The 70,234-nt window shown below is 40.8% G+C and overlaps 9 protein-coding genes across 9 annotated transcripts; 7 read left to right on the forward strand and 2 right to left on the reverse strand.

Moving 5' to 3' along the window:
- Nucleotides 1-1,278: 1,278 nt before the first annotated feature.
- Nucleotides 1,279-2,112, forward strand: LOC105196572. Its single transcript, XM_011162585.1, has one exon. It carries the CDS (start codon nucleotides 1,279-1,281, stop codon nucleotides 2,110-2,112), a length of 834 nt encoding a protein of 277 aa, XP_011160887.1.
- An 11-nt stretch (nucleotides 2,113-2,123) lies between these two features.
- On the forward strand, nucleotides 2,124-3,057 carry LOC105196573. The gene is made up of 3 exons (XM_011162586.1): nucleotides 2,124-2,364; nucleotides 2,432-2,793; nucleotides 2,899-3,057. The coding sequence occupies exons 1-3, from the start codon at nucleotides 2,124-2,126 to the stop codon at nucleotides 3,055-3,057; spliced, it is 762 nt and encodes a 253-aa protein (XP_011160888.1).
- A 17,508-nt stretch (nucleotides 3,058-20,565) lies between these two features.
- On the forward strand, nucleotides 20,566-21,552 carry LOC105196574 (protein ANTAGONIST OF LIKE HETEROCHROMATIN PROTEIN 1-like). The gene has a single exon (XM_011162587.2). The coding sequence runs from the start codon at nucleotides 20,566-20,568 to the stop codon at nucleotides 21,550-21,552; it is 987 nt and encodes a 328-aa protein (XP_011160889.2).
- A 19,759-nt stretch (nucleotides 21,553-41,311) lies between these two features.
- Nucleotides 41,312-41,979, forward strand: LOC120359329 (RWD domain-containing protein 1-like). The gene is made up of 2 exons (XM_039456463.1): nucleotides 41,312-41,557; nucleotides 41,801-41,979. The coding sequence occupies exons 1-2, from the start codon at nucleotides 41,312-41,314 to the stop codon at nucleotides 41,819-41,821; spliced, it is 267 nt and encodes an 88-aa protein (XP_039312397.1). The 3' UTR covers nucleotides 41,822-41,979.
- A 1,048-nt stretch (nucleotides 41,980-43,027) lies between these two features.
- Nucleotides 43,028-43,616, reverse strand: LOC120359330 (transcriptional regulatory protein AlgP-like). The gene is made up of 2 exons (XM_039456464.1): nucleotides 43,572-43,616; nucleotides 43,028-43,501 (listed from the first exon to the last, which is right to left on the reverse strand). Exons 1-2 carry the CDS (start codon nucleotides 43,614-43,616, stop codon nucleotides 43,028-43,030), a joined length of 519 nt encoding a protein of 172 aa, XP_039312398.1.
- A 123-nt stretch (nucleotides 43,617-43,739) lies between these two features.
- On the forward strand, nucleotides 43,740-45,122 carry LOC113006090 (atherin-like). Its single transcript, XM_039456466.1, has 2 exons — nucleotides 43,740-43,784; nucleotides 44,787-45,122. Exons 1-2 carry the CDS (start codon nucleotides 43,740-43,742, stop codon nucleotides 45,120-45,122), a joined length of 381 nt encoding a protein of 126 aa, XP_039312400.1.
- Nucleotides 45,123-46,436: 1,314 nt separating this feature from the next.
- LOC120359331 (RWD domain-containing protein 1-like) lies at nucleotides 46,437-47,014 on the reverse strand. Its single transcript, XM_039456467.1, has 2 exons — nucleotides 47,008-47,014; nucleotides 46,437-46,856 (listed from the first exon to the last, which is right to left on the reverse strand). Exons 1-2 carry the CDS (start codon nucleotides 47,012-47,014, stop codon nucleotides 46,546-46,548), a joined length of 318 nt encoding a protein of 105 aa, XP_039312401.1. The 3' UTR covers nucleotides 46,437-46,545.
- A 7,778-nt stretch (nucleotides 47,015-54,792) lies between these two features.
- Nucleotides 54,793-56,876, forward strand: LOC120359332. Its single transcript, XM_039456468.1, has 3 exons — nucleotides 54,793-55,154; nucleotides 55,208-55,718; nucleotides 55,929-56,876. Exons 1-3 carry the CDS (start codon nucleotides 54,793-54,795, stop codon nucleotides 56,874-56,876), a joined length of 1,821 nt encoding a protein of 606 aa, XP_039312402.1.
- A 5,947-nt stretch (nucleotides 56,877-62,823) lies between these two features.
- Nucleotides 62,824-64,240, forward strand: LOC120359333 (ATP-dependent DNA helicase pif1-like). The gene is made up of 2 exons (XM_039456469.1): nucleotides 62,824-64,173; nucleotides 64,226-64,240. Exons 1-2 carry the CDS (start codon nucleotides 62,824-62,826, stop codon nucleotides 64,238-64,240), a joined length of 1,365 nt encoding a protein of 454 aa, XP_039312403.1.
- Nucleotides 64,241-70,234: the final 5,994 nt, after the last annotated feature.

The raw sequence follows: 70,234 nt of genomic DNA on the forward strand, positions 1-70,234 counted from the left end.
GCAACAATTTTCACTTTCAGATTTGATAACACACTCATATGACAATTTTGTGTAAAATGGATTATACAATGTCACACCACAGAGAGTGTATGCACGCTTGTCAACATTAAGTTGTCAACATTAAGTGATTGGGAGCGCTTCTGTCTAGAACATAAGGCCATTTTGATATCTATTCAAGAGTTAAGTAACGAAGACAAGCTTTCTATTAGAACTCATTTATATTTTTCAATCGATCTTTACACTTCAACACATGAACGCTATGTGAGCGTGGTTGAACGTTTGAATTCATTAATTCAAAGTGATCAGGGAAACGCTTCAAGTACGTCATCTTCACAGGTTGCATCATTCTCCACTTCCAGCTTGGGAATCATTAAACGAATTTTATGAGAATAAACGCTTATTGGTTTACGCAGCATTACAATCGTTGTTGTCTCTTAAACGTATGACAAGGGAATCATCCGTTGAGCTGGAAAAATTGTATATAAGTTTCATGCAAATTTATAGAACTTTAGAAAATTTAAATCGCCCAGTAGCCTTTTGGGATGATTTTTTGATTTTCATCATATTGCAACGCATTGATTCGAAGTCCGTGAAAACGTGGGAACAACATTTGGGCTCGTCAAAGGAGATTCCCACTTGGGCTCAGTTTAATGAATTGTTAGTCTCTCGTTTGCTATCTTTGAAAGCCTTCGAGAAATCTCGCACGTACGCAAGTAGTGCATTCTTCTGTTGATAAAACTAACAAGTCAAATGTTTTACTAGCAACAGCTTTTGTTAACGTCTCTGGCTTAAGTGCAAGGAACGCTAAAGTACGGGCACTCATAGATCCAGGATCCGAAGTCTCCCTGATTACAGAACGTTTGGCTCAACGACTACATTTAACACGTTTATCATCCAAAGTCTCTCTTATAGGATTTGGTGCTCAAAAATCAACAAGTACTAAAGGTCTCACATTTACATTGTCACCGCACTTTGAATCTGCTTTCAGTCGAGTAGTGTACGCTCATATCCTATCAAAGCTTACGACATGTATTCCGTCCGAGGACGTGGACCCAAGCTCTTGGACCCACTTGCACAAGCTCAAGATGGCTGATCCTGAATACTATTGCCAAGGACCCATTGACATAATACTTGGAGCTAATGTTTATGGGCGCATCCTTTTAAATGGCGTTGTCAAAGGTTCCGAGGATTCTCCTATTGCACAACAAACTCACTTGGGCTGAATTGTTTCTGGACCAACAGAAGTAATGAACATTCCATCTATTGTACATGGATATCATGTCTCACGATATAGATCTCTATGATCTTCTACGCAAATTCTGGACATTGAAGGAAATTCCGTTAAATACAAAACCGCATCTTTCGTCAGAGGAACAAAAATGTGAGGATTATTTTATTACTACACACTTGAGAGATGAACAAGGCCGTTACATAGTTAAACTTCCCTTCAAAAAGTCCGTGGATCTTCTTGGAGATTCTCATCCAAAAGCTTCAAAACTACTCGCAAAGATGATATATCGATTAAATCAAAACAAGGAGTATTCTCAAGCTTACTCTGCCTTTATCTCTGAATATGAGAAACTTCAACACATGCAACTCGTGGATGAGGATCTAGCATTATCTCTATATACCTACTATCTTCCACATCATGGAGTCTGGAAAGAACAAAGTCTCACGACAAAATTACGAGTCGTGTTTAATGAATCCAGTCCCACAACAACAGGATATTCATTAAATGACATACTTCACACGGGTTTAAAATTACAAAACGACTTGTTTGACGTCTTGATTTGGTTTCGATTATTTCATTACGTCTTTTCTACTGACGTTGAGAAAATGTTCCGGCAAATAAAAGTTCACTCCGAACATTGGCCATTCCAGCGAATACTGTGGAAGGATGATAAGATGCGCACATATGAATTAACCACGGTGACCTACGGGCTCGCTTGTGCACCTTACCTCTCGTTACGAGTCTTCCTTCAACTGATACGAGACGAAGGAAAAAAATATCCTCTAGCGGTTCCAGTCTTGGAAAAAGGAAGATATGTGGACGATATATTTGGTGGAGCAGATACAATCGAACAAGAGCAAGAGAAATTACTAAGCAATTAATAGGGCTGTGCATGGCGGGCGGCTTTAAGCTACAAAAATGGATAAGCAACCACTCATCCGTGATTGATTGTATTCCTGAGGATAATCGAATTAAAGCCACAACGATTAACATTAACAGTGACTTTACTGTTTACACTCTCGGGTTGTGCTGGCAACCAGCTATGGACTCTTTTCAATTCTCTGTAAATATACCTAAACCTGCATCCATCACTAAAAGAACAATACTGTCTAATATTGCCAAGTTGTTTGAAAGTTATTAAAGTTGACCCACTAGGTTTCCTATCTCCCATCATTATTACCGCAAAAATTCTTATCCAAGAGTTGCGGACATTAAAATTGGGATGGGATGATCCGTTACCTGATCCCGTAAGAAGACGATGGTTGAATTTTACAGAAAGTCTAGATGACTTACATCATCTTTCGTTCCTTCGTTGGGTGCATTATCACTCGAGTTACTCGACTGAAGTTCACGGCTTCTGTGATGCATCTCATCAGGCAATTGCTGCCGTTGTGTATATTAGAACTGTTAATACACAAAGAGATGTTCAAACCGCACTCTTAGCTTCAAAAACAAAGATAGCTCCATTGAAGAAACTCACCATTCCTCGATTGGAATTGTCAGGAGCTTGCCTCTTAACTAAACTTGTATCACATTTCCTCAATGTTTTCGCATTCAATAATGTACCTATTTATCTGTGGACTGATTCATCCATTACTTATACCTGGATATCTAACCATCCTTCTCGTTAGAAAGACTTTGTCTAGAACCGCGTTTATTTTATTCAGGATATTCTTCCTCAAGCAAGTTGGAGATTTGTGCCGGGTACGGAAAATCCTGCTGATTTGGCGATCAGGGGACTAACTCCTACTCAACTCTCAGAGCTGCCCATATGGTGGACGGGTCGCATTGGTTATTACAAGAACCGACAGAATGGCCAGTTATGACATCTTCAACGAAACATAGAGAGATTCTTGAAGAAAGGCCCGTCAAATCAAACACAGTCAGAAGACGTTTAGAATTGTGGGATCTATTATTTAGATTTTCTAATCTGACAAAACTTTTACGCATCACTGCACTATGTCAACGAGCTGTCTCTCACTTCAAGAAAATTTTGAGTGTAAGTGATTCACCCACTATTACTACGAAAGAGTTAGAAGAGTCCAAACTCTTTTGGATCCAGATCATTCAGCGTTTTTACTTTCAATCAGAAATCAAAAGTTTTGCTAATGACAAATTGTTATCAAAAGATAGTGTTTTCTTACAACTTAACCCATTCCTTGACAGTCGTGGTCTTCTACGAGTAGGAGGGCGTTTACAAAATTCTCTCCTTCCTTTCTCAGAACAATATTCGTTGATTCTTCCAAAAGAGTCGCCATTGACTAATTTAATAATAGCAGATGCCCACGAAAAAACGCTACACGGCGGCACACAACTCACATTGTCTTACATAAGAAACCATTATTGAATAATTGGAGGCAGAGTCCCAGTGAAGTCGTTTATCTTGAAGTGTATCAGATGCTCACGGTATCGACAGAAAAGAGCTCAACAGCTAATGGGACAGCTTCCAACAGAAAGAGTGACTCCTTCTCGACCCTTCACGCATACAGGGATTGATTACGCTGGCCCTTTTACGATAAAGACTTGGAAAGGAAAAAACGCAAGGACTTATAAAGCTTACATTGCTCTTTTTGTCTGTTACTCTTCGTCAGCGGTTCACTTGGAACTCGTGACAGATTATACAGCAGATACATTTATTGCAGCCTATAAAAAGTTTACAGCACGGCGAGGGATTTGTGCGACGCTATCAAGCGATTGTGGTACCACTCTCAAAGATGCCGATTCCGAATTGCAACGCTTATTCACGTACTCGACCCAAGAATCAGAAAAATTAGCCATATTGTTGGCTAACGACGGAACTGAGTGGAAGTTTAACCCTCCGGCCGCTCCGCATTTTGGTGGTAAATGGGAGGCGTCAAATCCGTAAAATACCATCTAATGAGAGTAGTGGGAAGCGTACTACTTACCTATGAAGAGTTTACTACCTTCTTGACCCAGATAGAAGCAGCACTCAATTCAAGGCCGTTGTCAACTCTAAATGATGATCCTGAAGATCTTAGTTCACTCACACCTGGACACCTGTTAATGGGTTGTGCCCCCACTGTGATTCCAGAACACTCTGTTGAGACTATCAAGATCTCTCACCTATCAAGATGGCAGTTAATTCGTCAAATGTTGGAGAGCTTTTGGACAAGATGGTCCAAAGAGTGTCTGCAAAAGTATTATGCAAGATACAAATGGAATAAACCCACTCCATCTCTGAAAGAAGGTACTCAGGTCTTAGTGGTTGACGAAAGATACCCCCCCTCAAAATGGCCTTTCGGGCGTATCACTCAGGTTCATCCTGGTAAAGATGGTCTAATTCGAGTCGTAACAGTGCGTACTCAATTGCCAGTACTGAAACGTCCTATTACTAAGATTTACCCACTCCCTGTTATTCATGAAACTCTCTAATCTGTTCGTTAACGAAGGCGGGCGGTATGTTTAAACTTCCCGCGTGGCATGTTTCGTGCGTGCGGTTGATCGAGTAATAGACCTGCATGACGATGTCGCTACCAGAAGAGATAAAGTTGGCAAGCGCGAGTTTTTTGGTTGCCGGGCGACGAGCGGACGTTGTTGTTTTGGTTTCGTTTCCCTCCTTCTCGAGTAATACGGTTCAGTTGTATTTATGAATTAAGCCATTTTGGACATAGTAAGAGAAACCGTGAGCTTTCAGTATACCTTTTAAACTTACATTGCCATTCGGGCGGAATGAATGAGAGAAAACACATTGCCGTTCGGGTGGAGTGAGTGAGAGATAGTAAAGGCTTTCGTTAGAGTTGCACGTGCAAACGCATGCAGCCATTCGGGCATGAATTGCTGTCTTTCGGACAAAAAAAAAGAGAGAGAGTGACCAAGAGCACAGGCTCTGGTTTTTTACTTATCCTACGTTCAACGATATAGTGCCACTCGGGCGATGAGAGAAGGAGAGAAGAAAGATACGGCTTTTCTTCTTATTCGTTCGTTTCATCGATTCACACAGACTTCTCGCGCAAGTTGCCGATCAAAGAGAGAGAAAGAAGACGAGATAGATAGAGATAGAGAATGTCGAAATTTCCCATCGAATTATGAGACTACGCCATTTTTCTTCTACAAACGACGCTCATATTATCGGCTTACCAACGATACATATTTTTTAATTTATATTTATCTTCTGTTTCCCGAATAGATTGAGACTCATCCGACGGCCTAATAATGCATCAGTTTCGTGAAGATAATCAATTATAATAATTAAATGTATGAACTTCTCCTTGGATATAATGTTCCTTTTTCTCTTTGTTTTGACTCTATTGACATAAGATAATTATAATTAGTGTATATCCGTGGACTGCTATATTGTATCTCTATTCGATAAATTCTAAACTTCATATAAATATTTTTATATTAATGTTGTTAAACTTCTTCACCCTATAACATTCATGTTTTAACAAATTATAACATTAATATTTTCTCAATTCAAATTTTTGATATACAGAACATTTTTGAAGTAACCACAATTTTAAATATTCTAACTTATTATAATACATGCACGTATACTATATAACATCCAAATACACTCTAGATACTAAATAAAACATCAAATCCTTCAAGTATTAGTCGCGCAATTATAGCGTGAACTGCATTATTGTATATGTAATATTGTACTAGAACGTAACATAAAGGACTAGAAAGAAAGGCGCTCGCGAGCATGTAAACACACACACACACACACACACACACGCGCGCGTATTCAATTGTTTAATCTTTCACTCAATCATTCACTTACGTACTCTTCACTCACACCCACCACCCACCCACACACACACACACACACACACACACACACACACATGCACGCACGCACGCACGCACGCACGTTAAGCTGACACCCCCACCTTCAATCTCATTGTCCTGCTAAACCGCACGAGCACAAAAATTTCAAATAGGATACATAATTAACACATAAAAAGCACTTAATTTTGGCATAGGTGGCGTTTCGACTTTTTGTGGTAGGGGTGCTAACTTAACAGACAGCATCAAATCTATTTATTTGGAAATGTTAAAAGACCACGCACAATCCTTATGGAAAATGGCCCTCTGTTAAATTGACTGCAATTGAAATATGTTGTTGTTCTTGTCGTCCCGAACAAAAGTCCCAATGGACACAACTTTATAAGTCCAGTATTTTTCAGTCCAGAGACGTTTGAAATGATTGTACCATGCTTCTTCAAAACCAAATATACATGAATATATTCACACAATTATATGCGCGCGTGCATGTGTGTGTAAGGTGTACATATATGTACATATATATATACTACTGTGTCCAAAAAGTAAGGTGACATTGCATTTATTTCGAAAATTCTTTATTTATTCTTGCAAATCAATTTCGTCCCCTTCAAAGTAATCCCCCCCCTCTGATATAATACACTTATTCCAACGGATTTTCCAATCTTCGAAACAGTTGTAATAATCGATTTTAGGAATGGCCTTTAGCTCCTTCTTCGCAGCGGCTTGAATCTCTTCTATCGATTCGAAACGGTGATTTTTTAACCAAAAACTCGACTAATATCGTTCCACAACCACCGTATTCACCTGATTTGGCTCCATGCGACTTCTGGCTATTCAGCAAACTCAAGCAAGTCGATAGAAAAGATTCAAGCCGCTGCGAAGAAGGAGCTAAAGGCCATTCCTGAAATCGATTATTACAACTGTTTCGAAGATTGGAAAATCCGTTGGAATAAGTGTATTATATCAGGGGGGGATTACTTTGAAGGAGACGAAATTGATTTGCAAGAATAAATAAAAAATTTTCGAAATAAATGCAATGTCACCTTACTTTTTGGACACAGTAGTATATATATAATACATGTACGCACGCACGCACGCACGCACGCACGCACATATACATATATATATTGTCACGTACTTTTCCTGACGACGGAGAGCAACGGCGAAATACGCGATCAAACAATGGAATGACTCGCGAAACACGCGCGGGAGCGACAAACTAACTGAGAAACACCAAATGCTCGCACCAAATCACGAGATTGGGCGCCAGACGCGATAATACCGGTCGCGTCTCCGGGTTCACTTTTCAACTCTAAACACGGATTCATAACACGCGAGAATGCGTCATACCGAAACGCGAAATCGTCGCTCGCACGCGGCCAGCCAGCTCCTCTAACCGGTAGAGTGGCGGGGTAGCGGAGACAGGGACGAAGCGGCTCTCTTACGGGAGACGACGGGTAGGCGAGAAATTAAGTAAAGTCAGGCCGATATAACAGATAGAGAACACATGTATTGCAGTGCATAATAGAGACGGCTTGCAATAAAATAAGAACAAAAAAGAATAGCGGTTAGCGTAAGAAAGAAAGACAAAGAGATATAAGGCATTGACAAAAAGAAATTAATAAGTCGGACGCGGGAATTATTTCAACTCAGACCATAATTACGCTACACGCGCCGATCACGACGACTGGTCCCGCGCGAAGCGCGGCAGCCAATCACGCGCGCTCTGACGGCGCGGCAAGAACGCGAACGTAGAGCCTCCGCTAAGGCGAGCCACGTAATTCTGAGACACAAGTGCGTACAGTAAAAGATTCGCGTCGACGACAACGCAGTCGCTGGAACCGCACTACAAAATTAATAGAACACGCGCGATACCTAACCAAGTCACCGATATCTCGGGCGGCCGTGTGATCACGGCCGTAACACGACTCACGCACGTGCGAGAGGGCTTTGCTGCTTCCCGGGAAGCCGGTCGTCCGCGAGCTTCTACGGCGGGACGGCTCAAGCACACGCGGCAGCCGACAGCTGGGTGCCTCGACGAGGTCTCGGGCTTGAGGTGGAGAGCCAGCCAAACCCTAAGAAACAAGGTGCGTTCAATCGCCACGCGGCGGACGCACTCGCACACGAACCTAATGGCTCCACCTCAGAGCGCGAGTCGGTCGACACCGACAGCCCGTGGCTTTACACGATTGTTAGAGGGTCACTTCGACGCCGACTCCGGTCCTCCTCCTGGTCCCTCAGGTCCTTTGGGATCCTCTAGTGGACGCGCTTGCCAGGCCGGACACTCGCCGATATCGGTTCTTCCGATAGCCACCGACGATAACACAGACCGATAGCTCGCACTCGCTCGCTCTTTAACGTGACTTGTACGCCGAACGCCGGGTCGCACGCAAAAGCCGAGAGGATCGCGTTCGATGCGCGATCGATGAGCGCTACCCCTCCCACAGGGTGCGCGATATCCTTGCGCCTAGCGGCGCGGCCTATCAGCGGCCGCCCTTATCTAGCCGTGACGTCACGGCAGCGTAGTGTCGGGTCTCCGCAGGTGTCGTGCGGTCCCCGTCGGCATCCGACATCCTCGTCGTTCTTGCCATCCTCGCGGACGACAGCAGCAGAATTTCTCCAGCGGCGACTCTTCGCCGCTACCCTCCTCGATGGACAGCCGGCATTCGACGGCCCTGGTCCTGGCCGTTCGTCCGCCCCAGCCTGTCCATCAGCTGTGCCACTCGCGAGCCTCCTTTGCGTGGTGCTTATCTGTCGCCACGTCTGGTCTCATCCTCCTCTCCGTCGGCGTTTTCCTGTGCGCCGGCCCTGGACGATCGCCCTCTCCCTTTCCTGTCGCGGTCCGTCTCCCTCGCCGCTGCTGGTCCTTCGGCGGCGTTTGTCAAGGTGCCCGCGGTTACATGCAAGAAGCCGCGAATGAATAAATAAAATAACACGCAACGCAGTCCCGCCGGAGATTTCGCTCTCTCGTTGAGTGCCCGGCCCGGTCGTACGCGCCTCCTCGCGCTACGCTTAGGCGGAGGACGAAGTGGCGAGGCAGATAAAACTGCCACGTCACAATATTATATATATATATATATATATATATATACGAGGTGTGTTCAAAAAGTATCGCGAATTTTGTGTTTTTTCAAAAATTATTTATTTATTCATGAATATCTATTTTGTCCCCTTCAAAGTAATCCCCATGAGATATTATACACTTGTGCCAACGGTTTTTCCAATCTTCGAAGCACTTCAAAAAATCATTTTTTTTTATCTTGTTCAGCTCCTCCTTCAATGCCGTCTTTATCTCGTCAAGCGTAGCGTAACGTCGTCCTTTCATGGGCCTCTTCAGTTTAGGGAACAAGAAAAAGTCACAGGGGGCCAGATCTGGGGAATACGGTGGCTGCGGCATCATTAGTGTGTTGTTTTTGGCCAAAAAGTCGCGCACAAGCAACGATGTGTGAGCAGGGGCGTTATCGTGGTGCAAAAGCCAATTTTTGTTCTTCCACAAATCCGGGCGTTTCTGGCGGATTGCTTCGCGCAAATTGCGCATAACTTGCAGGTAATATTCCTTATTGACCGTTCTACCCTGTGGCAAGAACTCATGATGCACCACGCCCCTGCAATCGAAGAAAACTGTCAGCAAAACTTTCACATTCGACCGAACTTGGCGCGCTTTTTTCGGTCTTGGTTCGTGCGGCAGCTTCCATTGAGATGATTGAGCTTTGGTTTCCACGTCATAACCATAAACCCACGATTCGTCACCAGTTATGACCCTCTGGAGCAAATTTGGGTCGTCGCGGACAGAGTCCAACATCTCATTAGCAATGTTCATGCGATGCTGTTTTTGGTCGCAATTGAGCAATTTTGGTACGAATTTCGCGGCGACCCGTCTCATGCCCAAATCATTGATAAAAATCGAATGGCACGAGCCAATCGATATGTTTAGGTCCTCAGCAACTTCTCTAACGGTGATTCGACGATTGGCCAATACCATTTTCTCCACTTCATTAATTTTTTCGTCTGTTGTTGAAGTGCTCGGGCGTCCGGCACGCTCTTCGTCGTTCACATCTTCTCGGCCTTCTGAGAACATTTTGTACCACCGATAAACGTTGCTTCGGTCCAAGGTAGCTTCTCCGTATGCCACAGTCAACATTCGGAATGCATCCGCGCACTTAATTTCGTTTTTCACACAAAATTTGATACAGGTTCTTTGATCCATTTTTTTGAATAGGTAAAAATCGAAGACGATCCAAAACACGTGCAAGCAAAGCAGCTGTCAACAATTAAGTGAACATTCAAAATGGCCGAGCTTGTCGGCATAAGTGAGAGACATGAGTACCAACATAACGCCACAAAAAGATCGAAATTCGAATATACGTAACCCGCGAAAATTCAAAATTCGCGATACTTTTTGAACACACTCGTATATATATATATATATATATATATATATATATATATATTCTAGAGAGCGGCCTGTGCGGCCTGAGAGCGGTTGATAAAAATGGTTCAAGTCTGTGCTAAAATCATATGGTGGGGTTGTTTATTTTGAAAAAAGACTCGTTCTATTTGAATTAAATGCTATATTTTTTATAATAATCTGCGCTTCGTTTCGCTTGTTACACACACACACTACATAATATAAAATGGTACAAACGGCGCTCGCTCGCTAACCACGCCGATAGGATCGACGATTTCGAACCCCCGCGCGAGATATGAAATCGCGCGTTATTTAAACGCTAGGCTCCAACATTCCGCCCGCCAAATTAGGAATGCTAATTTCTCCTTCCTCGCTTAACTTCGCCGGGTGCTTGCACAGCTTGGTAATTGCTCGCTTAAGCTGACCGTTCTCAGTTAGTACAGAGACAACTCGGACTAACCCGTTGTTTCCTGGGTGTAACTCTATGACTCGATCTAACTTCCACTTCCAAGGCGGGAGATTTTCTTCACGCAAAATCACGAAATCGCCGATTCGAAGATTAGATTGTTCTCTTGTCCATTTCATTCGACTTTGTAGACTGCTGACATATTCGGCCGCCCACCGTTTCTAAAAGTCTTGAAACACTTGCTGTATGAGCTGCCAACGGTCTAGGCGATTCATTTGAATGTCTGTCACGTTCGCTTCAGGTATGTTAGTCATTGGTTCCCCAACCAGAAGGTGTGCTGGAGTCAGAGGCTGCAGGCACATCTGGATCAGTAGTCAATGGCGACAATGGTCTTGAATTGAGACAAGATTCGACTTGTATGTGGACTGTAGGTAATTCCTCAAATGTAAATAGTGCGTTTCCCAATACTCTTCTTCAATGGTACTTGTAGGACCTTATGCCAGCTTCCCACAATCCACCCATGTGAGGCGAATGTAAGGTATGAATTTCCATTCAATTCCATCCTTCGAAAGCGTTTCTCCGATGGTTCCATTGACTTGATTTCGAACAAATTGATATATCTCTTTAAGTTCTCACTCAGCACAATAAAGTTTGTTGCGTTGTCACTGTGCAACATGCGTGGACACCCTCTTTGGCCGATAAAGCGACGAAGCGATGCGAGAAACGCCACTATCGTGAGTTCACTAACAACCTCCAAGTGAACGGCCCTCGTGGCGAAACATATAAACAACGCAATATAAGACTTGTTGGTTTTGCGACCTCTGCCCTTATTGACGAGAGTGGTGATAGGACCGGCAAAGTCTACGCCAGTGACTGCAAAAGCTCGGCTAGGACACACTCTATCTTGCGGCAACGGCCCTATTAATTGCGACAATCCTTGCGGCTTGATTCTAGCGCATCGAATGCACTCGTGACAAACCTTTCTGGCCATGTCCCGACCCTTGATGGGCCATTACTTCTCTCTTATAGAGGACAATAACAGTAGTGGACAGCATGTAAAAACCTTGATGCTCCCTTTCGAATAATAATTTTGTAAATCTCGTTCCGGCTGGCAATATCATGAGATGTTTCCTCTCAAAACTCCATGACGAATATTGTAATCGACCGCCCACCCTGAGCACACCTTGGTCATCCAGGAATGGGTGTAACTGTAGAATTTTACTTGTTGATTTCAGTTCGCGGTTCCTCTTAATATTTGCAATCTCGTCTGCAAACTCTGTCGCTTGCACGTGTCGAACCAAAGCAAAATGTGCGTCGCGAATTTCCATTACCGTTAATCTGGAAAGACTTCGCTTGCTAGAAGCCTTCTGAAGATTGCGTATATATCGCATACAATACGCCAACACTCGCTCGATTCGCGTTAACGTTGAAAACTTGTTGATTAAATCTTGAATCGTCGAACATGCTTTACTGACAACGACCGCGCAGGCCGCACCACTCTTTTCCTCCACTTGAACCTTCCTAGCGACTTCATGCGATGCTTCGACCTCTTGACTATTCTCACACGTTGAAAACGGTTCTGCTTGTAACCATGACCACCAAGCTTCCAACTCCGTGAGTTGACGCAGCGTCGTACCTGGAGATATGGCATCAGCAGGGTTATCGGCTCCCCTGATGTGACGCCAATGTACAGCTGGCAACAGTTCAGTGATCTCCGCCACCCGATTCGCCACGAATGGTTTCCATCACGATATATCTCTTTGAATCCAACACAATGCTACTCTGGATACCGTCCATGCAAATATGCCATCAATAGGCATCCTTATAATTCGCTGAACGTTGGTGATCAGATGTGCGAGCATGATTGCACTGCACAATTCCAAACGAGGTATAGACGTCGTCTTGATTGGCGCCATCCGAGACTTGGAACACAATAACGTAGACGTGATGACACCATTACTATCAATGGCCTGAACGTAGATGCACGCTCCGTATGCCTTCTCAGAGGCATCATAAAATCCTTGTAATTACATCCTTGTCGTAGTATCACTCGGAAATACTCGTCTGGGAATATAAATCGTTTCAGCTACACTCAGTTCCTGCCGAAAAGTTAGGTTAAGTTTCCCACCTGTTTGTGATTGGCGATGGCAACGGCTCATCCCAATCGCATTCCACTCGCCAAGTCTCTTACATGATGAGCTTCGCTGTCGTAATGATGGGACCTATGAGACCAAGCGGGTCGAAAAGCTTGCTTATTTCCGAAAGAATTTTACGTTTGGTAGTAGCCACTTCCGTTCCGCATACAGAAAATTGAAATCTATCGTGATTAGGGTTTCACTCGAGTCCAAGTGTCTTAATAGTCTCGTTTGCATGTATATGTGAGTTGGATGCATCCTCTCTACAATGCGACGGCACCTTCTCTAAGACTTCTCCACGATTGGAGCACCATTTGTGCGTCTTGAATCCTCCGCGTTGTAATATCGTTGTGAGTTGCTCTTGCAACATCACTGCACTGTCGACGTTGTCAGCACCTACTAGGATGTCGTCCACATACATTTGATCGAGCAACGTCTTCGACGCAATCGGAAATTCTATTTGAGTCTCTTCCGCTAATTTTCGAATACATTTAATAGCTAAATACGCCGAACTCGCTTCGCCGTACGTGACGGTATTCAGTCTAAAATCCCTAACTGGATCATTTAGCAAAAATCTCCAGAGTATTCTCTGAAAATCCCGATCGTCCGGATGAACAAGCACCTGCCTATACATCTGCCAAATTTCTCCGGTCAACGCAACATTATAAAATCGGAATCGTATTACAATATCAAATAGATTGCTCTGCCCCGTGGTTCTGACGCGTAACAAATCATTAAGCGATTTGTTCGAACTAGTTTTACTCGATGCGTCAAACACTACACGAAGCTTAATAGTCGTGCTCGACTCCTTTATCACCCCGTGATGAGGTAAATAGACTATCGAACGCTCATATGCTTGTCTCGACTCAATAACTAGTGACATATGTCCTGTTTCAAGATAGTCGCGCATGAATGCGACATATCTGTCATGTAACTTCTTATTTCCTCAAAAACGTCGTTCTAGCTGCGCTAAACGTTTGCTTGCAATGTCTCGCGACTCACCTAGCATCCTTGGATCTTCGCGAAAAGGAAGTCGCACCACGAACCGACCACTCTCTTCACACGTGGTTGTTCTCTCGAAGAACTCGTCGCTTTCACGTGCCTCCTCCGATTGAGGCTGACTCGCGTCAGCTCGATAATTCTCTAACTCCCAAAACTTGTGCAAACTTTTGTTGAGAGTATCGCTATGTTCCAATGAACACGTCAACGCGGTTATGACATTGCAATCGCTGGACGGAAGCGCGATACTAGTACTCGAAAATGACCCTGCAATCACCCAACCAAGTTTCGTGTTTCGTAATATCGGACAATTAGCTTCGAGATCAATTCTTTCCGGCTCTAGCCAATCGAAAAAGAATTCCGCCCCGACATATCGACCGTACCTCTCTTGTAAAAGTCTTGATCCGCGAGCTTAATATTCTGCGGAATTTTAACGCGTTCTGTTCTATCTCGACACACGGCAACAGTTTTGTAATTTTTGGTACAATTAGACAACGAATATTAGCACGCACGTTTGAATGCTTCGAACGTATAACAACATCGCAAATTTGATTTACTGTATTTTCAATTTTGTTTATACCCGTAACGATTTCTGAAGCTCGATCGCGTTTTACCCCTAATCGGTTACACGCCGCTTGTGTAATAAAGTGCGCCTCGCTCGCGCTGTCAAGCAAGACTCGTAACGGAACAACGGATCCGTTTGGATGTACTGCCTCAACTACCGCTGTAGCCATAAGAACGTGTTTCCTCATTGCCGCCTTCGCCGTATGATGAGCGACAACGTTGCTGCTTGTCTTGTCATTGGTGGACTGCTGGGCCTGCTCGCTGACTGGTTTCTCACCTCGAGATTTGTCGTCCGTCGTCGGGCGATGACACAGTGTGTTGTGCTTTCTCGAGCATTCACGACACGGTCCCACTCTGCAGGTCTTCACGAAGTGATCGTTGCGCAAGCAGTTTATGCAAAGTTTTAGCCGACGAACCTCCTCGAGTCGTTCTTCCACCGTCATATCTAAAAACTTTTCGCAACATTCGGTACATTAAATGGTTACCTTGACATAGATAGCATCTCCCGACAGTCACGTTTGCCAAAGCTGTCGATTTTTCAGTTGCCCTTTGTTTTTGCCTGCTAGGCTCACTCTTTGATGCAACGCCCTTTTCCTTGCTTCGTGCTTCGATTCTCTCCAAAACTTGACATCTTCCTTCCAGAAAGTCAGTCAATGTCGTCAGCCTTGCGTCCGCTGTGTTTCCAGTTTGTTCCCAAGCACGCAGTGTCTTCGTGTCCAACCTTGCTTCGATCATGTGAATCACCAACTCATCCCACGAGTTCGTTGGCAAGTCCATCGATTTTAGTACTCGTAAATGTTTCAACACGTAATCTACCAAGCTTCGAATCGCTGTGGCAGATTCCTTTTCTACCTTCGGCATTGTAAATAGGCACTGGATATGCTTCTTCTTAATTGCTCTTGGATCATCAAACCGTTTCTTCAGTAATCCCCACGCAATTGGGTAGTTCGCCTCGGTTAACTCAATGGCTTCGATGACCTTGGCCGCATCGCCGCTTAATGACGTAACCAAATACTAAAATTTTTGAATATTTGGAATACTCTCGTTTGAGTGTACCATAGACTGGAACGTTTCTGAATAACGCTCCCATTCTTTCGTTTGTCCGTTGAATGTCGGAAGCTTTATCACCGGAAGTTTAATCTTTGATTCTTGTCTGACCGTGCCGCTTGCGTCTGCGACCCGGCGCATAACCTCTGTCTGCTGCTCAAGCAATCTCGCGATCAAATCGCCGTTGCTACCCGACGCTTGCATTTCGTCATTTTGTAAACTCAATTGTTTTATAAGCTTGCCTTGCTGCTGCAACACTCGCGCCAACGCTTCGTTGCTCGCCGACGCGTTCATATCGGCTTGCTGTGCCGGTATGTTATGCCATCGTTTTAGCGTAATTTTTAATTCAAGATACCTTGCCTCGAATTCTTCGTCCTCGGTGACGTCTATAACCATTGGCTCATCTTCGGTAATATCGTAGATCTCCTGCTGCTTGCTTTCGAAATCCCTTTGGATCTCCTCGAGTTTAGCGATATAGACTTCCGCCTCTTCTCGACTTACTTGATGCTCTTGTGCTTGCTCGATCTTCGTTCTGAGCCTAGTCATCCTTGCCTTAACTAGCCCTCGTTGCTTGCGAAACTTCTCGATTTCTGACATGTTTTCGACTAGCTAACCTCTTGACGACTTGTACTATATATCTTGTCTATCCGCCTTGCCTGCGCTTTTCTGTGAACTGTATCACAACCGTAGACTGTTAAACTTGCGATCCGGCTCAAAGGACCAATGTTTATTTTGAAAAAAAGACTCGTTCTATTTTAATTAAATGCTATATTTTTTATAATAATCTGCGCTTTGTTTCGCTTGTTACACACACACACTACATAAAATAAAATCGAACAAACGGCGCTCGCTCGCTAACCACGCCGATAGGATCGACGATCTCGAACCCCCGCGCGAGATGTGAAATCGCGCATTATTTAAACGTTAGGCTCCAACAGGGGGTACTTCCACTACATGACTTTAGCACAGACTTGAACCACTTTTATCGACCGCTCTCAGACCGCACAGGCTGCTCTCTAGAATATATATATATATATATATATATATATATACACCCCAGACACACACACACACACACACACACACACACACACACACACACATGCGCGCGCGCATATAAATCTGTGAATATATTCATGTATATTTGGTTTTGAAGAAGCATGGTACAATCACTTCAAACGTCTCTGGATTGAAAAATACTGGACTTAGAGAGTTGTGCCCATTGAGACTTTTGTTCGGGACGTCAAGAACAACAACATATTTCAATTGCAGTCAATTTAACCGAGGGCTATTTTCCATAAGGATTGTGCGTGGTCCTTTGAAAAGATTTCTTATTTTCTTGATGTAGGTACTGATGCATTATTATATTGGTAATACATATATCCTTATATTCAATGGAACATTTAGAAATGATAGTGATACATTGTTTTACATAAAATTTTTATAAATGTTGTTACTTTTAGTAGACAATGCTCACCAGTTCAAGAAATGTGGTTTTGAGAAAAACGTGTTTAAAGATTTAAGCTTACTTTTTTAATGCTTTTTATTAAAATTTTAGTTCTTCTAGTTAATCAGCCAATATTCTATTTATCTAAATTTATCAAATTATACAAAAAAATTTTTTTCATATTTTGAACCTTCCAAACCAGTATGATGTACTGTTAAGTAATTAAGCAATTAATATTATTTTTATTAAACATTTATTCTTATACGTTTTCATACGAGAAGTTATTAATTTGTCAATGCACAGCAAGTTTTTTACTATGAACCTATGTAAGACATGAAACTAGCTATTTTATAAAAATGTCACATATAACATAGCTTACTTCTTATAAATAATAAATACTGCATGATAATATCTATGTATATTCTCTTTGTAATATTTTTACGAAATTATCCGTAAAACATTTATTTGAATAATAGAAGAATTTTATCAGTTTTATGTATATCGATTTTAATCTTGTTATTGCAGAAAGAGGCTGCTTTTTCACCATTATGGATTGTAGTGAACGTGCCTGAGCGCGTGAAAATTAGCTCCTACAATTGGTAAACTTAAATCGTTTATAATTTGAAAAGTATAGCATCGACATTTTTATATTAGGATTTTTGTCTTTAAATTATCTAAAGAATATTCCTTAAAAGAAAATGCGTTAGAGATGGAGCACTCTGTATATATGTATATTTGATAACTTTTTTTTAAACTTTTAAGACTTTAAGTTAAAATTTTTATATTTTACCATATATTGTAAATATTAACTTACTGCAGGCCTGTCCAAAATCTGGTTTTGTTTACTTTTTGTTGGAGAGATGCAAGCGGTTAGACTTGCGAAAAGGGTTTTAGAAATCTGATCTACTGTATTATTTAGGTACCGTTCTTTCACAATAAATGCCCAATTTTTGATAAAAAACGGCGGAAACTTATTTATACTCCTAATAATATTATTATTATTATTACCTATTTATTATTTCAAATATTATTACTTGAATTCAAATTCCTTTCAAATTAAATTTAAATTAAAGTTTAGAAAATAATATTAAATTAAATTTTCTATTTTAGAAATTTGCATACTATATTAATATCATCAAGGTAAATAAATACATTTATTTAAAAAAATAAAGAAAAAAGAATATTGCACACATCCGGGAGCGAACCCGGATCTTACGATTGTAAAGCAAGCACCTAACGCACAGAGCTGACTGCACTGGTTGCGAGAACAGTTACCGGAAAGGCTCATATGGCGCGCCGCGGTATGGCCAATTTTCACAAATTTATTATTTCTAAACTAAGGCTTATTCGATGAAACGCCGGGAGACGTAAAGTTTTTTTTCGTCTCCAGAATAACTAAAAAAATTGGGATCAAAATCCCAGGGTCTCTCACCTGGTCCTCCCCTTGTAAGACTCCATGTATGCGGTGAGCTGCGGAAGATGACTCCATGTACGCTGTAGAGCCTAACGCCACGCCACGTGCGGAAATCGAAGCTGTTGACGTTTTCAAATTAAAGTAACCATATCGTAGTTTACATATGAAAACATAAAAATTAAATTTTAATAATTGTAAGTTTTCTTTTTTAATGTATGATAAACTTATAAATTTAGTAAGGCAAAAAATTTTGTATATGATAACATTATCATATTTTAAATATAGTGTATTTTAATATAAAATGTGTGAGTCTATTACTATACTGAACATCTGTTGCCTGCTTTAAGGGGTTACATCACAGTAGAGAGCGAAAATTTAACGTTTTTTTGCGATTTTTTTTTAAGTGGAAGGAAAAGTTAAAGGGTAATTCTTTTTAAGAATGTTGTTAAGCATGTTTTGAAATTAAAAAAAAAATTTTATTTATTGAAAAATATTACAAAATGGTTGCCCAACAGCCGTTTCTGCGGAACGGTTTTTTTTTGGAAGGGCTCTGCGGCACGCAGTAGAAGTGCAGCAAAAATTAATTTGGACCAAAATAAAAAATTTTTTCTTAAACTACATTAGTATAGCTATAGAAATACGTAGGGGATTTTGAAAATATTCATTTTTGTTAAATTGGCGAGCATTTGAAAAAAAAAGTTCATTTTACTACCAAAAAACGGGTACTTATTTGTACCTAAAAAATCGAAATATTAACTTATCGAAAATCGGCTACGTATTTCTATGCGGAATGTTGTTTTAAAGATGTGATATTAATTTGGAGTAAAAAAATAAAAAATTGTTTGAGTTATGCTGCGTGCCGATTTGAAAAAACGTGTTCGAGAAAAACGCGTTTAAAGATTTGACTCGTGTTTTGAACATAATAAAATAAAAAATTTGATTATTAAAAATTTTTTATCTTTAATCTGCTATTCCAGAACCGTAAAGCTGACCTTCCAGGTTGCTAAACTCTTCCTCGTTTTCTTTCCTGGACGCTTTTATGCTGGAGCGAGCCTCTTTCGCTGCGTCCGTCAAAGAGCGCTTCGCGCGTTGTATTCGAGCAGCGTCCGCCTCTAAGCAAGAGTTGTAGGATTGTGGTCCAATGTTCATGTCCATCACTTTCATTATTCTTAAAACGTTTATCAGTTCATCATTAAAATTACAAACAGCAATGTCACTTGCTATTTGTAATATTTTCTTTCCGCTTGAATAATTTTTAGGAGCCAAGTGCCAGACTGTAGAATTAAAACTTTTGTTGGTGTTCTGCGTATAGCCTCCCAAGCAACGATTCAGCAACTCGTCACGGCTCAAATCCTAGATTGGTCTGATGGCTTCAAAAACTTTGTTCGCTAGTGATGGCTTATGATAAAAGGAGTCTAAGGAACCCGTTGCTTGCGCCTTTTTCCATTTGCACCAAGACTCTGAGCATTTCTTGTGCTGTGGATATGGCTTGCATACACTTTCTTTTCACTCATTGTAACTCACATAAATGTCAAGGCTACAAATAACGTGTGAAAAATTAGCACTGCAAAAGAAAATCGTGATTTCGAATAACTTCCACGCAAAATTTACGTCTTCTCTCAACATTAAAGGACGCTGTACTAACGTACTTTGTGTTTAAAATGCTTGAAAATGTTTGTAACAACATTTATTAATGTATTAGAGAAGTTAAAACTCGAATGGTAAGACATAATACTGTACCCGACAAGCAGGTGTCGTATTTACCGCAGGTAGTCGTTTCAGAGCAGTCGGAAGGGGTCGAGAAAGAGCTCGACATTTCAATGAAAACGATTTCTGGCAGTTATAAAACCGTTTGTCTCTTATTCTAGAGGGTTCAAAGGATTTTTTAAGCCAATAAAAAAATTGATTTTTTGAAATTTCTACTGTGGTGTAACCCCTTAATTTAATTTATGTTATATTTATCAATTTAGTAAAGCGAAAGCTTTAGCAATATAATTTTCTTTTATGCGATAATGTTATTTCACAGCGATACCTTGCGTAGGGACCTTTGCTGTCGCTTTTTTCTACCAGATTCGTTACATGCAAAAACGCGTCAATTAAGCCTAAATTCGTCAAAATCGGAAATGAAGCCTCTAAACTGAATAATTACCATCAATAATATCAAAATGAATTACGATGACGATCACCTTGCCTTATTATTGTGGCTACGAAGAAGGCGAAGACGACAGGAGCTAGAAAGGCAACAAATTAATCGGAGAACAGCTCGATGGTGGGTTCATCCTACAATAGACGAACGTCATCTTCAAGGTGCTTATGATAACCTTGTGCTTGAACTTCGCCGTGACGCAGAACGTTTTTACAATTTTCATCGCATGTTTTCTGTTCAATTTGATGAATTATTAGCAATGATAGAACCTATTGTTACAAAAGTACATTTGACAAGGGAACTATTGCATTCAGGACTACGATTATCATTGACGTTGCGATACCTTGCATCTGGGGATAGTATGGCAAGTCTACATTATCTTTACCGCGTAGGTAAATCTACTGTACCGAAAATAATTGCGGAAACAACAGAAACACTTTGGCAAACACTACAACCTCAAGTACTTCCTCCACCAACTCTACTAACATGGGTTAAAATCGCAAAAGACTTTGAAAATAGATGGCATTTTCCAAATAGTGTTGGCGCAATTAACGGGAAACACGTTACCGTACAATGTTTTAAAAATACAGGATCAGCTTTCTATAACTACAAAGGCACATTCAGCACTGTTTTAATGGGAGTTTCAGACGCTGATCTTTGCTTTATATATGTTAGCATCGGTTCTGCTGGTAGAGAAAGCAACGGAGGCATTTTTCAAAGTTTAGATTTTGGAAGATGCATCGAAACAGGAATATTACCATTGCCTGCACCTAAAACGTTACCGGGCACAAATATTTGCCTTCCCGTAGTATTTGTTGGTGATGCTGCATTCCTATTATTAAAAAATTTATTGCGACCATATTCTGGTACTAACTTGAGTCCAGAAAAAATTATTTTTAATTATCGCTTAAGTATAGCAAGGCGTCTAATCGAAAACGCATTTGGAGTAATGTTAGCAGGTGGAGAATATTCCGACGACCAATTGTTGCATCACTTTCAACTGTAGATAATATAGTTAAAAGTTGTGTAGTACTGCACAATTGGCTTCGAAATGCGGAACTGAACGTTTTGCCTGCTCAAAGAAGATACGTTCCAGTAGGTTTTGTAGATGTAGAAAATCGTTATGGAAATGTAGAACCTGATCAATGGCGAAACGAAGAACCATCTGGCGCACTTCGAGGTTTTGCATCAAATACATCAAGAAACTGTACAAATGATGCTAAAAGAATTCTAGAAATGTATACAGACTATTTTATGAATGAAGGTCAGGTACCTTGCCAATGTAATAAGCTACCAAACTTTCAACGAGAAGCGTATATGCAATAGGAAAAAAGTTAGTTGATTGTAATACATAATTTATAAAAAATGCAATTGATTAGATTTTATTTCGTTTCTCTGTTACAATTTGAGAAAGCGCTTGTAATACTAGTGCCTTTAAACGTAATTTCGCATTTACGTTTAGTTGCTGTGAATCCCGCGATATAGACAAATAAAAGAAATTGTCTGAATTCATGGTGTCGGTTGAATTTCGTTTTTCCACCAAGTTTAAAATTGCCTGGTCGACCGCATCTGTACGCGTTTCAGGCAATTGCTTTTTTGCTAAAAAAAAAAAAAAAAATATGAAATAAATATGAAAAAATAAATATGAAAATATAATTATTATATATTTTTTTATCAAATTTTTGCAATTATGAGATACATAATTTTTATTGTAATGAAGTAAAATTTGGTACGTTAATTAAATATTTTTTTTATTACCCGGTAAAAAATTTTTTATATATAATTATACAAATTAAATGTCCGTATATATTAAAATATATATAATTATATAACTATAAAAAAATTGTTTACCGTGTAATAACATATATAATTAAGATATTTGGTAAATCAGTTATAAGATAGAAGCACTCCAAAAACTATTTTTTTAATAATTAAGTAATTTAAATATATCACTTATTTTCAAATAACGAAACGCAATAAGTTTACAACCGTTTTGCATGTTGCGCGTGATTTTGTTGAGAGTAGCTGCCCACTGTATCAGATCTTTGATAACTGGGCGAAACGCTGTCTCGAAGATATGGTGCACTCGAAGGACGAGGTGAAATGCTTTCAAGACGTGAAATGTTCGAAGTACGAATAAATGGAGTTTCTGTAGAACTAGGAAAGGCATCAGTAGGACGAGGCAAGACACTGTTAGGACGAGGCGAGGCACTGCTTGGATAAGGCGATATGCTATTAGAACGAGACGAGGCAATGGCCTGAACTGATGTGATGAACAAAATTCTGTTTGATTTGTCTGTCTTATATTGGTATCCCCCATATTGTGTACTTTAAATAATGTTTAAAAATATATAATAAGACATTCAAATGTTAAAAAATGTATTACGTGAAGAAAATTTCCTTGTATAAGATATTTCATGCGTAACACAGTTTCAAATCACGCTTTTGAACAATATCTCGGCTTCAAACTATGTTAGTTTGCATATAAAGTTAACTGTACAAGAAATTATTTTTATGTGTAGAGAATTATTTACTACAAATTTTTTTTTTAATTTACCTTGTTCTTGTGCATCATATGCACTATGCATATCTACAAATGTTTCCGATGGTGCTGGTGACAATGCATCAATAGATACAGGATGTTCAATTTTCGAAATTTTCGTAATTTGTCGCAGTTCTAATTAAAAACAAAAATTATTACTTTACGTGAAGCATATTGTTTATGACAATGAGGAATTGACAATTACATTCAAATAATAATAAAAGTAACATGAATTTTAATATGCATTTATCAACTAGAATAAAATCATCATAATTATATTCGAAATAAGTAAATTTACTTGCGAGGTTCCACTGTATCTGACAAAAAACTTAAACTTGGCATAAGTGACCATACAGAATGAACAGCTGCTTGTCTACTTTTTGTTTCTAATTTCTTTTTCTCCTTCATGTATCGATCTCGAACATTCCTTCATCGATTTCTCACTAAATCCTCTACAAATTTATAATAATTTTAATATTAACATTAAATAATATAACACAAGTATTATTACATTATACTTTTTTTATATCTAAGAACATATATTTATAATAAATTTCAATTTTAAAAATGTTATTTTGTTTCAATAAATACTGATATTGTTTTAAAAGAGTATGACTTAGAATAGAAATTTTAATTTGTATTCTTTATTAACGGTCTTCAATAAGAATTGGAAAGTATATTAATATATCTTTCTTATAAAGACGCTATAAATATTTTTAAGTAATACGAGGTGTGATCAAAAAGTAATGTGACTTTTCATTTTTATAAAAAAATATTCATTTATTCATCCAAAATTATGTTATCCCCTTCAAATAATCCCTCTCTGAACAATGCATTTGTGCCAGCGCTTTTTGCAGTCGTCAAAACATTTCTGAAATGCACTTTTGGGTATTGCCTTGAGCTCCTCCAGCGATGCAGCCTTAATCTCCTCAATCGTCGCAAATCTTCGTCCTTTCATAGGCCTTTTCAATTTTGGGAAGAGGAAAAAGTCGCAGGGGGCCAAGTCTGGTGAATACGGTGGCTGAGGCATGATGATAGTATTGTTTTTGACCAAAAAAGTATTCACTAGTAACGACGTGTGCGCAGGTGCGTTATCATGGTGCAGAATCCATGAATTTTCTTTCCACACTTCCGGACGTTTTTTTCTTATTGTTTCACGCAAACGCCGCATAACCTCAAGGTAATACTCCTTGTTTACCGTACGACTTTGTGGTAGGAATTCTTGATGCACAACGCCATGGTAATCAAAGAAAACTGTGAGCAAAACCTTCACATTCGAACGAACTTGGCGTGCCTTTTTCGGTCTTGGCTCTCTTGGGCTCTTCCACTGGGATGATTGGGCTTTGGTTTCGACGTCATACCCATGTTTCGTCACCAGTTATAACCCTTTTGAGCAGATCAGGATCATCATTGACGTCGTTCAACATGTCTTGGGCGATGTTCATGCGACGCTGCTTCTGATCAAGATTAAACAGTTTTGGAACGAATTTCGCTGACACACGTGTCATACCCAAAACATCCGTTAAAATTGATTGGCATGAGCCAAACGATATGTTAAGATCATCAGCTATTTCTCTAATCGTGATTCGACGATTTTTCAACACAATTTCTTTCACTTCCTGAACATTTTCGTCGGTTTTTGACGTGCTGGGGCGTCCAGAGCGAGGTTCATCGTTAACATTTTCTCGGCCCTCTTGGAATAACTTATACCATTTATAAACATTTTTTTTGCTCAAAGTTGACTCACCGTACGCCACTGTCAACATTTCAAGAGTTTTTGAACACTTAATACCATTTTTTACATAAAAATTAATACAAACTCTCTGTTCCATTATTTTCAACAGCAAAAAATCGCCGAGCACGCAAACACGAGTCTAACCTTTATGCCTCTCACATAAAAACAACACATGCTATATAGTCAAAACTGTGAACATATGATCGTGACGAGTGTACCAACACAAAAAAGAATTTTGAAATTAGAGTGTACAGAGCGCGCGAAATTCAAAAAGTCACCTTACTTTTTGATCACACCTCGTACATACCACTAACATTAAGTTCTGGAGCTACTTCACACCATAATTTTTTTTTAGCACGTTGTCTTTATATTGTTTATTTTTTAAGTCCCATAATTGTGGACGGCTTCTAATATAATGAATTATGAGTTCATTAAAATCTTCAGAATTGTATTTCACAGATGTATTTTCGTTTAATGCCATTGCTTCGTACGACGAATGATACAGTATGATAATAACCTACAAATCGTCTAGTAAATATTCAACAGTTTTCACTGTTTTCACTAAACCCCGAAAATCTCCGACAGTTGCCGACTCTAGCCGAACGGCATGCGGAAAAATTAAAATATTTTGATATCAACGCAGTGCGGTGCGGTATGCTGGAGCTTGCCGCAGCCCGACTGATCCCTGATCTCTGATTGGTCACCGCACCATTTGCCGCAGCTCACCGCATACATGGAGTCTTAGCTTTAGTCCCGAGAATACCCAGGAGCGAACGGACGGATCCGATTGGCCGAAAATACCCGGCCATCGGCACGACAAGAATGCCCGTTGCGATAGGCAGATTGGCCGAGCATACCCGGCCGCGGGAACGACGAGAATGTCCGTCGTATGGTGAAGCGGATTGGCCGACCATACCCGACCGCGGGAACGACGAGAATGCCCATTGTACGGAAACGGGAATCAGAATACTCATTCTCAAGGAGGTGCTCGAGAATGCCCGAGCGAAGAAGAGGGTATGCCCGGCGCTGGAGAGGATCAGATGAGATCAGTAGTTCGGTGTGATCTCTTTTCGGCTGCCCACTGCCGGCTTATATATCGGTCCGCGCGACTGGAAGCACCAATCAGCGCGCGCGGCCGGGCCGGCCGAAGTGGGAATGCTTCCCATACAGCACAGAGAGATTGCAGGAACATTGCAGAATGATTTCATTGAAACATTGTAATATTGCATTTTGATTGCAAAACATTGCTGCAACATTGCAGGAAGATTGCAACAACATTAAGATGTCCGCTTTTTGAAATATTGCGTTGAAATATCCCATTTTTCCAAAATATTCATATAAATATTATTACATCACATGATTCCAATGAACAAAACAATATTTGTGTAACATTTTTAAAAAACATTTTTTGCAAAAAAAATCTCGGGAATTTTTTTTGGAAATTTCCAAGCGGTCACCCATTTAAGTTGCGACTCTGGTGAACGTTGCTTGACCTCCGTGATCGCTGCAAATTGATTCCCCATGATGACCTGTGAACACTTTATGCTGATATGTGTATATAACTGGTAAATGAGGTCAAAGTACGTTATCGAAAAAATGAAAAGTGTACAATTAAAGCACAGTATTTCAATAAACAAATATAAAATTATAATTCTTTTTTTACTAATTTCGCAAATGCAGAATAGCATTTGGAATAACTTTTCTGTTATTTGTTTAAATAAGAATGTAATTAAAAAATATATATCAATATAATACAATAATTAAATTAAATATAAAAAAAATTTTATTAAAAAAACAATTAAACAATATTTTTTGTTCATTGGGCTGTACATCGAGGTTTCTTCATATATGGACCTATTTCGTCTATTGATATAAATATTTATGTTTCCTAACAATACTCTGATGCACACAGCACCACGGGACCGCATACTTTTTTCTAGATGTCTTAGAGTCAACATTTGAAGGATGTCTGCAGACGTCTACGCAAAGTCAATTTGCAGTCAACTTTGAAAGCCTGACTTGGATGAGTCGACTTACAGTCGATATATGGACGGTTGTATTCTTAGGGAATGTAGAGATTCAGCGGAAAATTTAGTAACGTCGCCAGACCTTAGTTTGCTAAATGCGGATGAATAATTATGGATGAGTTAAATTAATATAATGTTATACGCGAATATTCTGCTTTGGCTCTTTATTGCCACTACTTTATTAAAAAATTATGATATTGCAATGTTTCCGGAATATTACTGGCATATGCCATGCGATGTTGTAGGCATATTGTTAATTTATGTTTCTGCAATGTCTCCGTAATATTGCATTGCAATCTGCAACATTGCAACATTGCTGCAATGTTGCTGGAATTTTCTGTGCTGTATGGGTATGAGTTACTGAATGCGGCGCGTGGCGCGCCGGTCGCGCGTAGTGGCACGTTGTCGCGGTAAGGTTAGCCAGGCGCACGCACGTGCTTGGCTTATGCACGTGCGTGCGCCTGGTCGGTGTTCGGACTGGTGTAGCGCTACGGCGGAGAGGCGTAGTGTTACAATTATAAATGTTGCTGTGCAATGTTACTGAAATGTTACAACAATTTTGCAATATTTTTGTAATGTTATGAAGTATGGATTATAATACGTAACTATTGTAATTATTGTATACGTAATTAATTTATCCGTTCTTAATTAAAAAAATCTCTTCTTTAATTTATAATGATATCACGTTTTTTATATTTCGTAAAATGTTGAGGAAAAATATTTGTCATTATAGAAATGCACGTTGTCACACAAACTGTGGTAACAAATTCTAATGAAAAATGTACAAACGATACCAAGAAGCAGTATGAGACAATGGACGGAAAACTTAATTACATGATTGGTAAATTATTATATTTCTAGTAGTAGTAGGTACTTTATTCCTTGCGGAGTACATTGCAGACTTCCGCTCCGCTTACATAGTTTCAACCTTTTTATTCATTGCTTCTTTTACAACACACGAGAGAGAGAGAGAAAAATCACTCATCCATCCACACCTCCACACTCATTCTTTGGACTTCCGTTTCCGCCGCTTTCTTCCACCCTTTCCTCTCTTCCTTCTACACTCTCATTCATACCCAGCCACCCTCCTCCCTCCCGCATCTCCTCCAATTTTCTCATCCAAACTTCTCCCTCCCCCCTCTCACCTAAAACCTCTCCTACCATCTCCTGCCATCCCTTCTCCGTCCCCCAATCCGTGCATTCCTCCCATATATGCTCCCACGTTTCCTCTCCCCATCCACATATCCTACACTTTCTTTTCTCTTTCTCTTCCCAGTATCTACCTCCTCTCATACCATCTCCTAACCTAAACCTCGCAATCCTTTTCCATTTTTCCTCTTTCCAATCCCTCTTCAAGTACTCCGGCACTCCCTTTCCCTTCACTCTGCTGTACCATCTGTTGAACTTCGAGCTCCTAATTTTTTCCCACCTTTCCTCTTCCTGCCGCCTCCTCTCTCTTGCCACCACCTCTTCCCCCCTTAACCCTCCGTCTTCTCTCAACTTTTCTATCTCCTTGATGTTCCAGCTCTTTTCTTCATAGAAACTTCTTCTTTCTTCATCCCATTTTCCCATCACCTTTCCCTCCTTCGCTCTACCTCTTATCTCCTCCCAACACAACCTTGCCAACTCCCCCCCTCCTCCTTCTCCCAGTTTCTTTTCATAACTCCATGCCCTCATTCCTGCCCTTCCCCTTAATTTTTCCCTCTGCATCTCCTCCCTTACCATGTACCCCGGTGTGTACCTTCCCACCCCTATTACCCATTTCAAGTACCTTTTTTTTTTTTGGTACGATGAGGGAAATGCTCATGGCACGACAGGCTGGCTAGACCTGACAGTGTTGGACTCGAGTCAGGACGGTGCTAACCCGGCCACGTAATTTCAGCGTCCGGGCTCGCCCTAACCCGCCTACCAACTAAAAACCTCACCGAGCCACCTCGCCCCAGATCGAAGTAAGGCCCCGGCCAGCAGTACGCTATTTCATCAGTAGCCTTCCCCCGGGGGTCGGAGCGTGAGCCCCCCGACGCGCCAGTTCGTCAGGTTGGGAGAGGACGTGCCAGGGCTGCGGCCGAGATACGTCAGCCGCCGCCTTGTCCACCCCGGGGTGGCGCCGTGAAAAACACCGCACGCCCCCCAGCGCTCCTTTAGGGCAGGAGGCGAGCGCCGAACTTACCCGTTCCGCGCCAACCCCCTGCCCAAGGTCCAGTGGCCCCGGAGGGACCGACCAGCCCTACCTCCTATCCTCGCGCGGCCGGCACGCCGGATGAGCGGAGACCCCTACTCATCGGGCGGCCCAACAGCCAGGGTCCTCGCCTCCTGAGCATCCCCGAGCGCAGGGGCAGCCGGAAACGAGGCCCAGGATCGCGTGATGACCCCCCACCCCCCTGGGGAGTCACCTCGCGGCCCTATCTCCGAGGATAGGTGACCTCGGGGGAGAGGGCGTCAACGACCTCTCCTCCCGGGGTCTCAACACCTTTCTGAGAGGCGTGCTCGAGTCTCGTCCCACTCGCTTCTCCCGTTGCGGGAGAGGGAGGGGCTCGAGCACCACCTTCGCCTGGGGGAGGTGCGCGGCGCTCGGACTGTCGAGCGCATCGCACCTCTTTTTAGTCGGCGGACTCGTCCGGAGCCCCGATGCTCCGGACGACTCCGACGATATCACTATCACTCCCGTGGTGAAGGCCTCGTCGGCTGAGGTCTCCGCCACGGGAGGGGTCTCCTCCATTTCGACATCGGCCACCGGCCCCTCCGCCACGCCACCATCCACGGCCTGAGCGCCGGGCGGGATGGGAGGCAGAGGGGTCAGCCGCCGATCTTCCTCGGAGTCTCCGCCCTCCTCCCGCTGCGGAGGAAGGGGAGCCCTCCTCCCCGGTCGTGGAGCCGGGGGAACCCTGGCGCACTTTTCACCGCCTGGGCGGTGATTCCTTGCCTTTGGAGGCACACTCCGGGCAGAACGGCCTACTCGCGCATTCTGCCTGGGTGTGCCCCTCCCCCCCACAATTGAAGCAGCACCGGGCCCTGTCTACACCGCCAGGACACCGGTGCTGCGTGTGCCCCTGGGCTAGGCAGCGGAAGCATCGCTGTGGCGGTGCCTTTAGCACCTCCACGCGAGCCGCTACCCAGCCCAGGGTCACACTCCCCGCTCGAGCGAGCCTCGCAGCGGCGGCGACCGGGCACTGCACTATGACAGAGCCCAGCCCCCGCCGGCTGCGCACCACCCACCCTGAGGTCCGCCACGAAGCACTCCCCGGAGTCCGCGACCGCTGTGGCCACCTCCTCCGGGGTCACCGAGTCGTCGAACCCGGAAATGCGGATCCCCACTCTCCGTAGAGGGCACGAGATCCGCACGTCCGGGCCCCCCGCGACGCGCCTCATCTCTGAGGCCAGCCTTTCCGCGGCTGGCCTGCTATCTTCGCCGGGGATCTCCAGGAGGAGACCCCCGGTCTGGGCTCGGCGGACCCGTAGCCCTTTCCCTTCCTGCGGCAGCACGTCCCCGAGGACTATTGCCTCGCGGGCCCGCCGCATCACTCCTGCATAGGAGGCGTCGTCCCCAGTCACCGTCACCAGAATTGCCGTCGACTTGGGGACGCGCCTCCCGATCTTCCTCGCCGCGAGCGTTTGGCTTCGCGGCGGACCTCCTCCCTGTTTTGTTCCCTCTTTTTTCTTCTTGCTCGGCCCGGTCGCCGAGGGGGCGGCAGATACCACTACCCTCGACGGCCGACCCGAGGCCGTGCCGAATCCTGGGGGGAACCCTCCCCAGCCACTCTCCACAGGCCGAGTGGAGGGGGCTTTACGACCCCCTTTGTCCACCCTCCTCCTCTTCCGGGTGCCGACGACCTCGACCCAGCTCCGATCGCTCGCAGGCGTATCGGGGCCGGGCGCTGCCGCCGGCACTGCGGGGGGCGCGGGAGGCTCCTCCGGCGGAGCTCCCGTACCCCCTTTCCCCCTTCCCCTTCTTCTTCTTTTTTCCGCTCCTGGCGTCGGTGGGGACGGCGGCCGGGACAGCCCCCATCTCCACCCGCGCCAGGCGCCTCTCCAGGCCCTCCACCGTCGCCGTCAGCCGCTCCAACGTCCCCAGCACTCGCTCCTCGAAAGGAGAAGAGCCGGGGGCAGAAGCGACCGCCGGAGGCGGCGGAGGGGAAGGAGACCTTCTCCTCGATGTCTGCGGGGCAGCCGCAGACGAGGAGGGGCCACTCTGGAGCATGAGGGCCCTCTTAGCGACCCCCAGCTGGCCCCTCAGCTCGGCGACCTCGGCCCGGAGAGAGCGAACCTCCTCCTCTCGGGCCGCGGTCGTCGCCTCTTCTTGACCGTCATCTCGCCCGAGACGGCCCATGGCGCGGTACGCCAGCGTCATGAGCGCCTCCCGGGCGAGATGGGTGTTTAATTTTATACGCCCCGACAGGTTGCCCGACAGTGGGCAACCCGTCGAGGCCTTGTTGCGCGCTCCCTCAACTTCACGGAGCCAACCATCGGCCAGACCAGCCAGGTCCGTGGTTGTGCTCCGCGAGATCACCCCCAGTTGCCGGTCGACGTACCGGCGCTGATCCGGCGTGAACAGGGTCGGGGGGATCCTGATGCGCTGCCGAGGCCGCGCATCGTTCTCCCCCGTTCCCTCTCCCTCCGACTCAGAGCTCCGGATGACGTTAGCTCTGAGTCGGCGGGCCCTAAATCGCTCCAGGGGGACCCCATGGAGCCGGTCCTCTGCGTCCGCCCCGTCGGACAATGGGGAGGGGGACCTGAAGGGTCCACTCCCGTCCAAACGGGGTCGGCCACGGGCGCGCCTACTTCTAACGTGAGTCGGAAGGTCGGTCCCGTCCCCCGGAACATCCGGAACACGGACACGGCCCTCCGACTCCTCCAAATCGATGACCGGCTCCAAAGGGTTCCCGGCCATCGGCTCCTCCTCCTCCTCTCACCGATCCACGTCCATGGGCTCGGCACCGAGCCGAGAAAACCCCTGCCGCCTCCTCCGAGGCGGGTCAGCGAGGTCCTCCTCATCCGAAGCCCCCCCACGGACGCGGATCGGCGTCGATCCCTCCCTTGCACTCGGTGGTGGTGTGAAAACCACCAAATCAAAAAATCGGGTCCACGTGGACCCTGTGGCGCTACAATCCTGCCGACCGCCGCCCGTCTTGCGGCGACCGTCGGCCAGCAGGATCGAGTCTTCCCCCGCGGATTCGGTCAGGGCTCCGGCCCAGCGAACCCTCTCCTCCGGCGTTAATTCGCTGGGTGAGGCGTATCCCTCCCCCTGGTCTTCTGAGGAGGAAGAGGACCTCCCCGTAAATGTCCCCCCCTCCCATTCGGAATCCTCCCCCTCGGACAGCTCTCCTTCGAGCTGCTCGAGGGTGAGGAACCGATCTATCGCGTCACGGGCCTCGGGCCCGAGGCGCTCCCGCATCAGCAGGAGCGCTCCCCTGCGCGATTCCCGCGACGCATCTGGACAGTCACGAGCGTCGACCTCCACAGTAGTCCGTTCGTCGGCGGAGCCTGTGGGCACCCCGCGCGACAGCCCGTCGGTTGATATCGACAAGGGGACACCCGGGACACTAGTCCCCCCTTGCCGGCCCTGGGGTATCCGACCCCCCCCCCTGCGCGGTAAGTTTCCCTTGTCTTTGTCCATGTGTATCATAGTTGGGGTATTGTTTCGCGAGGGGAACCCCACCCTCGCCCCGAGGGGTACAACGGGTCGGCGTTCGGGGACCACCGACCCGAGGCGAACCTAATGGACAATACAAACATCACACACGCCGACCAGGGAAGAACAGAAAACAAAACCCAAGTGCACGCGGTTAAGCGCACACCCGGGATGACCCACGATCGACGCGCATCAGACAATGGACTGCGGCGGGCAGACGGGACCCCCGATCCCGGCAGGCACCCACAGCGATCCCCCGACCAGAGGCCTCGGCAAGAGCTAGCACCCCCCACGGCGATGCCCCCGCGCTAACGAGGAACATCCCCGAGAGGAAGTGCCAGTCCCACCGGTGTACGGGCTGATCCTAGGCCCGAGGGCCCGGTGCCGATGCGCCCGGGCTAGCCGGAGACATCGACAACCAGCGGGTCAACGCGCGGGATTTAACCATCGACCGGAAGACCGCTCCAGGATTCCGCAGGGAGAAGGCGACCCGACCCCCCGCCGCGACGAACACCGTACATTAAACGTAAACACACACCACCATGGCGTCTGAGGCGTGGGAACACGACACTCAGACGCCGCCTCCTTGATTTTTTATAGAGGTTGACTCCTCGCGACCCGGGCGGTGAAGCCAAGGTCCCCGGTCCATCCCGCACGTAATTTCAGCGCGTGATGGATTACGGTGTGTCAGCTCGGGCGCCAGGGTGGCTGAAGTCCCTGAATCTACGGTCTATGCAAGACCGCAGACCCCTAGCGAGCTCGGGAAACCGCAGGAACGCCAATTCCTGTATCTAGAGTCGTTGCACTGCCTCGGGAGGCCCCGAAACGACTCCAGACCCCTACGGGAACCCATTTCAAGTACCTGTACTGTATCCTCTCTACCTTTTCCCTTTCTTTCCACCCCCAAATTTCTGCCCCATAGCTAACCACCGTCCATACCAACCTATCAAATAACCACATCCTTCTAGCCCAGTTCTTTCCAAATTTCCTTTTCCCTATTCCCCATACTTCTCTCATCACCACCGCTCCTTTTTTGACTCTCTCCTCTATATGTTCTTTCTGTCCCCCATTTGCCATCATCATGTAGCCCAAATATTTATACCTTTTCACTTCCTCTATTTCATTTCCTTTCCATTTCCATATTATCTTTTTCTGTCTCCCACCTCCTCTTCTACACCTCAATACTTTTGTCTTCTCCACATTTACTTCTAATCTTATCTGTTCTACATATTCTTCTAATGTTTTTATTAACCCTTTCATCCCTGCTTCATCCTTTGCCACCACCGCCACATCATCCGCATACGCCAGGGAATAAATTTTTCTTCCTTTCACCTTTACTCCCCCCCATCCCCCCTTCTCCAATTCCTCATCCAAATCCGCTAGTAGTAGTGTGAACATGCATGGGCTCAACGGACATCCCTGTCTCACTCCTCTATTTGTCCAAAAGTTTCCCCCCTCTCTTTCCCCCACCCTTACTCTACTTATTGTTTCCTCCAAAACTTCCTCACACCTCACCACCAGACTCTCTCTCACTCCTTTTCTTCTCATTGTCTGTACCAGTATCTCCCTATCCACCGAGTCAAACGCTGCTTTCATATCCACGAACATAACTACTATTTTGCCTTTTGCTTCCGCTATTTTCTTATTTATTAAATAATTTAATACGTATATGTGATTTATCGTTCCTACCCCTCTCCTAAACCCCGTTTGACTCGGTGGTAATATCCCTTTATTTACTACTTCTTCTCTCAATCTCTCCGCCAAAACCGCCGCGTACACTTTATACGCCGTTTGCGTAAGCGTAACCCCCCTATAGTCTTCTACCTTTTCCCCCTCCCCCTTTTTCACTCTCTGTATTCTCTTTCACTATCCCTTCTCTCCAATCTTCCGGCCATCCCTCTCCCTTCCACACTCTATTACATACCTCCCACAGCCATTCCCTTATTTCTTTTCCCCCATATTTCCATACTTCATTCGTAATCCCATCCCCTCCTGCCGCTTTTCCGTCCCTCAATCTCCTTATCGCCCAACCAATTTCCTCTCTACTAATCTCTTCTTCCTCCTCTACCCCTCTCCCCATTACCTCCCCTCTTATCCTCCACTCTACTCCCCCCAGCACCCCTCTAAAGTGTTTTTCCCACTCCCCCATTTCAATCCCTTCCCTGACTCTCTTTCTCTTCCTCCTTCCTTTATTCACTACCTTCCACACGTACATTTCGGATCTTATTCCTTCTATATCCCTCTCCCATCTTTCCCTCTCCTTTTTCTTCTTCTCCTCACAATGTTCCCTGTACCTCTTTCTCATTTCTTTATATTTTTTCCCTTCTCCCCCTCTCACCCTCCACCATTTTAACTCCTCCATAACCTCTCTTTTTCTATCCCTACATTCCTCATCCCACCATCCTCTCCGTTCCTTCTTCTCTTCCTTCTCTACTCTCTCTAATGCCACTTCTACTTTTCTCTTCATTTTCCTCCAAACCTCCCCTACCCCCTCACCATCACTATCCCTCTTCCCAAGGTATTCCTCAAATTTCTTTTTTCCTTTCTCTGTCCAAACCCCCCTTCTTCCTCTCCCTTTCCTTTTCCCGGTCCTCTCTTCCCTCCGGCCTCCTCCACTCCACCCATACTGTTATCGGCTGATGATCGGAGTCTACCCAATCCTCCACCTTCATCTTTTCCACCTTCCTTCTTGTCTCCTCATTCCCGATCACATAATTTATTACGGTCCCTCCCTTCCCTCCTGGATACGTCCATTCCCCCTCCTCATCCCCCTTTACGCTTCCATTCAATATTGACCATCCCAATTCTCCTATATAACCACATAGCTTTTTTCCCTCTCTATTCATCTTTTCATCCTTCGAGCTCCTCTTTCCCTGTTCTGCCCCTCCCTCTTCATCCTCACCTATTCTTCCTCCCTCTCTTCCCGTCCTAGCATTGAAATCCCCTCCTATTAACACCCTCACCCCTTCCTCTCTGTCCTCCATCCACTCTCTCAGCCTTCCCATTTTTCCCTCCAAATCTCTATTTACATATACTTCTATTAGTCTCCACCACTCTCCCCCTAAATTTACTTTTACTGCTTGTAATCCCTCCTCTTTTCTTTCCTTATCATCCTTTTCTCTCCCTATCCCTTCCCTTATCCCCACAATCATTCCTCCCATTGCCCTCCCTTTCTTACTCTTCCTTGCCGCCTCTTGCACTTCCCACGCGTATCCTTTTGGCAGCCATTTTCGAACTCTCTCCCATCCCTTCTTCTGTAACCAAGTCTCACTCAGGAACATTACATCCCATTCTTTTAGTCTCTCCCTGAAATCCTTCTCTTTATTTTCCATGCCTGCCACATTCCAAAAGCCTATTTTATACTTTTTGCCATCCTCTTTTTTCTTGTTCCTCCTCTTTTTCCTATGCTTCTCATTTTCTATATTTCCTTCTATTTCTCCCTCTCCCTCTCCCTCCGTCCACCACCCTACTAAAAATCCTCTTTCTCTTTTTTCACTTCTCTACCCTTCTCCATCCCCCCCTTCCATTCTCTTACTTCTTTTCCGTGCCATTCCCTCAACTCATCCTTAATCTCATCCCATACCCATAATTTCTCCTCAATCCATATTTTCATATAACCTACTCTTACTTTCCTACCTTCCCTCCTTATTCTTTCCGCTTCCTTCCTTATCCACCACTCTATCCTTCTCTCCTTTTCTGTCAGATCATCCACTATCCACTCCCTTCTTTCCCTCAGCTTTGCTTTTCCTTTCATTACTACAATTTTCTCCCCTACACTTGCTAATCTTACCCATACCATTTCCCTTCCTTCCTTATCTTTTTTCCCTATACTCCTTATCCCTTCCACTCTCGCTGTCGCCCCCGTTGCCCCCACTATCTCTTCTATCTCTTTTCTTAACCCCTCTATTCCTTTTTCCTTTGCTTTCACTCCTTTTATTATTATATTCCTCTTCCTTTCTTCCCTTCTCCTTTCTTCCCCCTCTAACTCTATTCTCTTCATCCTTTCTTCTAATTCCTTCATCTCTCCCTTTCTCCCTCTCTCCATCTGCTTTACCCCTTCCTCTTCCTTCCTTTCCTCATCCCCTTCCTCTTTCTCCTCCCTCCCCCTACCTTTCTGTATCTCTTCCACTCTTTTCTCTAAACTGTCTAATCTTTTCCTCATTTCTTCAATCCATTCCCTCATCTCTGCTTTCCCCTCCTTTACCTCTCTTAATTCCGCTTTAATTTCCTTAAAACCCTCCCTTATTTCCCTTAATATCTCACTCAACCCCCCTTCTTCTTGCCTTTCCAGCTGTTTTTTCGGCTGCTTTTCTAGCTGTTTTTCCGGCGATCTCACTACCTTTATACTTTTCTTAAAGATATCTGCCTGTAATGCATCTATCTCCTTCCTTTTCTCTCCTCTTTTAAACGCCTCTATCAGCGATAGACTATATGCTCTATCCCTCATCCCCTCTGCTTTGCTCGGTCTTCCCACCCTCCTCTTCTCTTCCCCTGTCCCCTCCTCTACTTCCCTTTCTCTCTCCTTCCTTCCCTCCTTTCCTTCCTCCATCTCGTCTTTCCTCTAACCTGCCTACTTCCTATTCACGAGTTTATTTACTTGCAGTCGGGTTGTAAATAAAAATAAAAAAAAAACAAAAAATTTTTTTTTTTAATTAAGCAATCTATTTTTTGTAGAAAATATTTATAATTATTATACCGCTGTAGCAAATGCAAAAATATAAAATCATATATTAAGATATTAAATCGATTACTCAAACGTTACTCTAATTCAAAATTTCCCGCTACTGCACTTACTCTCTCCTGCTCTGCTTCTCACTTCTACCGCCCGATGTCGCTACCCTCCCTCTTTTCTGCTTTCTCTCTACACTCTAAACCTGCTCTCCCGTCTAACCTCCAAATCCCGTCCCAACCCTACTATCCCTCCTGTCTCCCTATTCTCTTCCCCCGGCCCTTTACCCTTATTCACCCTCTGCCACCAGCCCCTTCCCTTTCCCTTCACCTCCTCGCACTTCACCACGTCTCACCCTATCCCTTAATACCTGTTTATCACTCGCACTCTCCACACACACACGTCAGTCACTCTCGCTACCGGAAACGGAAGTCCTATTATATTTCTGTTATTTCTCTATAATCTATTAATACGTGTTTATTTATATATTTACATTTGTTTACATATATGTAAGATTGCTGAAAGAAAATTTAAAGAAGGACAACGCTATTCTAGCTGATTTAGCACGTATATGAAAATATATTTGTAAGAATAATGAGAATGAGGTTGGACACGATCCCAACACTAAAAACCAATCTGAGATTGCAAATGTGAAAAATGTAAATAGTTTTCTTCCTGTGAAAGATATTAATAACTTTAATACATTAGAGCAGTGCTCGGAGTTAGTTGCTCATTTCGAGCCGATTCTCGAAGCGACGCCCACTGTTCCCCCACTATTCGCCGCTCGACGATCGAGCCGACGATTGCGCGGCTGGCGCTCTGCATCAGGAGCGTCTCTGAGTGAAAAATACGCTGGTTGCGTAGCATTCGAGAAATTTGTCGTAAAAAATTTTTCTTTTTACATAATTTTTATAAATAAAATTTTCTGTTATTTATAGAAAATTTTATTTATAAAAATCTGTTATTTACATTTTCTGTTATATATTTTTGCAAAAATATAAATGACAATAATGTACGATAATTAGAATTAAGATAAGTTTTTCGCATCACCTTTGAAGTACTATTGCAGATGCGTTTTTTAAAGTCGTTTTTCTCGTATGTCTATTTGACTACAAAAATATCTAAGAAGATTATAGAATATACGTTTCAAGAATAAAATATTTTAATGTAAAACATTTAATTAAACACGAGAACAAGAGAATTAACTAATTTTCTTAAAAATTAATTTGATCTTCTAAGTCGTTTCTAGGACATGCATCATCTTTAACGCGGGAAAAGAATACGATGCTAATAAAAATTTTAATTTTTTTTCTAAAGAAAAAGCTCTCATCGATTCTTGATTTTACAATTTTGTCACTTAATGAAATGTTGCTCATTTTTTCAATAGTTAAAAAATTTTTGAACGACTCTATTGCTATGATAAGGCATTTCTTTACAAATTTCCCTTTAGTGAACGGCTTAAAATTTTAACAATTAAATTCAAAATTAACTTACGTACTAAAAAAAAATTACGTACGACGCTGTAAGAGCTTCTACTGAAGATGTAGCATTATCGACATAAGGATTCGAACCTTATATTTGTAGAAACTAAAAACTTTTTGATGAATTTATTTTAAAATTCCTCAATCAAATCGAATATCTTCTTGTCCATATATTTTGAATACTCACTTGTGTGTATGTTTAATATTATAATGTCTGACGATGGCATCTTTTACGGCAGATAGTAACTACATAAAAGGTGGTTTTATTATATAACAAAATTAATGCAAAACAAATTTTCACGCCTTGTCAAAAGATTACACATATCTATCCATTCCTTAAATGCATTTAATGGTAATATTATACTAAAAAAAAGGAAATAATGTTTACAAGTTCACTATTATACTTTGCTTGTATTTTTATAGCGCGCACTTACTCCTGCTGCGCGCTGATATGCAATTGTTTTTCTTCTTTCGCTGTTTCTCAATCAGGAGGCGCGGTCGCGTCTCGCGGTATTTTTTTTTTTTTTTTCCATCATCAGCGTCAGCGTCATCATCAGCGTCAGCGTCAGCGTCAGCGTCAGCGAGAAAGACCAACGCCTCTTTTACGCGAGTCAGCGAGTTCAAGCATAATGAGATTATCAGATCTCAGTAACGGCTGAACCGATCAAGTTCCGAGTAGTCTCAATCGATAGCTTGGGGAAAATTGCATAATAAAAGTGTTTTTATTTTTTCTCTTCGTGCCCTACGAGCGGAGATATCGCGACGCAAAGTCCAAATCTCGACGATTTACATTTAAGATACGTCATTATTATTATCGTCGCCAAGCGAATCTTGTCCAGTACATATTTTCGACACGAGTAACGAGTGGCGCTCGTTACTACACTATATTAGAGTCCCTAGAAGTGGAGAATCTGGACATTTCGGGGTTCCACGTGATTGGACTGCACCTAAAATGGCAGCACCAATACAGATCCTTATTTAATCCTCTTTAGCCAATGCGATAACAGCATACAATACGTTTATGTGCACACAATGATAAACATACACACACATAAGGTATACATATGTATATATATATGTTATGTACATACACTGACATATTCATCACCGACATTTTAGGGGCAGATGTCCAGACTCTCTACTTCTAGGGACTCTACACTATATCAGCCCGCATGCAACCATGTGATGCATCACGATGGCCGCGAGTGTCGCGACAATGATTGCCGTGATATCATGGCTTTCCTAACCTGTAACCTGAACTGAATCGGCAATATATCTCGGTTTGCGGGGCAGACATTTTCTTTTTGCCGATCGTCGCTAAGAGAAACTTGTATACGTTTTCGACACGGAGTGGTGCTCATTATAGCCGTTTTATGTGATTATGGGTGCGTTCTTTTTCATGCATAACATAACATGCGATTCACGCATAACATAACATGCGATGCATCATTTATCCTTGTTGTTTTTCAACTAACTAACGTTAAACGAGGATATATAATGCATTATGCACGTCATGCGCATCTCATGTGATGTGATGCATTTATATCGTATGACCGCATTCATGATTGCCGATTTGACAGATTATCTAATCTCAAAAGTCATCAACAACAATATCTCGCTTCGCGAAGCAGAGCGACACTTTTCCTGCTACATTCGTCCGTTTCGTATTAAAACGCGTCGAATCAGCCTGAATTCATCAATATCGAAGGAAAGTCACACATCAATAGATAATTTATCTGTATTTAACAATATATATTTTGCTTGCATTACTTGTCCTACAATATGATAAATATCATAATCATAAACATATACTATGTGAGATTTTCCTTTCTGACTAAAAATCTGTTTAATTATAAACAATTACAAATAATATAATAATTCTTGATTATAAATAACATTTTGATTGTACATAATTTGATTGCTTCAATGATGAGTGTTTGTTCTTGTCTGTTGCAGTGTTGTTGTGTTTAATTAATTTATCATCTACTACTTGCACCACCATTCGATCCCAACACCTGAGCAGTATCCTTCACGCATTTTGTTTATGATGGGAGTACACATACGAGTGATAGCATTCAATTCAATATCAATATTATAACTTAGCGGGCTATAAGTGTGATTGATGACTTCTATATATTATGAATTTTGTTGCAGCGACACTGGAAAGTTGATCTTCAAGCCCACACAACCCTCTTATCCCCATGAGATTTAGAGTATTTGCAACCTCTTGATATTTTGAAAACTTTGAGTTCTATTAAGTTGTGCACATGTGATCTTTTTATAATATATATAAAATATTTGATTTATATAATTGTCTGAATATTACAATATTTTGTGAATTTTTTAAAGCTCTTACGATTAATAAAAATTCAATTTACAGAGTATAACTGAAAAAATATATATAATTAATGTGCATTACTTTTGTGTAATAAAAAAAAGATTCGTTGAGCATCAACATCGAATTTGTAAAAATTATTTCATTTGTCAAGAAGCAAAAAATTGAATTTTTTTAAATGACCAGTTTATAAAACTGAAGAATATTACTGTTGTTATAGAAAGATAGAAATAGAGGATTGTAGAAAATTAGAAAATGCTATCTAATGATAACGTTGAATTTTTTATAATAAAAATTTATGGGTTTTTGATATAAACATGTATATATATCACATAGTTTTTACATATATGTCCAAGTATCTAGATGAGTCACTACTCATATCAATTTTGCAGCAAAAGAATTTGGAGGATGGATGTAACGAGAAATTGAAGGCACATCTAACAGAACAGATGTATGAAAATCTTGGAATGGTAATGGTTTTTACAATGGTCAGTGCAGCTCAAGAATGGCTGAACGTACAGTGGCACAAGATAAACCTGAGGAGAGAGGAGACTGCGGCACAAAAACTGAAGGAGGAAAAGGATGGAGAAGGGGTAAGACTAGTTTTCCTCATTGTTCTTTTGAGATTTAAAGACTCTAATAAGTAATTACATAAAATACAGTCTGTTATGTAGATATCACATTTCTAAAATAAGAAAAACGATGAAATTAGATTTCTCTTTAATTTTACTTTTCCAGAAAATTAGGAACACTTAGTATCTTATTATCACAGTTACTTTTTTATTTGTGTTTAAAATTTTATTTGTGTTTAAAATATTGAATTTATTTGTGTCTAGAATATTGAAAACACGGGCTAAGACATTCGAAATATATTCATTCACACAGACGACAATGGTTTTATAGACTACTTGAGAGAACTCTCGTAACTGTCGAATCTTTTCCAAGCTGGAAAGAGAACTTTGATGAAGAAATGGGCTACACAAAACGGAAAGAATTAGCGGATAGCGAGGGCAAAAAGTTAACAGGCAGGGTATTATTTTTTATTTTACATAGAACTATTGTTTCTTTTAAATTTTATTAATAACAAAATCAATATTTATCAATATTATAAAGATATAACAAATTGTTTTTATTGGTAAATTTTTTCATTGAAAGAAATATATGAAGATATATACAGATGTAAAGAAAAAGTAACAAGACTTCTTTTTATTTGTTGAAAGCTGGAGAACTTTTTAAAATCTGACTTTTATTCTATCTATAAGATATTCTATATTGATATTTTGCGTATCAACTTTGGTGACATAGGTGATGCTGTAAAAGTAGAATGAGACAGTTTGGTCCAAAACCTAGACGATGATGAGGACGATCCAGACGATGATGAGGACGACCCAGACTATGATTCAAATATCTCGGATGATAGTGCCTAAACAAGCTTGATTCAGTAGCCATCAAAGTGATACGTGGAACAAATTAAATTTAAGGAATTTACTGAGTTATTACAAAGGGAAAAAGAAAAATGAGTAAAATGTATATCGCATTCTCGCGAAAAAAATAATGATAAAGATGGAAAATAATTCTTGTTTAGGGAGGAAAGAAAATTGTATTGTTTCTTATATTTTTTATATGTTATCTATATGTTATTTATATGTTAATTATCTATATGTTATTTATATGTTAATTTTATTGTTTCCTATGTTTCTTATATGTTATCTTATATTTTTCGGCAATGCCGATTATGCGGTCGCATTTCTGAGATTTAAACTTATTAAAAATGTTAGGATAGGTTAGGTTAAAGAAAGTTAAAAAATATATTTTATATATTTATTTTTATTGATATTTTAATATTTTTAATAATAATTATAAACATTAACAACTTTTTGGCCCCTACGCCCTCCTCCACCCCATCCTCTTCCACCCCGTCCTCTACCGCCCCATCCTCTTCCGCCCCGTCCTCTTCCGCCCCGTCGCCCTGCTTTCTTCCAGCGAGCTGTAAGAATTTTTTATATTACGGTAAATAATTTATAAAATTTAATTTAATAGTATAAGACTATATATATAATAATCTATAACCTACGTTTGGTTTCTGCGGCCGATGGTGCGGCTGGCGGTGCGGCCGGCGGTGCAGCTGGTGGTGCTGCCGGCGGTGCGGTCAAAGGTGCGACTAAAGGTGCGGCCGGTGGTGCGGTTGGTGGTGCGGCCAGTGGTGCGGCCAAAGGTGCGGCCGGCGGTGCGGCCGGTGGTGCGGCCGGCGGTGCGGCCGAAGGTGCGGCCGAAGGTGCGGCCGGCGGTGCGGCCGAAGGTGCGGCCGGCGGTGCGGCCGGTGGTGCGGCCGGAGGTGCGGCCGGTGGTACGGCCGGTGTTGCGGCCGGAGGTGCGGCCGGTGGTACGGCCGGTGTTGCGGCCGGAGGTGCGGCCGGTGGTGCAGTTGGCGGTGCGGCTGGCGGTGCAGCCGGCAGTTCTTCATCAGTTTCTATCAAATCTTGTGCAGCCCTCATAGCTGCTTTATACATTTGGTCGTTAGACGAAATGTCTGACATCTGTAAAAAATGTATTTATTATTTATTATAAATTATCGCTTTTATTTGTAAAGCGAGGTGAAAAACTTACGCCTATATTAGAAGTTGGTGAATTTTCGCACGATTTGATTGTCATGTACAATACAACATCAACGAGAGGCGCGGTTACATTTATTTAAAATCGATTCGCGAGTCGAGCGCCTCCTGAGATCATCGATCGATTGACAATCATGACCGTGGTGGGGATAGAAATATAGATATGGGGGAGGCCCACTCTTGCATAGCTGCACAACCATATGCAGAAGTATATTGATTGGTCCGTTAGGACATGCATAATGAATTGGACCAATCAATTTTCTTACGCTTATAGTTATGCAGCTATGCAAGAGTTATTACTACGTTTACACGGTCCGATTTACGTCGAAGGGCCTAAGCAGAATAGTTGACTTTTGTGATTGACCAGTTTCATAACATTGATGTTATAACTTCGGCGTAAATGTTGGTTTGTAGGCTATCTACAATAAGCTATTAGTCGATATCATAACTCATAAGCCATTAAAATTTACCAATCACAGTCAAATATGAAGAGAATATTCGACTGTGATTGAGCAATTCTTATGGCTTATGACTTATGATACCGACTAATAGCTTATTGTAGAAAGTCTATTATGCAGGCCGTAACCGCTATAACAAATTATGCCGGAATTTGTAAGAAATTGACCAATCATAATCGATTTTTAGAAGAATAATCGACTATGATTGGTCAATTTCTTATAGATTCCGGCATAATGAGTTATAGCGGTTATGGCCTGTATAAATCAACCTTTACGCCGAAGTTATAACATCAATGTTATGAAACTGGTCAATCACAAAAGTCAACTATTCTGCTTAGGCCATTCGACGTAAATCGGACCGTGTAAACGTAGTAATAGTAATAACTCTTGCATAGCTGCATAACCATAAGCGTAAGAAAATTGATTGGTCCAATTCATTATGCATGTCCTAACGGACCAATCAATATACTTATGCATATGGTTGTGCAGCTATGCAAGAGTGGGCTTCCCCCTTATCTATCTTTCTATCCCCACCACGGTCATGATTGTCAATCGATCGATGATCTCAGGAGGCGCTCGACTCGCGAATCGATTTTAAATAAATGTAACCGCGCCTCTGGTTGATGTTGTATTGTACATGTCAATCAAATCGTGCGAATGTTCACCAACTTCTAATATAGGCGTAAGTTTTTTACCTCGCTTTACAAATAAAAGCGATAATTTATAACAAATAATAAATACATTTTTTACAGATGTCAGACATTTCGTCCAACGACCAAATGTATAAAGCAGCTATGAGGGCTGCACAAGATTTGATAGAAACTGATGAAGAACTGCCGGCCGCACCGCCAGCCGCACCGCCAACTGCACCACCGGCCGCAACTCCGGCCGCACCACCGGCCGCACCGCCTGCCGCACCATCGGCCGCACCGCTGGCCGCACCTTCGGCCGCACCGCCGGCCGCACCAACGGCCGCACCGCCAACCGCACCACTGGCCGCACCTTTGGTCGCACCTTTGGCCGCACCACCGGCTGCACCGACCAGCTGCACCGCCGGCCGCACCATCGGCCGCAGAAACCAAACGTAGGTTATAGATTATTATATATATAGTCTTATAATATTAAATTAAATTTTATAAATTATTTACCGTAATATAAAAAATTCTTACAGCTCGCCGGAAGAAAGCTGGGCGACGGGGCGGAAGAGGACGGGGCGGAAGAGGATGGGGCGGTAGAGGACGGGGTGGAAGAGGATGGGGTGGAGGAGGGCGTAGGGGCCAAAAAGTTGTTAATGTTTATAATTATTATTAAAAATATTAAAATATCAATAAAAATAAATATATAAAATGTATTTTTTAACTTTCTTTAACCTAACCTATCCTAACATTTTTTAATAAGTTTAAATCTCAGATATGCGACCGCATAATCGGCATTGCCGAAAAATATAAGATAACATATAAGAAACATAGAAACAATAAAATTAACATATAAATAACATATAGATAATTAACATATAAATAACATATAGATAACATATAAAAAATATAAGAAACAATACAATTTTCTTTCCTCCCTAAACAAGAATTATTTTCCATCTTTATCATTACTTTTTTCGCGAGAATGCGATATACATTTTACTCATTTTTCTTTTTCCCTTTGTAATAATTCAGTAAATTCCTTAAATTTAATTTGTTCCACGTATCACTTTGATGGCTACTGAATCAAGCTTGTTTAGGCACTATCATCCGAGATATTTGAATCATAGTCTGGGTCGTCCTCATCATCGTCTGGATAGTCCTCATCATCGTCTAGGTTTTGGACCAAACTGTCTCATTCTACTTTTACAGCATCACCTATGTCACCAAAGTTGATACGCAAAATATCAATATAGAATATCTTATAGATAGAATAAAAGTCAGATTTTAAAAAGTTCTCCAGCTTTCAACAAATAAAAAGAAGTCTTGTTACTTTTTCTTTACATCTGTATATATCTTCATATATTTCTTTCAATGAAAAAATTTACCAATAAAAACAATTTGTTATATCTTTATAATATTGATAAATATTGATTTTGTTATTAATAAAATTTAAAAGAAACAATAGTTTTATGTAAAATAAAAAATAATACCCTGCCTGTTAACTTTTTGCCCTCGCTATCCGCTAATTCTTTCCGTTTTGTGTAGCCCATTTCTTCATCAAAGTTCTCTTTCCAGCTTGGAAAAGATTCGACAGTTACGAGAGTTCTCTCAAGTAGTCTATAAAACCATTGTCGTCTGTGTGAATGAATATATTTCGAATGTCTTAGCCCGTGTTTTCAATATTCTAGACACAAATAAATTCAATAATTTAATCACAAATAAAATTTTAAACACAAATAAAAAAGTAACTGTGATAATAAGATACTAAGTGTTCCTAATTTTCTGGAAAAGTAAAATTAAAGAGAAATCTAATTTCATCGTTTTTCTTATTTTAGAAATGTGATATCTACATAACAGACTGTATTTTATGTAATTACTTATTAGAGTCTTTAAATCTCAAAAGAACAATGAGGAAAACTAGTCTTACCCCTTCTCCATCCTTTTCCTCCTTCAGTTTTTGTGCCGCAGTCTCCTCTCTCCTCAGGTTTATCTTGTGCCACTGTACGTTCAGCCATTCTTGAGCTGCACTGACCATTGTAAAAACCATTACCATTCCAAGATTTTCATACATCTGTTCTGTTAGGTGTGCCTTCAATTTCTCGTTACATCCATCCTCCAAATTCTTTTGCTGCAAAATTGATATGAGTAGTGACTCATCTAGATACTTGGACATATATGTAAAAACTATGTGATATATATACATGTTTATATCAAAAACCCATAAATTTTTATTATAAAAAATTCAACGTTATCATTAGATAGCATTTTCTAATTTTCTACAATCCTCTATTTCTATCTTTCTATAACAACAGTAATATTCTTCAGTTTTATAAACTGCTCATTTAAAAATATTCAATTTTTTGCTCACATGTGCACAACTTACTAGAACTCAAAGTTTTCAAAATATCAAGAGGTTGCGAATACTCTAAATCTCATGGATGAGAGGGTTGTGTGGGCTTGAAGATCAACTTTCCAGTGTCGCTGCAACAAAATTCATAATATATAGAAGTCATCAATTACACTTATAGCCCGCTAAGTTATAATATTGATATTGAATTGAATGCTATCACTCGTATGTGTACTCCCATCATAAACAAAATGCGTGAAGGATACTGCTCAGGTGTTGGGATCGAATGGCGGTGCAAGTAGTAGATGATAGATTAATTAAACACAACACTGCAACAGACAAGAACAGACACTCATCATTGAAGCAATCAAATTATGTACAATCAAAATGTTATTTATAATCAAGAATTATTATATTATTTGTAATTGTTTATAATTAAAACAAATTTTTAGTCAGAAAGAAAAATCTCACATAGTATATGTTTATAATATTTATCATATTGTAGGAGAAGTAGTGCAAGCAAAATATGTATTGTTAAATACAGATAAATTATTGATTGATGTGTGACTTACCTTCGATATTGATGAAATCAGGCTGATTCGACGCGTTTTTATACGAAACGGACGAATGTAGCAGGAAAAGTGTCACTCTGCTTCGCGAAGCGGGATATTGTTGTTGATGACTTTTGAGGTTAGATAATCTGTCAAATCGGCAATCACGACTGTGGCCAGTGTGGCCATCATCATGGATTACACGGTCATTCTTATGTACCTTAAACTAGCCAATCACAAGTTTTCTCCGAAGAATGAAATAACTATGATTGGTTAGTACCAATTGTAACTATGGATGTTACTATATCCGATTAAAGAGGAAGCACAGTGTGTGTTTCCCGCTTAACGGTAACGTGAAATTGTGATTTCGTGTGAAGACTAATCCAGACCAGAGACCAAAAGGAAAGGTCAATTATATTTCATCGATATTGGAGGTAAGGTTAAGAAAGAAGATTGCGTTTCTTTATGTAATATTTTTATCTATTCCTAATTTGAACAGTTATCAATTAAAATTTCGGTTCGCAGGTTAGAGTGACACTTTTGTGTCCTGTACATTGTGTGAACATCAATCTGAGGTGAGTCATATTTTTTTAGACTATCATAATACTTTATATAACGTGTGTCTGAAACAGCATATGTGTAAATATAAATTTAATTAAAACAGATTAATTTTTTTTAGAAAAAAAGCTTAAAATTATGAAGTAGTCTATTTAAAAATCTCGTACAGATCTCTTGCAAAATTTTATTAAGTACATACTATAAAGTGTCACATAGTATCCCACACAACACATGGACGTCCTTCGAACAGCTGATTTATGTCCTGAAATATCCTGTTTATGTTTCTGTATTTCGGCCGTCCGCAGGATGTTCGAAGGATGTACTTTGGACGTCCCGTTATGTTATGTATATGTATTATATTATCTGACTGCGATCGGTGCAGATTCAATTATAAGAATATAGATAGATACATTATAAGAATATAGATAGATACATTAATGCATTAATCATAATTGCATTCATTATATATATTTGGAAATTATGTCGATCTAATTTCTACACATGTCTTCTTTATATCCAAAGGACGTACGGGTTTAATAATTTCATATGTAATTTTTTACTTTAAAAATCAATATTTTTACTCAATTTTATGTTAAAAAATCATATATTACAGTATTTTTTATATTTACAGAACTGATCTTGTTGCATGCAACTTTACATAAATTTCTTTTAATCATTGAACTATACTCTAACTGGAATGGGCACTAGTCGCCAGAAAACGTGACGAGAGAGAGAGAGCCATTTCGAAGGGCCATCTCTCTTTGTCAGTACAGTCACGTTAGAAAGTTTTGCAGTACCGGCACATGAGAATAGATAAACGAGTGACTTGAGTGACATACATAAATAACACAAAAGCAAAATTGTATTATATTTTTTTAAGTTTTTAAGTAACTTTTTAAGTAAAAGTTAATTTCTTCCTTGTTTCCACGAATTCCGTTACATGCTGTATTAACATGAAAACAAAAAAGAAATTTAACTTTTGAGTAGGAATGTAAGGTGAATGCTGACGCATGCGCAGAGGACGCTTAGAAAAAAAGAGGTGGCCCCTTGCATCATGCTATTTCTATCACGTTTTCCGCTTACGGACGTTATATGGCAGTGCCCATTCCAGTTAAAGTATAGTTCAATGCTTTTAATAGAGGAGTAGAGGGTATTATGGCTACTGTCAACAATATGGCTACCCCTATTATCTTCGTTATTATTAGATGACGTTATTCTAACAATTGCTTATGGGCTTATTCATTTAGTAGCCTGCCGTTTTTTTAGTGATGCTAATATGCTAGTACGTAATAACTGACAATTGTTATAAGGTCTTTTTACTTTCGATTTAACTTTTATTCAGTTGTACACTTTTCGAGTTATACAAAGTTAAAACAATAAATGTATGATTTACGAAATAGTTGTCCATAATATATTTATAACATATTAAAGGATGATGTAGTACTGTTGGCAAAAGAAAAAGGGAAGATGAGAAAAATGATAAGAATAAGAAAATATATGGAAAGGAAGAAGTTGACAGTCAGTGTGAACGAAAGTAAAATAATGAGGATTCAGAAAAGAAGGAGGAAGAGGTGAAGGAAGTATAAAATGAGGATTCAGAAAAGAAGGAGAAAGAGATAAAGAAAGTATAATGCTATATGGGAAGGAGATATGGGGTTGGGAAGAGAGGGAAAAGGTGGTGAAAAAGATATAAGAAAAATACATAAGATAAACACTAGGACTAAATTGGAGAACACCAAGGTACATGTTAAGAGAGGAAATTAAATGGGACGAGAAAAATTGATACATGGAAGCGGGAGTGAGTTAGCGAGAAGATGTCTAATAGAGATAAGAAAAGGAAAGTTGAGAGAAAGATCAAGGTGGAAAGAAAGAAGAAAAAGATTCTTTGAGGAAAGAGGATTTGCGGTAGAACAGAAAAAAATTTAGAGAAGAAGAAAAAGAGGGATAGTGATAAAGGAAGAATAAAGGAAAGAGGATAAAGCAATACAGATGTAAGAAAGTTTATAACAGGATATATAATAAAATAAAGGTCGAAAGTAGTAAGAACATTTAAATAAAAGAAAAGATGAAAGAATGATAAGAGCGAGATTTAGGCTGGGGAACGAGCTAAGAGAGGGGAGATACTGGGAAGGAGTAGAAGAAAAAAATGCAGAAGATTCGGAGAACTCGAGTCGTGAGAGCATGTGCTGGAGAGATTTTTTAAGCTATAAGTCTCACTTCTATGAAAAGTTGATGTGATAAAAAAAATTAATAATGTTCTATGAAAATATAAAATAATTTGTGTCTTTGATTTATTGATTGATTGGATTACACTGCTGTTTTGATTGAATCAAGGATTTAATTAAGAATTTGAGAACATTAAAAAAATTATATATTTATTTATAAATTTGTTGCATAAAATTTTGCCTAATTTAGTTTAAAATCTATCTCTAGAGGTTTTTAAGGTTGCTGATTATTACGAATGTGATGTCAAAAATTTTATCAAGAGGTGCGGTCGCGTCTTGCGCCAATTTTTTTATATTTACTAAAAAATACCAATCTTACTTTAAGGCTTCTGGCATCTCAGCCGAGAACTTCGCGTTGACGGTAGCGACATTCCGTCGCGGACAAAATTAAAACTAATAGGCGTGAAACGTGACAGAATGATAATGATATATATATGTTGTCGTGCATGTCATTTTGTTATTATGTTTCATTGTGAAAATGACTTGTCTCGTATTTATCAAATTCGTATTAATAAAAATAGACCGCAAGTAAAGTTTCTTTAAATTTTATACATAAAAACGCATTTTTAACTTGTTTTAATAGCTATCCGTGTGTTTTCCTGTCTGAATATAAGCTTTACATGCTTTTTACGACTATTTACTGACAGTTAGATGAAAAAGGATAGTCTTTACCCATTTTTACAAGTATTTTAAAGCCATCTGATTAGTCTGTTTTATCCATCCAAATTGTCTTTATTTACAAATAGTACGTCGGACAAAATTACTTTTCATTTCACGCTATTTCACGCTTCTGACGTCACGTCTTCAATATGGCCACGGCGAGTAGACAGGAGCCTTAATAGTTATTGCTTCGTTTTATATATTATATATGTAAATTTTAAATAAACCTGTACATCAATAATATAATTAAAATAATTGTTTTAGATTTCTACACTGATAGGTAAGTTGTTTTAGATTTCTACACTGATAGGTAAGTATTTATTCTCTTTTCTCTTTTTTTTTTCTATTTCTTATTTTTAAAAAACTGTCAAGGATATAGTTGTGCGTTTTTAAATTTCTTTCTCATTCTTAAAAAGGTGTCAAGGATATAGTTATATTGTTGTGCGTTTTTAAAAATCGGCGGCTGTACTCCGACTGATAAAAGATTATTATCGTGCCTCTCTAAAAATCGGCTGCTGTGCGCTGATGCTAAGGTACTATTGTGCATCTCGAAAGATCGGCTGCTGTGCGCTGATACAAGGCTATAGTGTGCTTCTGAAAATCGGCTGCTGTGCGCTGATACTAAGCTACTATTGTGCGCCTCGAAAAATTGGCTGCTGTGCGCTGATACAAGGCTATAGTGTGCTGAAAATCGGCTGCTGTGCGCTGATACTAAGCTACTATTGTGCGCCTCTAAAAATCGGCTGCTGTGCGCTGATACAAGGCTATAGTGTGCTTCTGAAAATCGGCTGTTGTGCGCTGATACAAGGTTATTTTGCGCCTATAAAAATCGGCTGCCGTGCGCTGATACAAGGCTATAGTGTGCTTTTAAAAATTGGCTGCTGTGCGCCAACACAAGACCATTTTTAATAAAATGTCTGTGAAAACAAGAAATATTACTTTAATGCCTGCCGATAAAGATATAATTATCCGAGGTGAATGGCTTACGGACAGTCATATAGATCATTTTCATCGACTTTTAGCAAATTATTCGGACTATAGACCTGTTGAAACATTCCGAATACAATTATTAGATACAATACAACCTGTGTCAAAAGATACAAAACATATACAAATATTACATAGTTCGTCAAGTTCATTAGATGGACATTGGGTATGTAGTTTTTACGATAGAAAGAATATATTTATATATGATTCTTTAAATAATAAACCATTGCACAAACAACATAAGCAATTTTTGGAAAGATTATTTCCAACGTATGATTTCGAAAACAATCCTGTAAAATTTCCTAATGTGCAACAACAACCGAACTGCAATGATTGTGGTCTCTTTGCCATAGCTTTTGCAGTTTCATTATTATTTAACATTAAACCTGAAGAAGTACGTTATGAACATACGTTAATGCGTTCACATTTGTTAAAAATTCTCGAAAGAAATGTAATTGAGTATTTTCCTCTAGATCCACAATATTATGACATTTCTCAAAAAGTACTTTTCACAGCACCAATAAAAGCAAGAGACGTTGACGCTCTTGTTGAACGTACAATTTATTTGTCTGAGAAGAAGTCTTCTAAGAACCAATTTAATAATGTTGAAAATAATTGCGGAAGAAAATGTCATATAGAGGCTATAGATAATTATTGCGTTGTAAAGCGACTTCGTTATGCACCGGATGTAGAAAATAATGTTATTTTTAATAATACTCAGTAAAGACAAAAGATTGTATTAGTTTGGCACCTGCTGAAAGAAATATAATTGAACAAGGTGAATGGCTTAATTGTACACATATGGAACATTTCCATCAACTTGTAGAAAGTTGTTCGAATTTTACACCAGTTGGTACGTGGCTAATACAAGTACCAGATAGAATACCAGCTGTATCAAAAGACGAAAAACATATACAAATATTACACAGTTCAGATGGACATTGGGTATGCAGTTTTTATGATAGAAAAAAGATATTCATATATGACTCTTTAAATAACAAAACATTGCATAAGCAACATAAACAATTTTTGGAAAGATTATTTCCAATGTATGATTTTGAAAAAAATCCTGTCAAATTTCCTAATGTCCAACAACAACCGAACGGCAATGATTGTGGTGTCTTTGCCATAGCTTTTGCAATTTCGTTATTGTTTAACATTAAACCTGAAAAAGTACGCTATGAACATGAGTTGATGCGTCCACATTTGTTAAAAGTTCTTGAAACAAATGTAATTGAGCATTTCCCCCAAGATTCACAACATGGCGTTCTTCAAAAAGTAGTTCCCTTGGCAGTAATAAGAGCAAGAGAGGTTGACGCCCTTGCTAAACGTATACAGCGTCAATGTGAGACAGAGCAACAGAAATCGTTTCGATTAAAGAAACTTCGTGACATTTATTTATCTCAGAATGTCCCAAATAATTGCGCAAAGAAACGTTGTCTACAGGAACAGGATCTAGATAATCGCGCTAAAAAGCGGCTTCGATATGCAGAAGATATAGAAAAAAATCGAGCTAAGCGGCGGCAAAGATATCAAAAAGATTTAATAATTAATCGAGCTATGCAGCTGCATCGATATAAAAAAGACTTAACAAACAATCGAGCTAAGCAGCTGCACCGATATAAAAAAAACTTAATAAACAATCGAGCTAAGCAGCTACATCGATATAAAAAAGAGTTGACAAATAATCAAGCTAAGCAGCGGCGTCGATACGAAGACAACAAAGAAAAAAGTCGCCTTAATAAGCGACAACGTTCCCGGGGGTTGAGCTACCTACCGGGCGCGTCTCCGGTTGGCGGATAGGAGAACGGCCGGAGGGGCCCGAGTCCCCCAGGGATAAAATCCTGTGTGGGATTAGGGTACCTCCGGTCAGTGGCGGCTATAACTGGTCTCCCAGGTGTAAAACCCTGCGTGGGGTCAGGAAGGCCGCTACCGCGGACCAGTTCCCTAAGCCAAGCTGTAAGCTATCGTGGCGATGGCTGCGTGGCACTGAGGGAGCAGTGTCTTGAACGATGCCTCTGGGGCACCAGGCGACACCCCAGAGTAATAGCCTTACCTACGCATGCGGGGCTCTGTGTGGGCGGACCTTTTGTTCCCTAGCTACTCGTGGGACTTGTATGGATTTTGACCAACTCAAGAACGTAGTAACGGAGATGGAGGGCTCGCAGTGCGGGACTTCCAGTGCGGAGGCGGCGGAGGGGGTTGCGGACGGGGCTCATCTGGGCTCTGGAGGCGCCACCGCCGTCGGCTCCGGCACACAGGCGGAGGCGGTGGGTACGGATGGGGCTCGTCCGGGCTCCAAAAGCGCCACCGTCTTAGAGAAAAGCTTCGCGCCAGCGGTGGGCTCTCTTGGCAAGAGGAACCGCTCTGGTGCGGAGAAAAGAAGGGCCAAACGGGAACGAGAAAGGTCTCAGTGCGGGACCTCCTCGGGCACCGTGACCTCCCTAGTAGCAACGCCGAGGGAGAGGGAAGGGCACGCCGGCGGCAAACGCCGGAAGGGCTCCACAGACACTCCCCCTTCGGCGGAAGGACCCGCTAAGAAGCATAGGGCTCAACATACTGGGACCTACGCCGAGGCGGCGGACCCTTTAACAAGGGTTATCATCCCCGAGGGTTAGCCCGAGGAGGAAATTACTGCTGAGCGGCTGGCTCTTTTGAAGCTGGCCGTCAGCAGGGCAATCAGTGGGATCCGGGAAGGACCCATTCCATGCTTCCGCCGTACCTTCCTTAGAGGAGGGGCCGCGGTAGTTTTAGGCAGGGATGAGGCGTCCTTAGTCTGGCTCGCTGAGCAGATGGGGGGCATCTCTCCCTGGGAAAACGCCAAGCTCAAGGTGGTGGGCCCGGAGGTGCTTCAAAGGCAGCACAGGGCCGTGGTCTGGGTCCCGGGGTCTCCCGATGAACCGGCCGCGGTCCTGGAGCGGCTAGAGAGGCAGAATCCTGGGCTCAGCACCGGGAGCTGGAAAATCATGGCTGAGAACGTAGGGGCTACCAGGGATGGTAGGAACCTGGTCGTCAGGATTCCAGAGTCCAGCGTCCTCAAGCTGAAGGCGCTGGACTTCAAGCCCTACCTCGGGCTCGACCAAGTCACCTTCAAGGTGAGCGGGACCCAAGGTGGGGATAGGGAGGGCGAGAAGGGGCCCCCTATGGACGAATCGTAAAGTTCGATCGTCCCGGGGTAACCCTTACTCAAATTAACTTGCACCACAGCAAAGGGGCCTCGGCGATTCTGTCAAGGAAACAAGCTGCGGTGCACACAGCCATCTCACTGATACAAGAGCCTTGGCTTGTCCGGGGCCACATCAGTGGCGTGGCAGCATGCGGGAGGTTATTTAAGCCTCCAATAGCCGAAAAGCCCAGAGCCTGCGTTGCGGTGAAGGGCGTTGACGCTCGACTAATCCCGCATTTATGTTCCAGAGATGTGGTGGCGGTCGAGCTCGATGTCGCCGATTCCCTGGGAAGCAGGAGGAGGGTGGTGGTGTGCTCCGCGTATTTTCCCCATGATGAGGGGGCCCCACCGCCGCCGGAACCGGTGATCAGACTGGTAGAGTACTGCCAGAGGGAGCGGCTTCCCCTGATAGTGGGTTGCGATGCTAACTCGCACCACACGGTCTGGGGTAGCACGGATACCAACGATAGAGGTAGGAAGCTGTTAGAATTTCTAGCGTCGACGGACCTGGAGATTCTCAACAGAGGTAACGAGCCCACCTTTTGCACGGCGGTGAGGAGAGAGGTTCTCGACCTTACTGTCTGTTCTAGGTGCATATCGAGAGACGTGATCGGATGGAGGGTCTCGCGCGAACCTTCACTGTCAGACCATAGTCAAATCACCTTCAAGCTGGCCTGGGCTAGAGGGGAGGTGACGACGTTCAGCGACCCCAGAAGGACCGATTGAGACTCTTATCGGGCGGACCTGAAATGCCATCTCGAGGGCTTCCCAAGGAGGCACGGGACCGAGAAGGAACTGGAGCTCTGCGTGGATCATCTGCAGAGGGCTCTGGTGGAGAGCTATGAAAGGAACTGCCCAGAAAGGGCGGTCAAGAATTCCAGAGGCAACTCCTGGTGGAGTCCCAAGCTGCAGGAGCTCAGAAATGCGGCTCGGAGGGCCTGGAATAGGGCCAGGAACACGGGCCGCCAGTCGGACTGGGAACTTCACAGAAGGGCCCAGAAAGACTACAGAGACTCCGTGGTAAGGGCAAAGAAAAAGAGCTGGAAAGAGTTCTGCGAGTCGGTAGAGGGCGTGCCCGAGACCGCAAGACTATGCAGGATTCTAGCCAGAAATCCAGACGCCGTCCTGGACTCCATTAGTCTCCCCGATGGGACATTGGTGACCGGGGAGCGATGTCTGGTGCATCTGCTGGAGGCCAGCTTTCCGGGCTTCCGCAGAGAGCACGGTGAACTGTTTGCCTATGATGCGGTGGGCTCGCGCAGGGCTCGCAAGGCGGACTGGGGACTAGCGACCAATATTGTCAAGCCCGGAAAAGTGAGATGGGCGTTAAACACCTTCAAACCCTTCAAGTCGGCGGGGCCAGATCAAATATTTCCGGCTCTTCTACAGGAGGGGCTGGAGCTGGTCGTGGGACCTCTGACAAGGACTTTGAGGGCCTGTTTGGCTCTGGGCCATACGCCTAGCGCTTGGAAACTAGCGAGAGTGGTATTCATCCCAAAAGCGGGAAGAGTGAGCTACTCCTCTGCTAAAGACTTCAGACCGATAAGTCTGACTTCGTTTCTCCTGAAGACTCTGGAGAAATTGGTAGATGCGTATGTAAGGGACGTTGTCCTCCTGCGGCGTCCCTTGCACTGCGCGCAGCACGCGTACCGCATGGGCTACTCCACGGAGACGGCTCTTCATGCGACTGTGTCGTTCATTGAGGAGTAACTGGAGATGGGCGGTTACGCGGTGGGCACCTTCCTAGACATAGAGGGTGCTTTTAACAACACCCCGCATAAGGTGGTGTGTGGAGAAGCGCTGCACAGGGGTGTGCCGGAGAAACTTGTAGAGTGGATCCGGGGCATGCTAGGGCGGCGAGTTGTAGCCTCGTTGGGAACAACGAGAGTCAGTGGATGGGTGGAGAGGGGGTGCCCCCAGGGCGGGGTACTCTCTCCTCTGCTATGGTGCATGGTGGTGGATGGGCTGCTTGAGGGACTGAGTGAGAGGGGCTTCTTCGTGCAGAGCTACGCTGACGACGTGGCTCTGCTAGTGCGAGGACCCTTTCTCGGGCCTCTCTTGGAGCTCATGCAGAACGCACTGGGAACAGTGGAGCGGTGGTGCAGGGGGACCGGTTTGTCAGTAAATCCGCTGAAAACGGGGCTCGTTGTTTTCACTCGCAAATATAAGGTGGGCACTATAAAGGGGCCCATCTTTGAAGGTACAAGGCTAATCCTAACGGAGTCAGTGAAATATCTAGGAGTGATCCTAGATAAGAAGCTGTCCTGGAGGGAGCATCTTGAAAGCCGCTGTAAGAGTTTGTGCTCTTACTTCTGGATGTGCAGGAGAATCGTGGGCCAGACGTGGGGGCTGAAGCCCAGGATGGTCTGTTGGATCTACACTGCAATACTTCGACCCAGGCTTACCTACGCAGCAGTCGTGTGGTGGCCGAGGGCGCGGAAGAAAGCGGCGGTGGCGGCGCTCGAGCACATCAGGGCTCTGATTTTAAGAGGGGCCCTGGGTGCAATGCGAACTACGCCGGTGGCAGCCATGGGCATTATGCTCGGGATTGAACCACTTCACCAGGTGGTGGTGGAGGCGGCGGCGATCGCCGCACACCGACTAGCCTGTGAACTGAAGTGGAAAGAGGGGACGGCGCATACTAAGTTCCCCAGCGGCGTGCTGACCGACTCGATCTTCAGAATGAGGCAGGACAGGATGCCAGCAGTTCGGGCTCTAGACAGGCGCTTTAAAGTGCAGGTCACAGGGCTCGCGGACGAGATTGAACCCGGAGCATCGGTTCAGGCTTGGGACGGGGACGTCTGGTTCACAGATGGCTCCAAGACGGGTACGAGCTCCGGCGCGGGCATTGTTTGCCGACAGAGGGGGGTGGCAGAAAGCCTGCCCCTGGATGGATACACCACGGTTTTCCAGACGGAGATCGTGGCAATCCTGAGATGTGCCCAACTGGCCCTGGAAGTGAAGGAGACAGGTGGGCGCGTGAGAATATGTTCGGACAGTCAAGCTGCCATCAAGGCACTCGAAGCTCCGATTTACACCTCGCGGCTGGTCTGGGACTGCAGAAATGCACTGGAGAAGCTGGCGAAGGACAAAGAAGTTATCGTGACCTGGGTCCCCGGTCACTCGGGGATTGAGGGCAATGAAGAGGCCGATCGGCTCGCCAGGGCCGCATCAAGGATGGAGGTGTTCGGGCCGGGACCGGTGCTGGGGGTCCCTTTCTGCCTTGGCAGGGAGAGGCTTCGGGCCTGGCTGCGGAACGAGCACGTCGAGTTCTGGAAAAATGAGCTGGGGACCAAATGTCGACAGGCCGGGGCTCTGCTGGGGGAAACACCCAGTGAGGACCTAGTTCGGGACATAAGATTCTTGAGCAGAAGGGACGCCAGGCTAGTGGTGCAAATACTAACTGGCCATGGAGCCCTCAATTACCACATGCGCAGGCTGGGCCGTTCCGATACGGCCGAGTGTAGGGCCTGTGGGGAGGAAGAGGAGACAAGTCTCCACATTCTTTGCGACTGTCCAGCCTACGCGGGGCTGAGACTAAAACTACTAGGCTCGGCATTTCCCGAGCCAGGGCAGATTAGCAGGCTGCCTATGAAGGACCTGAGTCTCTTCTGGAGGGAATCGGGGCTCCCATAGGCAGCAAACGACTGGAGGGTGACACAATGGACAACAGTCTGCGTGCCGCAGGCGGATCTTCGACCCGAGGACCGCCCCCTCAGTCTTTATTATTATTATTATTTTTAGTAAGCGACAACGTTATTCTAAACCTTCTCAGCATGAACGAGATAGACAAATAAAATATTCTAATCGCAAGTGGTTGTACAATAAACGTTATTACGACAAAAAGAAGTCAAAATCCAGTTTTGACAAAAAAATATTGGTTCCAATATTATTAAAAAGTATAACAAGTTTTGGTCAAAAAATTATATACAAATGCGTAAATGTGTGATAATAACAGATATTGTTAAAAAATTACATATTAAAAATCATATTGAAAGACAGTTGGAAGCTGAAAACATTGTAAGTTCGTCTATGCATATTAGACATAGATATATTACCGATATGCGTAAAATATTAGGCAAACTTACAAAGAAAGCAAAAGTGCATTTGACTCTCGTCGCTGAAGGTTGTTTAACAACTGACGATAAGTTAAGTGCGTTATGTGGTATTTCGAGACATACAGCTACGTCTGAAAATTATTTTTCTGTGTACGCTAAACTGTATATGCGGCTTCATTCATCGGAAACTTCATCGGAACAAAAGATAACAAACGTGAAGGGACAAGTTATTACAAATAAACTTACTCCAACGGTAACTTTACCGGAACCCTTGATAATAAACGTGGAGGGTCAAGTTACAAATGTATTACCTTTAGGTCAAGCACAAGCAAAAAAAGCATGGGCAAAAAAAGCATGGTCGTGCAGTACTTTTTGTCAAATTGATTCATGTATAATTGATCGATATCAAAAATTTTTTGAAGAAATGGAACATTGTACTTTAAAGAAAATACCACAATTCTTAAATAAGATTCATCAGAAGTGTATTGTAAACGTTTCGACTGAAAAGTCAGGTCATACACACGCTTGTTACATGAATGCAACTCTTTGCAAAGCGATGTCTCTTCCCATTCAGTTATTATCACCTCATTTTCCAAAAGTAAGAAATATTAGACGTTTAATTTATAAAATGTCAGGATTCTATAGAAAGGTGATAGAGCTTGACAACGCTTTAACTTCTGCCGACGTAGATGCATTAAATGAAATTATAACTTTGTCAAAAGAACAAGTAAATGTGTACAAACATCATCAGACTTCAATTCATTTGAGTGATGATGAGATTATTTCTAAATATAATAAAGCATTTAAAGCGTTGACTAAACGTATAATGGATACACCTCGATATATTTGTGCTTCATGTGAGAGGCTTTGTTACGAAAGAAGTGTCTCTGAAATTAGCAAGGTTAAAGCACAATTAGATATTCCAGTTTGGAGAGATTTAATGGCGCATTTAAGAAATCAGAATATTGACGCGCAATACATATGTAATTACTGTGAAGGAAAATTTCGTAACGCACTGATGCCTGCGTATTGTATTTTAAATAATCTATGTATACAAGATGTTCCCGAAGTAATATCATCTCTTAACACATTTGAAAAAATGCTTGTACAGAGAGCTAAGGCATTTCAAACTGTTGTTAAAATGGGAACTGTCATGAATAATAAAAAGTTGCCTCTTAGACAAATGGTACAGAAAGTAAAAGGTAGAACGTTCCATTTACCATTACCTTTACAAAAAACAATGGACAAAATATGTTCGAATACTGATCCAATAAATAAAAATTTTGAAATATACATTTTAATCAGAGGTATTCCGACAAAATCCAAAGTTATTTGGGAAGAAATGGTAAATGTTAAAAAAGTATTCGATGCTTTAACGTGGTTAAAACGTTACAATCCTGTGTACAAACATATTATACTGCCACATACATACGAAGGATTATGTTCAGAAAAAGATATAAAATTTTTTGAAATAAAAGAGATGGAAGATGATAGTGAATCTCTTTCGGATGGCGATAATATATTAAATCCAAAAATTGAAACACAAGAAGCAGAAAATAATGCGGAAGTAAATACTGTTGTAAATAATCAGGGTAAAGCAATGTTAACTCAGGTTTCTGATAACAATGATGGTTATTACGAGCAGTATACTATTCACCCTTTGTATGAAAAGAAAAGTGCTGCTGCGTTATATCAAATGTTAAAAATTGAAGATTCACCCTTGGATAATCGTGAAAAATCTTTAGATCTGTTGTGTTTTCCAGATTTATATCCTTTTGGTGTTAATGGACAACATGAAACTAGACAGATTAAACTTCATGATCACGAATTTATTAAATGTCGTTTGACATCTAAACATCCTCGATACAGATTAAATCAACAGTATTTATTTTATTTATTAAATAACGCAAATAATCGTCAATTGAGTCGTGGTATTTACCATAAACTCAATGTAACTAATTTGCGAGATCAGCATACGGCTGTGCAATATTTAGAAGCAATGCACAAAGAATTATTAGAATCTAACTTGAGCACGATATTCTCCACTCTGAGAAATACGGAACAATACTGGCGTAAACCACGAAGTGATTTAAATTGTATGGTACAACATTACGGACCAGCGACATGGTTTGTAACATTGAGTCCTGGCGAATGGGAGTGGAATGATTTAGGTGAATATATTCGTGAAGTAAATGGATGGCATAATGATTCGTCTTGTATCAGTGTTCTCGTTGCCAGAGATCCCGTGTCAACATCGAGATTTCTCGATAATAAATTTCGGGCGATGCTTGATTTTATTTGTTCCGAAGATCATCCGATCGGAGAAGTTACACATTACTTTTGGCGGTGAGAATATCAAGGCAGAGGCATCCAACACTTTCATCTGTTAATTTGGATAAAAGGTGCTCCAATTATTGGTGAATCATCTGTTGAAGATGTTGCCAAATTTATTTTACAACATGTAAGTTGTAAAATGCCGGATAAAAATATTTCTCCAACATTGTATAAACGAGTCAATACGTATCAATTACACAAACATAACAATTATTGTCTTTGTTCTAAGAAAATGGGGCGTAAAGTTATTCGTGTATGTCGTTTTGGTTTTCCTCGTGTTATTACGGAAACGTTAATCATGAAAGACGTTGTAAGTTCGATAGCAGGTAGAAAAAAATTAAAGCATAGAAGTAGGCTTTATGATCTTCCTCGAACAGATAATGAAGTTTATGTAAATGATTATAATCTTGTTGTTCTTACTGCGTGGGAAGGAAATATGGATATACAATTTGTTGGTGAAAACTCAACATTGCTTACTTGGTACGTTACTAAGTATGTAAGTAAAGCAAGCAAGTGTGAATTATCTGAAAATATCCTTGAGAGTAAAGATCAGAAAAATAAATCAGTGGCAAGTTGTCTCTGGAACGTTGGTTTACGATTCTTAAATCATAGGGAATGTGGAGCTCTTGAAGCTGCCGATACATTGCTAGGCATTTCTTTATACGGAACTGATCCAGCAACGACTATTAAATGGCTAGATGTTAATAAAATACGATACAGAAGAGTCAAAAGTTGTAAGGAAGTTCAAGCTCTTGATGAAGAATCAAAAGACATATTTTGTCCATCTATGATAGACAATCATTATCCGAATAGACCGAAGGAATTTGAATCTATGTCTTTATATGAATTTGCACAATGGCATGATATTACGAAAATCAAACCAAAAAGTAAAAATATTACATTTTACAAGATAGATAATGTTTATTATCTTAAACGGCGACAGTGTGCATATCTTATTAATCATTATAGATATGATGTCAATACTAGGCCGGAAGATTATTTCTTTGCATTACTTCTTATGTTTCAACCATGGCGGAAAATAGAAGAGCTTAAAAATGGTTGTGATACTTATGCGGAATCATTTCACACTATAAAATTACATCTCGTTGAGGCATTGCAGTATCACGAAAGAATGGAGGAATTGAAAAAAGCATTCGAAACTGCGAAGGAATTAGTTCAACAACAGTTAGACGAAAAGCAACAGCATGTCTCAGGATGATCCTGATAACCCGATAGGTGTTCAAAATGTTCAAGCTGGTGAGGCAATGCAAGATTTTAAAGATCTTGGTAATAAATGTAACGAAGAGATCGATATGTCTCAAATGATTTCAAAACTGAATGTAGACCAAAAAAGAGTATTTGATAGAGTCATTAGTAGTGTAATGTCAAATGAAAAATCTTCACTACGATTATACGTTAGTGGAGAAGGAGGTACTGGTAAAAGTTTCTTAATTAAAACTATTAAATGTTGGATAAAACAAAATCTCAACAAGGATACTGCTATAGCGGCACCTACCGGTATAGCAGCGCTTAATGTAGATGGTTTGACAGTACATAGATTGCTTCAATTACCTGTTGAACATGGTCACACTCCCAAGTATAAACAATTAGCTGATCATGTATTGAAAGTTTTACGAGCTGATCTCAAAGATGTCGTCCTTTTTATAATTGACGAAGTATCAATGATATCGAATTTGACTTTGTTGTATATACATCTACGATTATGTGAAATATTTGATACTACTGATTGTGATGATGGCTGGTTTGGTCAAAAGCATATTCTTTTATTTGGAGATTTGCTTCAATTACCTCCTGTACACGAAGAACCTGCCTTTGTCAAATTATCGAATGAAAAAATTCAAAAGTTTCTTGGTTCCTTAAATGCTGTTAATTTATGGACTACTTTATTCGAGTATGATGAATTAACGATCAATATGCGTCAACAAGGAGACGTATCTTATCGTGAATTACTCTCGAAAATTCGTATTGGTTTATCGACGAATTCTGATTGTGACATTCTTGAAAAAAGAAAATTATCTTTTAAAGGTGAATCTTTCGAAGCAAGATTAAACGAAATATGTGATTTTATTGAAAGTTTGCCTTCTGATACCGTTTGTTTATTACCTACTTGTCATATGTGTGACGTTCTTAACACTGCGATGTTAAGTCGTATTGCTTCAAAAGAAATATTATTAATTGCTGAAGATGAGATTGACTGTATTCCATATATAAAGAAAAAAGTTAAAAAGGTATTGTCGAATAATAATGAAGATACTAGTAGAACAGCTGGCCTTTCCAAACAAATTTCAATTAAAATTGGAGCGAAAGTAATGATAAGACGCAATATCGATGCTAGTTTGGGCCTTGTAAATGGCACAATTGCTACAGTTATTTCAGTTGTACAGGATACGTCAACTGATTACATTGAAGGGGTCAAACTTCTTTTGCCGTCTGGTTCAGAATATTTAATTGAAAGACTGAATGTCAAGTTTCCAGTCATGGATGGAGCATATGTTATTAGAAAACAATTTCCATTAACTTTGAGTTATGGTATCACCATTCATAAAAGTCAAGGTTTAAGTTTACAAAATGCCATTATGGACATAGGTAACTCGGTATTTAGTTGGGGTCAGACTTATGTTGCTTTATCCCGAGTAATGTTTTTAGATGGATTGCATTTGATTAATTATGATCCTTCGTCGGTAGTAGCCAGTGAAGAAGCGATTCTCGAATATAATCGTTTAAAGAAGTTAAATAAACCAGAAGCAAAAATTATTAATGTATCGAAAGAACGTTTCCGTAAAGTTAAAGATGTACCATGGACATTAGGGAAAACAATTATTTCCGTTCAACAATCAGCTCAAAAACAAGTTGAACAGAGTTTTGGTAATTGGATTATACATGGTTTCGAAAATACTGACAAAATTTCGTGCTATGCGAATGCTCCATTGCAATGTATATTCCATTTAAATATTATTAGAAAACAATTGTTTAATTTTGATAATTTGGATGTTTTAAGTACATTAGCGCATCGATATGAAAACGGAATGCGCAATTTGAATACCTGTACAATACGAAAAGATTTAGGAGACTATTTTTCGACTGATACTAAACGAGATGCGTTTGATTTTCTAAACGCTCTTTGTACAAAATATGATTTTATAAAAAATTTGGTAGACCATCAAGTTATTTCTACTAGTCGATGTAAAATATGTAGTTACGTAAATGCTAATAATTATAATCAGGTGATCCTTTCAATTCCTATTAGCAATGTGAAGAAAAAAAGTATTAATCTTCATGATTTACTGAATATTTCATTTTTACGTTTGTCTGATTCTGAGAAATTGTGTGAACGTTGTGGAGAAAATATGTCAATTAAGAATGAAATAACATGGACCAAACAGATATTTATTATCCGTTTAATTTTATTTTCATTACAAAACGGTGTATTAGAGAAGGTACCACAAAAATTGAATTTAACTGCTGTTCCGACAAGTAAAATATTAATATCTGGTCAAGAGTTTATAGTTATGAATGCTGTATTTCATCACGGTTCATGTATCCAAAACGGTCACAAGTATGTGTAGAGAAGGATCATCTGGTAAATGGTTTGAAAGTGATGATATGCAAGTTACAAAAAAGCAATGGCCTAGGGGTGCTAAAGATATTTATATATTATTTTTAGAAAAAGTTGGTAGTAAATAAATATCAGTACAAAATTACCTTTTCAAAAAAAGGTAAAAAAAGGCGGTATTTATGTGTGTGCGCGCACCTTATCTTTAATTTTTCCTAAAAACACAAGTGGTACTATTTTTGTATTTTAACAGAGAAATTTTTCTATGCTAACCCATGTGGTACTCTCTTTAATTCTATACAAAACCTAAGTAATTCTATTTTTGCATTTTCATTGAAAAATCTTCCTATTCCTAACCCAAGTAGTATTTACCCAAGTGGTACTATTTTTGTATTTTAACAGAAAAATTTTTCTCTGCTAACCTATGTGGTAATTACGTTTAACTTTAAGTCTACAAAAGTATATTATTGCTTAACACTACAAAACGCGTGATATCAGTACAAAATTACCTTTTCAAAAAAAGGTAAAAAAAGGCGGTATTTTTGTGTGTGCGCGCACCTTATCTTTAATTTTTCCTAAAAACACAAGTGGTACTATTTCCGTATTTTAACAAAGAAATTTTTCTATGCTAACCCATGTGGTACTCTCTTTAACTTCTATACAAAACCTAAGTTATTGTATTTCTGCATTTTCATTGAAAAATCTTCCTATTTCTAACCCAAGTAGTATTTACTTAAAAATAAATATTTTTTATTTATTTAATCCAACCTAAATGTATTCTTCCCAAAAAATGTATGAAATCTTTAAATTGCGCCATTTATAAAGAGAATATGTTGCTTTTTGAAATAACTGCTGTATTTACTTACTATTTCTAACCCAAGTAGTATTTACTTAAAAATAAATACTTTTTATTTATTTAATCCAACCTAAATGTATTCTTCCCCAAAAATGTATGAAATCATTAAATTGCGCCATTTATAAAGAGAATATGTTGCTTTTTGAAATAACTGCTGTATTTACTTATCTATACAAAACCTAAGTGATTGTATTTCTGCATTTTCATTGAAAAATCTTCCTATTTCTAACCCAAGTAGTATTTACTTAAAAATAAATATTTTTTATTTATTTAATCCAACCTAAATGTATTCTTCCCAAAAAATGTATGAAATCTTTAAATTGCGCCATTTATAAAGCGAATATATTGCTTTTTGAAATAACTGCTGTATTTACTTATCTATACAAAACCTAAGTGATTGTATTTCTGCATTTTCATTGAAAAATCTTCCTATTTCTAACCCAAGTAGTATTTACTTAAAAATAAACATTTTTTATTTATTTAATCTAACCTAAATGTATTCTTCCCAAAAAATGTATGAAATCTTTAAATTGCGCCATTTATAAAGAAAATATGTTGCTCTTTGAAATAACTGCTGTATTTACTTAAAAATAAATATCTTAAATTTAATACAACTTAAATGTATTCTTTCCAAAAAATGTATGAAATCTTTAAATTGCGCCATTTATAAAGAGAATATGTTGCTCTTCGAAATAATTGCTGTACTACTTTTAACAAATAAAATGCAAGTGATAGTATCTTTATTTTTTAAATAAAATCCAAGTGGTATCTTTAATTCCTTTCTAAATAAAATTCGAGTGACACTATCTGTGTATTTCTATTGAAAAATTTTTCTGTTTTAACCTAAGTAGATGTACATAATTTTAAAAAGTTTCAAAGGAATATATAACATTTAATCTTAAAGAATTAAGGAAAAAACAGAAATGAGAAAGTTTTATTAAAATATAAAATTTTTTAACTTCAAAACATTGCCGCTGCTAGATAAGAAAAGCAATGAAAAGAATTGACATAAGAAATAATGCGATAAATGTAACACTTGTAAGATATGCGTTATAAAATAAAGTAATTACGCGAAGTAAGTTAATGAGTAAATTTCTTCAACACTTGTTTCTTTTACAAGTAACATTGTAAATCATTATAATTTTTACAAGTAACATTGTAAATTATTATAATTATCTAAGTTACCATAACTATTATAATAATTATTTTACAACATTTTATTTAGATATTTAAACATCTAGCAGCGGCAATTTTTTGTAGTTAAAAAATTTTATATTTTAATAAAACTTTCTCATTTCTGTTTTTTCCTTAATTCTTTAAGATTAAATGTTATACGAGGTGTGTTCAAAAAGTATCGCGAATTTTGAATTTTCGCGGGTTACGTATATTCGAATTTCGATCTTTTTGTGGCGTTATGTTGGTACTCATGTCTCTCACTTATGCCGACAAGCTCGGCCATTTTGAATGTTCACTTAATTGTTGACAGCTGCTTTGCTTGCACGTGTTTTGGATCGTCTTCGATTTTTACCTATTCAAAAAAATGGATCAAAGAACCTGTATCAAATTTTGTGTGAAAAACGAAATTAAGTGCGCGGATGCATTCCGAATGTTGACTGTGGCATACGGAGAAGCTACCTTGGACCGAAGCAACGTTTATCGGTGGTACAAAATGTTCTCAGAAGGCCGAGAAGATGTGAACGACGAAGAGCGTGCCGGACGCCCGAGCACTTCAACAACAGACGAAAAAATTAATGAAGTGGAGAAAATGGTATTGGCCAATCGTCGAATCACCGTTAGAGAAGTTGCTGAGGACCTAAACATATCGATTGGCTCGTGCCATTCGATTTTTATCAATGATTTGGGCATGAGACGGGTCGCCGCGAAATTCGTACCAAAATTGCTCAATTGCGACCAAAAACAGCATCGTATGAACATTGCTAATGAGATGTTGGACTCTGTCCGCGACGACCCAAATTTGCTCCAGAGGGTCATAACTGGTGACGAATCGTGGGTTTATGGTTATGACGTGGAAACCAAAGCTCAATCATCTCAATGGAAGCTGCCGCACGAACCAAGACCGAAAAAAGCGCGCCAAGTTCGGTCGAATGTGAAAGTTTTGCTGACAGTTTTCTTCGATTGCAGGGGCGTGGTGCATCATGAGTTCTTGCCACAGGGTAGAACGGTCAATAAGGAATATTACCTGCAAGTTATGCGCAATTTGCGCGAAGCAATCCGCCAGAAACGCCCGGATTTGTGGAAGAACAAAAATTGGCTTTTGCATCACGATAACGCCCCTGCTCACACATCGTTGCTTGTGCGCGACTTTTTGGCCAAAAACAACACACTAATGATGCCGCAGCCACCGTATTCCCCAGATCTGGCCCCCTGTGACTTTTTCTTGTTCCCTAAACTGAAGAGGCCCATGAAAGGACGACGTTACGCTACGCTTGACGAGATAAAGACGGCATCGAAGGAGGAGCTGAACAAGATAAAAAAAAATGATTTTTTGAAGTGCTTCGAAGATTGGAAAAACCGTTGGCACAAGTGTATAATATCTCATGGGGATTACTTTGAAGGGGACAAAATAGATATTCATGAATAAATAAATAATTTTTGAAAAAACACAAAATTCGCGATACTTTTTGAACACACCTCGTACTGTGTTTCTCCTAAACTAAACTAACTTTTTTAAATTATTCTTATAGATAGCCATATTACAACCACTTTTTTTCTGCCACCGATTATGCAGAGCATTAGATTTTTATAAATCACATCCTAAATAATAAATATCTCATTATTTTGAGCCTAGAATCTGTCAAACAACATTTTGACGAATGTAATCGTTCAAGTTTCAATAGAAAATATTAATTATTAACAAAATGATTCAATAAAATGAAAATGGGTGCCATATTACCCTCTTCTCCTCTATATATATATATATATATATAACGTCTATTTTTGTTTGATTAACACGATTACCATTAAAAATGAAGTGAGGATAAGATACAAAAAATAAACTTACTATAATTTGTTTATATTGTTTATTTATTAATGTTAATATTATATATTCTACATTATTTATGTTTTATAAAATTTAGACTTTTTTTTATTTGTTGACTCAAATATTTCTTTTCTGTATTAATTCTTTTAGTATATTGTCTCATTCGTAAAAGAATATAATATTGTATTATTTGTACTAATATTTTATCGCCATGATTTTTGCATGGAAATGATAAATTAGGCGTATAAATATTTTCTATTATCATTTCATACACGTCTGAGCGATGGCAGTATTTAGAAAATAAGTCTTCTAAATATTGTATTCAATTATACAATTTTAGATTAGGGTGTATTATGCGTCTTTCCGACTTTTGCAACATTATATTTGTTAATAAAGCAGGTGAAAAAGGACTATATTCTGTAGATACAGTATTTTCAGTAATATCTGCTGTATATGCTGTTTGGCATACATCACATTTTACCGGCTTCAAAATGTGTTGAGATAAATATCCTGTTACTTGATAAACAACACAGTTAATAATTTCTGGTCGATTATAATTATCATCTAAGAATAGATAAAAATTTAATTCATCATCATTACTAATATCATTTCATTTTTCTTTTAACTTTGTTAAAGATGACTGATCATGGTAAGAATTATTATATAATTCTTTTATATCCGAAATAGTAACCATCGGCCTCGTTGACTATTCGTCATTCTTAAAAACTGTACAATTTCCATATTATGGTGGTTGAATTACACTAAAAGTACTTAAAATTTTATACATCTGCAGAAAAGTTGGCATTCCTGGATGATCATTAGATCCTGCTGCATGCCTTATCATCTCAAAAAATCTCTAATATATCAAACAAAATTAAACAAAGAAATTAGTAATAAACAACTTAAATCATATAATTACTATTAAACATGTTAAATCAAATTATACTATAAATATTTAGAATATAAATGTATTAATCATTCTGTTTCTATTACTTTAAAAATCATTTTCGTGTATTTATAATATCAGTGTTTTGGTTCAACAAACTTATATTGATAAATGAAATATTAGCAAATATATAAATTATTAAAATAAATATTACAAAAAATAATGTAACTATTTTTGAAAAATACATGTAAAGTATTAGAATAAATATTACAAAAATAAATGTTAGCTTTCCTGAAACATATGTAAATTATTAAAATAAATAAATATTAGCTTTTCTGAAAAATATATAAATTATTAAA

The sequence above is a fragment of the Solenopsis invicta genome, chromosome 13 (genome assembly GCF_016802725.1).
Source record: "Solenopsis invicta isolate M01_SB chromosome 13, UNIL_Sinv_3.0, whole genome shotgun sequence".
NCBI lineage: Eukaryota > Metazoa > Arthropoda > Insecta > Hymenoptera > Formicidae > Solenopsis > Solenopsis invicta.

Coding starts and splice junctions, on each gene's coding strand:
- LOC105196573 (XM_011162586.1), top strand. CDS start 2,124: ATGGCGGGCGGCTTTAAGCTACAAAAATGGATAAGCAACCACTCATCC. Junction 2,365..2,431: donor TATTGCCAAGTTGTTTGAAA/GTTATTAAAGTT, acceptor TTCTTATCCAAG/AGTTGCGGACATTAAAATTG. Junction 2,794..2,898: donor ATGTTTTCGCATTCAATAAT/GTACCTATTTAT, acceptor TATTTTATTCAG/GATATTCTTCCTCAAGCAAG.
- LOC120359333 (XM_039456469.1), top strand. CDS start 62,824: ATGCAAGATTTTAAAGATCTTGGTAATAAATGTAACGAAGAGATCGAT.
- LOC105196574 (XM_011162587.2), top strand. CDS start 20,566: ATGAATTACGATGACGATCACCTTGCCTTATTATTGTGGCTACGAAGA.
- LOC120359330 (XM_039456464.1), bottom strand. CDS start 43,616: ATGACAATCAAATCGTGCGAAAATTCACCAACTTCTAATATAGGC. Junction 43,502..43,571: donor CACCAACTTCTAATATAGGC/GTAAGTTTTTCA, acceptor CATTTTTTACAG/ATGTCAGACATTTCGTCTAA.
- LOC120359332 (XM_039456468.1), top strand. CDS start 54,793: ATGGGGGGCATCTCTCCCTGGGAAAACGCCAAGCTCAAGGTGGTGGGC. Junction 55,155..55,207: donor GGGCCCCCTATGGACGAATC/GTAAAGTTCGAT, acceptor CTTGCACCACAG/CAAAGGGGCCTCGGCGATTC. Junction 55,719..55,928: donor AGCCCACCTTTTGCACGGCG/GTGAGGAGAGAG, acceptor TGCCATCTCGAG/GGCTTCCCAAGGAGGCACGG.
- LOC120359329 (XM_039456463.1), top strand. CDS start 41,312: ATGTCCAAGTATCTAGATGAGTCACTACTCATATCAATTTTGCAGCAA. Junction 41,558..41,800: donor AGGAAAAGGATGGAGAAGGG/GTAAGACTAGTT, acceptor ATTTGTGTCTAG/AATATTGAAAACACGGGCTA.
- LOC113006090 (XM_039456466.1), top strand. CDS start 43,740: ATGGGGGAGGCCCACTCTTGCATAGCTGCACAACCATATGCAGAA. Junction 43,785..44,786: donor CTGCACAACCATATGCAGAA/GTATATTGATTG, acceptor CATTTTTTACAG/ATGTCAGACATTTCGTCCAA.
- LOC105196572 (XM_011162585.1), top strand. CDS start 1,279: ATGTCTCACGATATAGATCTCTATGATCTTCTACGCAAATTCTGGACA.